General features: G+C 40.5%; 4 protein-coding genes across 10 annotated transcripts in view; 2 read left to right on the top strand and 2 right to left on the bottom strand.

Annotated features, from left to right (window-relative positions):
• Positions 1-3,433: 3,433 nt before the first annotated feature.
• bahd1 (bromo adjacent homology domain containing 1) lies at positions 3,434-45,790 on the top strand. Of its 3 annotated transcripts, none has more exons than XM_037746484.1 (7): positions 3,434-3,826; positions 29,205-30,924; positions 35,486-35,895; positions 36,177-36,336; positions 36,455-36,534; positions 40,088-40,179; positions 40,424-45,790. In XM_037746484.1, exons 2-7 carry the CDS (start codon positions 29,328-29,330, stop codon positions 40,614-40,616), a joined length of 2,532 nt encoding a protein of 843 aa, XP_037602412.1. In that variant the 5' UTR covers positions 3,434-3,826; positions 29,205-29,327; the 3' UTR covers positions 40,617-45,790. The 3 variants fall into 3 exon arrangements, with proteins under 3 accessions (XP_037602412.1, XP_037602413.1, XP_037602414.1); XM_037746485.1 differs by lacking the exon at positions 3,434-3,826 and adding an exon at positions 17,982-18,189; XM_037746486.1 differs by lacking the exon at positions 3,434-3,826 and adding an exon at positions 22,061-22,284.
• A 6,089-nt stretch (positions 45,791-51,879) lies between these two features.
• prlh2r (prolactin releasing hormone 2 receptor) lies at positions 51,880-57,131 on the bottom strand. The gene is made up of 2 exons (XM_037746750.1): positions 55,271-57,131; positions 51,880-53,444 (listed from the first exon to the last, which is right to left on the bottom strand). The coding sequence occupies exons 1-2, from the start codon at positions 56,198-56,200 to the stop codon at positions 53,118-53,120; spliced, it is 1,257 nt and encodes a 418-aa protein (XP_037602678.1). The 5' UTR covers positions 56,201-57,131; the 3' UTR covers positions 51,880-53,117.
• Positions 57,132-59,908: 2,777 nt separating this feature from the next.
• The window catches only part of pcmtl (l-isoaspartyl protein carboxyl methyltransferase, like), an 11,025-nt gene continuing 7,840 nt past the window's right edge, over positions 59,909-63,093 (top strand). For 3 of the 4 annotated variants that reach the window (XM_037746798.1, XM_037746796.1, XM_037746797.1), the window contains exon 1: positions 59,931-59,957. In XM_037746798.1, the coding sequence (XP_037602726.1) occupies positions 59,946-59,957 (12 nt within the window). In that variant the 5' untranslated portion in view covers positions 59,931-59,945. Of the gene's footprint in view, positions 59,958-63,093 lie in introns of all 4 variants that reach the window. The other variant, XM_037746801.1, reaches the window with a different exon arrangement.
• The window catches only part of ccdc32 (coiled-coil domain containing 32), a 3,514-nt gene continuing 2,877 nt past the window's right edge, over positions 62,457-63,093 (bottom strand). The window contains exon 3 of one of the 2 annotated variants that reach the window (XM_037746805.1): positions 62,457-63,093. This exon is cut by the window's right edge and continues 105 nt beyond it. In XM_037746805.1, coding sequence (XP_037602733.1) covers positions 63,009-63,093 — 85 coding nt within the window. In that variant the 3' untranslated portion in view covers positions 62,457-63,008. The other variant, XM_037746804.1, reaches the window with a different exon arrangement.

The following is a 63,093-nucleotide window of genomic DNA, read 5'->3' as shown; positions in this document are numbered from 1 at the left end:
AAAACGGAAGAAATTGTATTTGGTTCACCATCTGATTCTCATAGAGTTCCTATTGTTATTCATAACGAAAAAATCCTGCAGGTATTTTCATATAAATATTTGGGAGTAATGATTGATCATATGTTATCTTGGAAAGACCACATTGAATTTGTCTGTAAAAAGACAAAACAAAGAATTTACTTTCTCCGCCGCCTCAGGTCTTTTGGGGCGAGTAAACAAATTCTTCTATTGTTTTTTACTTCTGTGATTATGAGTGTCCTGCAGTATTGTTATACTACATGGTACAAGAATTTGTCAACTACTTTAAAGTCAAAACTGCTCCAACAAATGAAAATCTGCTCAAAGATTGTTGGTCAACCCCTTGAGAAACTCTATGAATCAGCCTATCATAATAACATCTTAAGGCTGGCTAACACCATCGTCTCTAACCCCAATCATGTTTTGAACAGTGAATATCAACTGTTACCATCGAATCGGAGATACAGGGTTCCACGATTTAATAAGGTTAGACTGAAGCACTCTTTTTTGCATCAGTCAATCCTTAAACTAAATATGGAGCCTAATCCCAGATCAAATGTGCGTTAAAGGGCCCTGAATATTGTCTTCTGTGATTGTAATGTTTAAATGTTTGTATCCTTGTTTATTGTCTTTGTCCTTTCTGTGATTGCAAACGGAGCTGCTGTTATGCAAAACAAATTTCAGACCTGTCTGACAATAAAGTATAAAGTATAAAGTAAAGTAAGTAAAAGTATAAACCCCTTCGTGTCGGGGTTTATTTCACAACAATGACTGGCTCGCTGTACTTTGTCCCTTACATAGGGAGCGGGTCCTCTTCATGCAGCTGGCCGTCATGTTTCAGTATCCCAGAACGGACAAACCAAACACTGGCTCTAGATAGGGCCATTCCCGTTTTAACATTTAACATTTAACAGCCACCGTAGTTCTCTCAATACACACTTGGCACATGAGAGAAGTTTCAGTTGGTTGCAATCTGCAACCTCAACACTAGATGCCGCCAAATCCTACACACTACACCGTTAAATGATTTATTAACATTAATAAAACAATTAGTTTAGACTTTTTAAAATGTAAATTTTAAGAAAGTGGCACTGGGATAATTAACATCTGTTTAAAGTATGCATTGTATAAGTAGCCAGGCGAAAGGTGCTTAGAACTTTCAGTAGTTTGCAGACTAAATGTTAATGTATACAAATGTGTTATATCAGCATGTGAGAGCAGTGTGGGTTTCAATCATGTCATGTGTCAGTGATATTATTGGTGTTGCTGTGGTCTCCAGTATGAAATGCATATTTGCTATTTTTATTTATTTTATTTTAGTTTGAATAGGTGAACTAAACTGGAGGGAAATGAAATCAGGACAAGAAAGTTAAAGCAGCAGTGGGTAGAATTGGAGCAAATATGATTTTAAAAAGTTATTTTTATAAAACGGTCACTGTATCCTAACTGCAGTGCATGAGACCGGTCATCTGAAAAAAAAAATGTGTCTCTGTGTCCTCCGGTGTCCTCCAGTGGAAAACAACCAATCAGAGCCGAGCTGGAGTCTTGCCGTCTTTGAGCAGCTGTCAATCACTCGCGAACTCCGATCAAACGGTCAAACTAGGCAGCGCTGATCAAATATGAATCAATATTCTGTTACTGTAATGCCTATTTCTCACGTCAAATGTTTTCAGAAATATCTTGTAGTGTACTGTTTAGCTGTAAAATGAGAAAGTTTATGACCCGGCATCCATGTTGAGATCAGTTGAAGAAATACAAAGCACCGCCCACCAGCCGTAGCACAGCCAATAGGAACGCTCTCTCTCTCTCTGAAATGACCTGTGACTGGTCAAAGTCTCCCATCACGGGTTAGATTTTTTAAAGCCTGAAAACAGAGCCATGATGAGGTGTAGAAGTCTAGTTTTCTCTCAGAACACTTGAATTACAATATGCTGAAAGGTTATTATGGAGATTTTGCCCAATGGTGCCAAAAACATTCTGCCTACTGCAGCTTTAAAGTTAAAAACAACATAAAAATGTCACATAAAAGCGACAAGTAACAAACTTAAAAGAAAAAAAGGAAATTGCATCATGATAATTATCTGTAGGTTCAACGCTCGGAGCGACTCCTTTCATATGTCACACATTCAGTCATTTGATCTATAAATACTATAGAAACATTGTTTATAGCTGATTTAAAGACTTGTTTAAAGGCACATTCCCGTTGGTGTAACATTTATGGATGTTAGGGCTGTCCTTGACCAAAGAAAGTCGACTAACACACACGATTTTGTCGACTAATCGATAAATTGATTTAATCTAGGGCTGCAACTAACGACTATTTTCATTGTCGATTAATATGTTGATTATTTTCTTGATTAATCGTTTAATTGTTTGGTCTATAAAATGTCAGGAAATGGTGAGATTTGGGTTAGAAAACAGAGCCATGAAGAGGTACAGAAGTCTAGTTTTCTTTCTGAACACTTGAATTACAATATGCTGAAAGGTTATTACGGATTTTTTTGCCTAATGATGCCAAAAAAATTCTGCCTACTGCAGCTTTAAACCGTGACAACCAAAAGTTGAGGACCAATTTCTGCACATACAGTATACTGTATTCACTACTGTAAGCCCATAAAGTCTAAATCCTGTGTTATGACATAAAATGATATTAAAACAGAAAGTCACACATAAGAACCACATCAGTAGCTCCAGGAGGCTCCATGCAGTCACATGTCAGAGCAGGTTTTGGTTCATGAGCCACAGATCTGTTCATTGAGAGCTGCCAGGGTTAACACAAGTGTCAAAAGAAACAGGGCTTAAAGACATGGCTTAAAGCCATGTTGAGATCAGTTGAGGAAATACCAAGCACCGCCCACCAACCGTAGCACAGCCAATAGGAACGCTCTCTCTCTGAAATGACCTGTGATTGGTCAAAGTCTCCCATCACGGGTTAGATTTTTTAAAGCCTGAAAACAGAGCCATGAGGAGGTGCAGAAGTCTAGTTTTCTTTCTGAACACTTGAATTACAATATGCTGAAAGGTTATTATGGATTTTTTGCCTAATGATGCCAAAAAAATTCCGCCTACTGCAGCTTTAAACCGTGACAACCAAAAGTTGAGGACCAATTTCTGCACATACAGTATACTGTATTCACTACTGTAAGCCCATAAAGTCTAAATCCTGTGTTATGACATAAAATGACACTGTATTAAAACAGAAAGTCACACATAAGAACCACATCAGTAGCTCCAGGAGGCTCCATGCAGTCACATGTCAGAGCAGGTTTTGGTTCATGAGCCACAGATCTGTTCATTGAGAGCTGCCAGGGTTAACACAAGTGTCAAAAGAAACAGGGCTTAAAGACATTAACTAGGTGAAAGCCATCTGTCCCTCTCAGTGGGTGGTGGACGGTGCTGACATGTGGACGCCGTGGCCCTTTAAGAAACTCCATGTTTTCGCTACATGATGCGTCAACATAAAAAAGCGGATGATGCTGTTATGTAAAAACACGCTGAAGTGAGTTTTGCAGGGAGCTTTTTGCTGAACTGAACTGAACTGTACGCTTTGCAACAGCAGCACGCCTTCGCTTCTTCCTCGTCTCTTACACTGGGATTGTGGTTTTTAAAGTGAAGCCACTGGGAGGAGGGTTGGGGCGCAGTTTGGAGAGAAGAAGCAGAAGAAGAAGAAGAGAAAAGGATTCAACATGAGTCTCTGTTTTCCTCCTTCACATGCGGGCAGCGTACACCTGACGCATCGCTCTCTCGTCCTGAGGAACTGATCCTCCTTTCGTCTAATAATCAGGATATATTACAGCCTGCAGAGCTGGTAAGATATAAAACACACACACAAACACACAAACACACCGTGATCGCTTCTCTCCGGCTAAAACTGAAAGTATGAGGCAGGACGGCCGGGTGTATCAGCTAGAAAACAGATCCTTTCCTTTATCTGTAAACACATGAGAGGAAACTTTTGTTACTTATTGCTTCCTCTGAGTCCGTAAAGAGACTCCTCCACACAGCTCGGGATCGCTACAAAATGTCACTCGCTTCTGCAGCTTCTGTCGGAGTTACACGGAGTTTAGTGTCGGGTTTACTGTCACATTTAAGGTTGTTAGTTGGAGATGCAAAGATGTTTAGAGGCATTAAAAAGGTCCCTGTTGTTGTTTCTTTATAGGATCTATAGAGCTGAATGTATAGATGATTAATTAATCAATTAGTTCACTGAGTCGTCCAGCTTCTCAAATGTGGATATTTGCTGCTTTTCTGTCATAATAAACTGAATATTTTTGTTTTTTTGGGGCCTAACTAGGCTACATTTACTCAAATACTTCACTTAAAGCTGCAGTAGGAAGAATATTTTTGTCTTCATTTGGCAAAAAACTCCATAATAACCTATCAGCATGTTGTAATTCAAGTGTTCAGAGAGAAAACTAGACTTCTGTACCTCCTCATGGCTCTGTTTTCAGGCTTTAAAAAAATCTAACCCGTGACAGGAGACTTTGACCAATCACAGGTCATTTCAGAGAGAGAGTGTTCTTATTGGCTGTGCTCCAGCTGGTGGGCGGTGCTTGGTATTTCCTCAACAGATCTCAACATGGCTGTCACATCACAAACTTTCTCATTTTACAGCTAAACAGTACACTACAAGATGTTTCTGCAAACATTTGAGTCCAGAAATAGGCATAACAGTAACAGAATATTTATTAATATTTGATCAGCGTTGCCTAGTTTGACCATTTGATCGGAGTTTGCGAGTGATTGACAGCTGCTCAGCGACGGCAAGACTCCAGCTCGGCTCTGATTGGTTGTTTTCCTCCGGTCTGTGTCAGCATGTTGTAATTCAAGTGTTCTGAGAGAAAACTAGACTTCTGCACCTCCTCATGGCTCTGTTTTCAGGCTTTAATAAATCTAGCCCGTGATGGGAGACTTTGGCCAATCACAGGTCATTTCAGAGAGAGCGTTCCTATTGAGCGCTCTTATTGGCTGTGCTCCGGCTGGTGGGCGGTGCTTGGTATTTCCTCAACTGATCTCAACATGGCTGCCCTTCTCGGGCTAAAACTGAAAGTGTGAGGCAGGACGGGCATCGAGCTCCTCTGACCAGGTGTCAGCTATAAAACAGATCCTTTACTTTATCTGTAAACTTTGTTACTTATTGCTTCATCTGTGTCCGTAAAGAGACTCCTCCACACAGCTCGTGATCGCTACAAAATGTCACTCGCTTCTGCAGCTTCTGTCGGAGTTACACGGAGTTTAGTCTCGGGTTTACTGTCACGTTTAAGGTTGTTAGTTGGAGATGCAAAGATGTTTAGAGGCATTAAAAAAGTCCCTGTTGGTATTTTACTGGTTGTTTCTTTATAGGATCTATAGAGCTGAATGTATAGATGATTAATTAATCAATTAGTTCACTGAGTCGTCCAGCTTCTCAAATGTGGATATTTGCTGCTTTTCTGTCATAATAAACTGAATATTTTTGTTTTTTTGGGGCCTAACTAGGCTACATTTACTCCAATACTTCACTTAAAGCTGCAGTAGGAAGAATATTTTTGACATCGTTTGGCAAAAAACTCCATAATAACATATCAGCATGTTGTAATTCAAGTGTTCAGAGAGAAAACTAGACTTCTGCTCCTCCTCATGGCTCTGTTTTCAGGCTTTAATAAATCTAGCCCGTGATGGGAGACTTTGGCCAATCACAGGTCATTTCAGAGAGAGCGTTCCTATTGAGCGCTCTTATTGGCTGTGCTCCGGCTGGTGGGCGGTGCTTGGTATTTCCTCAACTGATCTCAACATGGCTGCCCTTCTCGGGCTAAAACTGAAAGTTTGAGGCAGGACGGGCATCGAGCTCCTCTGACCGGGTGTCAGCTATAAAACAGATCCTTTCCTTTATCTGTAAAAACATGAGAGGAAACTTTTGTTACTTATTGCTTCATTTGAGTCGTCGTAAAGAGACTCCTCCACACAGCTCGTGATCGCTTACTGGTTGTTTCTTTATAGGATCTATAGAGCTGAATGTTGAGCCGATTAATCAATTAGTTAAGTGAATCGTTCCATAATTCTAAAATCTAACCCGTGACGTGAGACTTTGACCAATCACAGGTCGTTTCAGAGAGAGAGAGCGTTCCTATTGGCTGTGCTCCGGCTGGTAAGCGGTGCTTGGTGTTTCCTCAACTGATCTCAACTTGGCTGCCTTGTCACAAACTTTCTCATTTTGCAGCTAAACAGTACACTACAAGATGTTTCTGAAAACATTTGAGGAGAGAAATAGGCATTATAGTAACAGAATATTGATTCATATTTGATCAGCGCCGCCTAGTATGATCGTTTGATCGGAGTTTGCGAGTGATTGACAGCTGCTCAGAGACGGCAAGGCTCCAGCTCGGCTCTGATTGGTTGTTTTCTCTGGTCTGTGAAATCTTGCAGATGCCGTTAGGAGCACCGGAGGACACAGAAGCAGATGATTTTTTTCAGATTACCTGTCTCATGCACTACTGTCAGGATACAGTGACTGTTTTATAAATCTCCTTATATGTTAATGCTTCAGTAATAATAATCCAATAACAGAATGTATGATGATAGAAAACTGTCATGGGCCATTCATAATGACTACTTTTAATACTTTAATTTGCAGATAATATTTGTGTGATTCCCAAGTGGGGAAAAGGGACTGATTGATTTACAGCCTTTAATAGTGCGTAAGGAAAACACATAGTTGACCTAGAGCAGTTGTACAAATTATGAGTTGGATAATTGGTTGGATAATGGATCCAAGTGCCACACCCCGTATGAGCACATCAGGAACAAGACAACACAGATATATCTGAAAGGTACAAAAAGTACAAGTACTGAATCGATCAAGTGTAATGAATGTTTGAAAGTCATCTCAGCATGTAGACAACATGTGTGCTGCTGCAGTTTATGAAGGATTTTATGGTGTATTTATTACCAGTATGTGGATTAGTGGTGCAACGGTTCAACAGGCCCACGGTTTGGTTTGTATGCGGGTTTTTGGGTCACTGTTTCGGTTTGTTTTGCACATTAGGGAGAAGAAAAACAATCAATGTGTTTCAACTCCGAAATATATACATAGATTGATTGATAGTAATGAATAATATTTCTGTATTATATGAAGCCATAACACGGGTTTTATACATGAAATAAGGCAGACTACTTAATGGTCAAGTAGGCCTATGCTCAGATAGTTGCCTCTTCTACGTCTCTGACACCTCGTCAAATAATTCAAAGGCATATATTTAATCTTTGCGCGACGGGTCAACAAGCCCACGGTCATGAACGGTTTGTTTTTTTACGTGGATGTGGATGTGGATGTGGATGTGTGTATGTATTGTTATTGCTGCACAACAGTTTCCCTTCGGGATAAATAAAGTTTTATCTAATCTTATCTAAAGTATTTGGCGTCTACCACAGCAGAAAAACAGCCTAGACAACCAGGAGACAGTGTTGGGTGGTTTTATAGTGTCATGATGAACCAGTCTGTCTCTCAGATTGAGATAATGTGATCGAGGGAGCTGATATTATTTAGAGATGGATCACTTTTGAGGACATTTCCGTGTTTAAGGATAATGTTTTTGACCTTGCCTGCCAGAGGAGAATATCCAGTAGGTCTGTACTGGTAGCTCTTGATTTCTTAACAGAGATTCCCTATCTGTATGTACAGGGCCGTCTGATGGGGCCGAGGAGATAGATGCTGGAAACGCTCTTTCATTTCAACGGCTTTAAACCTTTCAAGAAGTGGCCAACTGGAATATTATAGATGAGCTGTTATTACTCTCAGCTTTTAAAAGTGTGTTTGTTGTAGATTATAGTCTGTTAAACTTGCAGTAGCAAAATATTTTTGGCATTATTGGGCAAAAATTTCATAATAACCTTTCAGCATATTGTAATTCAAGTGTTCTGAGAGAAAACTAGACTTCTGCACCTCCTCATGGCTCTGTTTTCAGGCTTTGAAAAATCTAGCCTGTGACTGGAGACTTTGGCCAATCACAGGTCATTTCAGAGAGAGAGAGCGTTCCTATTGGCTGTGCTCCAGCTGCATGGCGGTGCTTGGTATTTCCTCAACTGATCTCAACATGTCTGCCGGGTCACAAACTTTCTCATTTTACAGCTAAACAGTTCACTACAAGATGTTTCTGAAAACATTTTAGGCGAGAAATAGGCGTTACAGTCACAGCATATTGATTCATATTTGATCAATGCTGCCTAGTTTGACCGTTTGATCCGAGTGATGACAGCTGCTCAGAGACGGCAAGGCTCCAGCTCGACTCTGTCTGGTTGTTTTCCTCCGGTCTGTGAAATCTTGCAGATGCCATTAGGAGCACCGGAGGACACAGAAGCTCATGATTTTTTTCAGATTACCTGTCTCAGGCACTACTGTCAGGATATAGTGACCGTTTTATAAAAATACATTTTTTAAAATCATATTTACTCTATTTCTACCCACTGCAGCTTTAAGTCTAGAAAGTGCATAAAGGTGTCATGATGTTCCGTAGTAAAATACAGATTTATGTATTTCAGAAAAACAATCAGCTCTGCTCTACTACACCTCTATCCAATGATAATTGTACACCTGCTCTAGGTTGCCTGTATATAGATATATATCCATTTCGACTCTGATGAAGACAAAGAACTGACGAAATGTAAGTCTGTAAATCAATCAGTTCGCTGCTCCAGTTCCTTTTTTCCCTTTCCCTGGAACCGAGAAGCCCATGATTCAGCGGCATACCGCTGATGATGCACAGAGAACCATGTTTCAACAATACTTCTATACTTTTACTTGCAGTGGAGTATTTTCACACTGGGGTAGTTGTACCTCTACTACAGTAAAGGATCTGAATACTTCTTCCTCCACTGTTGGATGGACAAAACAAGCAATTTGAAGATTTCAGCTTTGGGCTCGGGGACGTTTTTATGAAAATTTTTCTTCTTCCACTGGCGTTTCCTAGATTATAGATTAAGTGTTTAATCAAGGAAATAATATGAGATTAATTACTAATGAAGAGTTGTGTGAGTTGCAGTCCAGCTTGGATTAAGCCGACTCCCCCCCACCTCCTGCTGTAAAAGGCCGTTGAAAAGCAGCATGCTCTGACATGACATCAGGGTTATAATGCGTGACGTACAAGTTGCCTAGTGAGTTCCTCGGTATAATGGTGTTTGTAAAGCCTCTTGTGGACAGAAACGCCTGACAATAGAGCTTCAGTTCTGGAGGTCGTGCTAGATTTGTGTCTAGTCAGTTCTCCGCAGCCTACTTTGACAGGCCCTGTCATAGCAGCATGTTGAATAGAGGTGCAGCGCCCACACGTGAGCCATAAAGCTGGATATCAATCCTGGACATAATCCCATTATTTCTGAAGAAGTGTCCTGTTGTGGCCACAGAGAGGAAGAGGAGGAGGAGGAGGGGAACATGCCTCCTGTCACCCAAACACACTGACCTCCCTGCTGTCCCAAAGGAGACAAATACTTCCTGCTCAGATACAGGCCACATGTGGTCAGAAGAAAACAACAGCAGAATTTAATAGAATAGATGTTTGCATATATGTATATTGTAAACATATTTTTCATATAATTGTCTGGTTCATCTTGCAAATGCATACAAATCTATTTCAGGAAGTGAAAACAACATCCCAGCCCAGTATGAATGCCTTTATTGTTGTAGCTGCATTGGAAAAGTACACGGACACATCCCTTTTTTCCAAAACACTTGTCACAGTCACACTGCTGTGCCCCACAGAAGCATGTTAAATATTATCTAACAGGAACTCACTGGGCCTGATTTCTTTTTGGATGCCATTCAGCACAAGCTACTAAGGGTGTTTTTTTGTAAACAAAATAACTTTTGAACTCAGTTGCTGATACGCAACTTCCTCCATTTTTCAGCAGCCTCAGCTGCAAGTCACTCATAGTGTATTACTTCATTTGGGCAATATTTGCATGGCCATGTGGCTGCTGGGCTTTGGGACACCGGCTTTATTACAACTTGGGTCTTACTTTTCTAGTTATGGCCATCATTCCTGTTGGTTATAATACCATTTCACTCACCAAGCTATTTGCTGAGATCATAGCCGGATTAACCTGCTGGGGGCCCAGAGGCAAAAATGAACTTCTGGACCCCACATTCATTTAGGAATTTGCAACATACAAGCACATACGGGGGGGTTTTAAACAGCCTACAAAAGAAACCAAAATCCTCAGTAAACATTGTAAACATGAGTTTATGATCTCAATCGCTAGTTTCAAGTCTTCTTCAATACAGCATGATGTTCATTTAGTAAATTATGGTCCCATTTAGAGTCAAATAGACCATAAAGCAGGGCATGCTTTAGGGCTTGGCTACCTTGTGATTGACAGCTCGCTCCCATGGCGTTGTCCTGTCTGGGAGTTGTCCGTGTTTTCGTCTTACAACTTTAACCCTTTCACAGTGTGTTTTCAGTTCATGATCGCTCCACCCTCTCACGTCACTTCTGGTTCCAAAAAAACATAAGATGGCGACGGCCAAAATACCAAACTCAACGCTTCAAAACATCAGTCCACAAACCAATGGGTGACGATACTGTGACTACATCCACTTCTTATATACAGTCTATGGACCAAAGCTATGGAGGACCACAAGAGTCACGTAAATAGTAATTGAGCATTTAATTGGCGTTAATAAATGTCATTAAAGGCAGGGTTGACGATGTTATCCAGTATACACTATTTGTTATATTGGTTGAAATGGTTGTTACACCCCGGCAGCGATCCATTACTTATGAGCTCTGAAAAAGGACCGGAGAAGAGCCGTCATCTGTAGCTGCTGTAATCCTGTAAAAACGTCAACCCATCACTGCCTCGCGGACCGCTTAGAAAGAACCAATCAGATGCCTCCCTACTCGTTCTCTACTCTTGGCGTGCACCAGCCTGAACTCAAAGCGCGTCGCCGAGTTTACTGAAGAATGGAAGAGAAAATGTTTTGCTGGGAGGCTACATAAAAGAAGGAAAATAAATAGTAAGATATAAATAACCTAAAAACAAAGCCCAATAAATAGCCTAAAACCTAAAATATATAACCTTAAACTTAACACTAGTGCGGAGCTCCCAACAAGTTGCCCTCCTCCTACGGCGCCATTTGACATTAGTGAGGACCTTTCATGATCAGGTAATGAAACAGGACTCACCTCAAGGCCCTTATCGTGTTATTTATTGTGTTATAATAATAATAATAATAATGAATTTTTTCTTTACAAATGTTCTTTAAAATCAGCCCAAACCAGTTGAACCCTGCCGCTTTAACCCTAAAGAGTTCTGTAACTGACTTCCAGGTTGTGCGTGCAAAAAGATTTCCTGCAATTTGGGATTATTACTGTAATTTCGGGGTGCACTCGCTTTTGGTTTCACCTCCAAATAACACGGTTTAGATAATTTAACTCAGCTGTTGACCTCATTTCCACCTGTCTGATTGTCTGACTTTGTTGTAGCGAAGTGTTCCCAGATTTCAGCAGTTACTTTGCAATAGTACAATGTTATCCTTAAAAATAGATATGATGGGGAAAACCTGAATGCTTCGTGGCTACCGTATCATTTACAGAACTTTGTACTCGTATGTCTTATAATGTGTTTCACAGTTGGATGTTAATCTGGTTTAGTTGTTTGAATATTTGAATCTTGGGTGTCTCTAGGATTAGCTGAACGCTGTAGCCTGTACTCCTCTAAAAGCCATTAGCCGGCCCCTCTCTCTCTCTCTCTCTCTCCCGGTCTCTCCTTCCCTGACTCACCCTGGCACAATGCCCGAGACACAGCTGTGAAAATTACAGGTCTGTTTCATGGAAACACAGAAGAAGAGGAGGCAGGGTTGGTGGGGAGGGGAGCAGAGACCCACAGCCCCGGCGTCAGCTGTTGGCCGGCCCACAGCTGCAGTGGATGTGGAGCTTTCAGAGCCGGGGTCTCGCTCACTCCTCACACACACTGGGATTGTTTACATGGGGTGGGAGTGTGTGTGTGTGTGGAGGGGGGGATATTAAACCCTGTTTGGCTGAGGCCGAACTGAACAGAAGCCCTCACTGTGACTGACAAACGTCAGGCTCCTTCAGTGAAAAGCACATGGCACCAAGCGTCCTTCAGTTTGGCAGATGCTAAAAGCATGACTGAGGCCCTGGCAGGTGGGCAGGCAGGCGGGCGGCCGCCCCCACCCCCCCCCCTCCTCCTCGCTCCTTCCTCCGCTGGGTTGAAAATCCAGTGACAGGCCTCCTCTATCAGAGAGTCATTGTTCATGATGATGATGACAATCTCTCTCTGTCTCCATTCTCTGTGCTATCTCAATCCATCACTCTCTTGTCTCTTGCCTCCCTCCCCCCCGGTCGCTCACACATTCTCTTAATTTTTTTCTGCTCCCTTGTTCTCGCCCCGCTCTCTCAGAAAGTCTGTGTCAAACTATGTATCTCTGAGGAGCTGTCAGGCAAAGAAAAGCTGGGTGAATGTGAAAAATTGCCCCTCTGATTTCTACTAAGTTTGACTTTTCTCCCGCTCGATGAGATGAGAGGTGTGAGATTCCCTCCCTCCGCTCCTCTCTGGTGCTTTGCTTCCATCTTTTTGAATTCAGTCTTCATCTCTCTCTCTCTCTCTCTCTCTCTCTCTCTCTCTCTCTGGCTCTTTTTTCTTTCCTCCTCTTCTCCCTCTTTGCCAGTCAGGCTGTCTGGCATCTTGCCCCGTCTCTTTGAAGAGGAACAGTAGAAGCAGATAATTACACTTCCTGTCCTGTATCTGCTCTGTAGTGCTGAACTGTCATCTCTACATCTGTAGGCCTAAACGCTGAAGCGGAGAAATAACAGCTTACTACCTGTTCTGTTGTGTAGCAAACGCAGTTACATATACAGTAGTCGTATGCTAAGTCTACAAAATCCAGCGATCATCTTCAGAATACAGACTCTCACCTACTTTTGCACCGTCAATGTCTCAGCTGTTTATTAAGTATAATCGGTGCCTCCTCATTATGTCCTATCACTTTAACCAGGCTGTTCTCATACACCGTTCAGAGCTATACCTACAGAAACTAATGCACTGTAATTTGTATATATCCCATCAATTCACAACACAAAACAATGACAAATATTGTCCAGAAAACCCTCACAGGTACTACATTTAGCATAAAACAATATGCTCAAATCATAACAAGGCAAACTAAAACTTAATTCACATATCTTGAGGTCAGAGGTCAAAGGACCCCCTTTGAAAATGGCCATGCCAGTTTTTCCTCGACAGAATTTAGTGCATGTTTGGAGCGTTATTTAGCCTCCTTTCAATAGTTTCATATGATGCCAGTATCTTCATTCTGGCTTTAAAACTGAGTCCGCTACAACCTCCGAAAGATCGATTGTATTAATATGATAAAGAAATTAGCGACGTTAAAATGAATTTGCGTTAACGTGTTATTATCATGTTATTTTTGACAGTCCTAATTTATATCTATTTGTTTTTGTGCTTAATTCCCCAAAAATTCGATTTTCCTGTATTGTCTTATTTCTAACAGAAATTATTAGTTTTATTTTTCTAAACTCTCCCTTAAAAAAACTGTTTAAACTTACACAAACAATATCTTGTATGAAGTTATCACGCAAACTGACCGTCGTTTACCACATTGTTGCCACCAGCCACGCATGACACAAATACCTCTCGTTCACACACACATTCTTTTAGAAAGCATTGGTCAACATACACACTAGTCAGCCTTGTGTGACAATGACAGGTCGCTGCAGCGGTTAGCCTGCTGAATGACTTCACTAGATTACGTGTGACTCATCGCATTGAAAACATGTTTTCTCTTCAATGTCACACTGCTGTAACCTTCCCATCACCTCCTCGCCTGCTGTATTGTGAAACTGACAGTAAACATTTTGCCTCACATTCATGAACACTGCCAGGACATTTTCAACAGGTGTGATGCTGCAGCTTCTTATGACTAAATACACCACATTCGCAGGCGCTTTAGGGATTTGGATGTTGATTACATCTTCGGTGCATTATCAAATTGACCAACCACTATTTGCTACCTTGATAGCGCCTACACCTTGGCTGGCTGTTCTCTTACACTGTCCGTAGCTATATCTACGGAAAATAATGCACTGTAATTCGTATATATATACCACACAAAATCACTTTGTACATAATCTACATAAACATGAACCAGGAAGTATAAAGAGTGGCAAACAATGTGTAGGGAGGAGGTCAGGGTGGATGGGTGGGTAAAAAAAACAGACTTTCCCCCAGGAGATCGGTGTTCATATCCAGCGTGAAACCAGAAGTCAACGTTGATTTATTTGTCACGTAACTTCCGTACTTAAGTTACGCCACTTCCTGAGTTATTTTAACCCAAACCACGATCTGTTCCTAAACCTAACTAAGCAGTTTTGTTGCCTAAACATAACCAAGTTGATATTTTTTCTAAACCTATGAAGGTTTTTACTAAAAATGATTAACTTCTTATCCATATATTTACCATAGCGTGATATTTACGGAAGAAAGAAAAGATGTCTGCCGGCTGTGATTGGTTGTTCCTTGTCACATGACATGCGGTGCACGCTATTAACTATTTATGCCTTGGGGTGCAGCGTGTCGCTTGCGCCGACGTTTGAGCGCCCCTGCTGTACATCTACATTGACAGCAATGGTTTTGAGCGTGCAAAGGACGTGGCATGTGAACGGGCCCTTTCCCTGATATTCTTACCCTAACCCTAACCAATCTCACTCCTAATGCCTAAACCTAACCAACCCAACCAACGAAGGCAACGAGCAGAGTGGGGCGGCTCTTGCTTTTCACCATAGCAGGATTTGTAATTTAGTGTACGGCTGTAGAGCAGCAAATCTTTATTTTTCATGGATTCAACTTTTCAATGCAAATCCAAACAGTGCACCAACTGTGCGTTGTTTAAAATCACAGAGAAGACTTCACATTGTTGATATTCTTTCTCCATGTGAAAAGAAGAGTTTGCAGACTTGTTTCTTTTATATAAAGAATCTTTCAGTCCAAGAACACGCCGTATATATTTTTGTAACCTTTTACAGTGTACTCTGTAACGTGTACTGACGCTGTGGCAGCTGGAGGGCGGCTGGTCCGCAGCAGAATCTGAGCTCTGACTTTTCAGGCAGGGGCAAGCAGAGAAAGAGATCAATATAGTATTACGGTGTTATTTCACTCTTCCCCCGATGCTATCTCTCCACCTTCAGAATGAAAAATTCATCATCTTCAGTAAATATCTCCTGAGATGAGGAGTTTCTGGGGCGAAAGATTTTGTTGAATGGAGGTACACAAGGCCAAATGTAGATCAGTTTGGAGATATCTGAGGTGAAAATGGTCTGGGACAAACACCAAGAAAAAACAAAGGACTAAGAGGGCAGCTCTTAAGAAATACTGTGGAGTTTAAAATCATATTACAGGTCTTGCTCAAGGACGGCAAGGTGTATGCCTTCCTGACACTTTTCATTAGTCCCTGTCAAGGAACCAGTGACCTTATTTTAAGAGCCCCTCTTTGCTTTTTATTCAAATATTTACCTGCGGTCTGTCTATGAGAGTTGCTATGAGAGTTGCAGTATCTGCTCTGACAATATGTTTTTATTTTATTGATTACTTCCCACACATTTTGCCTCCCACAATGTGGATTTTCTCTGGTTATTGATCATTTTTAAACCATGTCTTTTTTTAGTAATTGCTAGATTGAAATCCTTTTTTGAAAAAAAGCCCTGAACACAGAAGAATACACAGTTTGACACTTCATTTTAGTTGGTATATTGAAATTGTGATTATCAGGGATACACTCACTCTCAGTAGGGCTGGGCTATATGGAGAAAATCAAATATCACAATATTTTTAACCAGATACCTCAATATCGATATTAAGACGATGTTGTAGGATTGACTATTAGTGCTTTTACACATTTATTTATCCAATGAGATTTTTGATAAATAACAAGATAATAGAACAGCTAGAACTGTCTGGTAAGTTCAGAAAATTACATCACTTTACTGTAATGCAGCCTTTAAAACCAGGAAAAGACAACACTTCTGCCATATTATGATATCCAAAATCTAAGACAATATCTAGTCGACTAGTCATTTTGGTCTTTCTTTAGGTGATTAATCATTTTTCATGCTTTTTTCATGCTGAATTACTTATTTCCAAGAAACTTCAGAGCACATCTCTGGTAAACACAAGATCTAAAGTGGTGCTTTTGTGTAATTCTTTGTGGAAAAACTCAGTTTCACAGATCAATCGATTAAATTAGAGCTGCAACGATTAATCGATTAGTTGTCAACTATTAAATTAATCGCCAACTAGTTTGATAATCGATTAATCAGTTTGAGTAATTTTTGAAGAAAAGAAAGTGGGTCAAATTGAGTCAAAATTCTCTGATTCCAGCTTCTTAAATGTGAATATTTTCTGGTTTCTTTACTCCTATATGACAGTAAACTGAATATTTTTGAGTTGTGGACAAAACAAGACATTTGAAGGCGTCAACCTGGGCTTTGGGAAACACTGATCAACATTTTTCACCATTTCCTGACATTTAATAGACCAAACAACTAATCAATTAATCAAGAAAATAATCAACATATTAATCGACAGTGAAAATAATGGTTAGTTGTAGCCCTAGATTAAATCAATTTATCGATTAGTCGGCAAAATCGTGTGTGTTAGTCGACTAAGAATTTCTTTGGTCGAGGACAAGCCCTAACAACCATAAATATTACACCAAAGGGAATGTGCCTTTAAACAAGTCTTTAAATCAGCTATAAACAATGTTTCTATAGTATTTATAGATCAAATGACTGAATGTGTTTCATGTGAAAAGAGTTGCTTCAAGCGATTAACCTACAGATAATTATCATTATGCAATTTGCTGTTTTTTTTAAAGTTTTGTTAAAGCCCATCTCTTTTATGTAACATTTTTATGTTTTTTTTTTAACTTTAAAGCTGCAGTAGGCAGAACGTTTTTGGCATCATTGGGTAAAAACTCTATAATAACCTTTCAGCATATTGTAATTCAAGTGTTCTGAGAGAACACTTGACTTCTGCACCTCATCATGGCTCTGTTTTCAGGCTTTAAAAAGTCTAGCCCATGACGGGAGGCTCTGGCCAATCACAGGTCATTTCAGAGAGAGAGCGCTCCTATTGGCTGTGCCCCGGCTGGTGGGCGGTGCTTGGTATTTCCTCAGCTGATCTCAACATGGCTGCCTTGTTACAAACTTTCTCATTTTACAGTTAAACAGTACACCACAAGATGTTTCTGAAAACATTTGAGGAGAGAAATAGGCATTACAGTAACAGAACATTGATTCATATTTGATCAGCGCTGCCTAGTTTGACCATTTGATCAGAGTTTGCGAGTGATTGACAGCTGCTCAGAGACGGCAAGACTCCAGCTCGGCTCTGATTTGTTGTTTTCCTCTGGTATGTGAAATCTTGCAGATGCCATTAGGAGCACCGGAGGACACAGAGGCACATGATTGTCTTTCAGATTACCTGTCTCATGCACTACTGTAAGGATATAGTGACCGTTTTATAAAAATAACTTTTTTTAATCATATTTGCTCCATTTCTACCCACTGCTGCTTTAAGTCTATTATTTCTGCTTTTTATGTGTGAACTTGTACGCTGCTGTTAGGGTCAGGACTCCCTCGGAAAAGAGATTTTAAATCTCAATGGGACTATCGTAAAGGTTAAATAAAAATAATGAAATAAATGTGCTTTTAAGCGATAATTTAGATGTCCCCTTTATGTCTGTCTCATCACCAGTAGTGAGAGAGTGTGTGAGTGCTTCCTGCATGTAGGAAGCGTTTAATGGTCGCGGTCGGTGTCGTGCATCTCTCTGCAGAGTGTTGCAGTTTATTGCAGTACAGGTCAGCTCTCAGCAGTCTTTACTCCCTCAGCTTCCCCCGGTGCTCACGCCTCATTAACTCAACACACTCAGCTTGTTTACAGCTGTTAATTATACACTGCAAAGCTGATATTGATGAGGACAATCAGCATTTATCCCAATTAAGCTCCGTTCTGACTACAGCACATGCTAACTTGATAACAGAGTGGCTTTCCAATCAGTTGGTTGTTAAGAGATTGAAGCTGCTGTTTTGGTGCAGGTATTGAAGTTTTCCTGTAATTGAACATCCACTGAGTGAGTGCAGCAGCAGACTGATCATCATGGACAGCGTGAGTGTTGTGTGTGTGTCGCACTGTAACAGGCCGATGTTATGTGTGTGTTTTCTCAAGAAGAAGTAGGGTAATAAACGATGAGCAGCGACTCATCATTATTAGATTCCACGTATCATTAAGAGCAGAGGATACAGTAAATGAGACTAATTAAGAGGGATACATGCTTCTATTTTTTTGCTGTCATTAATCCGACAGGAATAAAAATCACTGGAATACTCCTTCAGGGATTTATGTTATGGATGTAATACTCATTAGAGAGTTGATCTTAATGAGGTTTATGTTGATGTATAGGGACTTAATGTGCTATATAAGTTTCTTATATTATGATCATAGTTTATAGTGTTTATTATAAGGCTCCAACTAAGGATTATTTTCATTATTGATTGATGTATTATTATTAAAATAGTCCATAAAATGTCAGCAAATAGTAACAAAGGCCCATCACAGCTTCTCAGAGCCCAATAAGACTTCAAATGTCTTATATCGTCAGACTAACAGACCAAAACACGACAATATTCAGTTTAATATGATAGAAGACAAGAAACTATTACAGTTGGTTCCGGTTTGAAAGCTGGGAGCGGCAGCTCACGAGGGACAGCGTTCATCCAATCAGGCGCCTTGTGTCTAGTAACAGCCCATCAAGCGTCCAATGCTGGGAAGCGAGGCGATCCCTCGCGATAAAAAACGCCACTGTGGACATTTACCATTATAGTCAGTTATCTATTAGTATACATTAGTATTATAGTTCAGTAATTTCCCTTAATTTAGGTCTATTATATTATTATTATGTTAATTACAAAATTAGTTATATTAAATGAATAATATTAGATTAATTTATTATTATTATTTTTTTCCTTATCAAGAGAAGACGATACAGTAAATGAGCCTAATGAAGAAAAACAGTCACTTACTGTATATTATGGATGTAGTGCTCATTAGTGAGTGATCTTAATGGTGTTTATGTTGCTGGTAGGCCTATAGTGACTTAACATGAGTTTATAGTAATAATTTTCATATACTGTATAATCATAATTCACAGTCTATACTTCTACTTCTATACTTTATTAGTATTTATTGACTTTTTAAACATTTAGTGGTGAGTTAACAGTCATGTTTAGCCCTATATAACAGTCCTATAGGACCTATTTTTCTTACTGTTTGTAGTCCGCTGTCTGTGTATTATTATTATTATTATTATTATTATTATTACTTATTTTTTTCTCAATACATTCGTATTATAGTTTAATGATTATTTTCCTTAATTTAGGTCTATTCTTATTTTCCTAATTAAGAGAACATGATACAGTAAATGAGCCTAATTTAGAAAACCAATCACTGAAATACTCCTTTAGGGATTTACTGTATATTATGGATGTAGTGCTCATTAGTGAGTGATCTTAATGGTGTTTTTAGAGAGAGTTTATATTAATAGTTTGTTGTTTTGTATATAGGCTATTTTGTATATTGGCACTAACAGCCCTATAAGGACATATTTTTCTTATAATTAGTCAGCTGTCTGTATTATTAGCCTACTATTACTTATTTTTTTCTCAATTTATTTTCTTGAAGCTCATTTTAGTGTCAAACTTCTCTATTTCTGAGATGATCGCTCCTTTGCTGACCTTTATATTTTTAAGAAGTGGTGGAAGTTTGGTAATTTCCAGTGGGATGTTTTTGCGCTGGACATGTTTGGCACTAACAGCCCTATAGGACCTATTTTTCTTATAGTTAGTCAGCTGTCTGTGTATTATTAGCCTACTATTACTTTTTTTTTCTCAATTTATTTTCATGATGTATGAAGCTCATTTTAGTGGCAAACTTCTCTATTTCTGAGATGATTGCTTCCTTGCTGACCTTTATATTTTTAAGATTTTTTTGTTGTTCCCAAAGTACAGACTGAATTGGGAAAGAAAGCTTTTAGGTTTTCGGCACCTACTGCTTGGAATAATGTACAATCTGATCTTCAAAACTTAGTTACCTTGAATGAGTTTAAGGTCTCTGGTGAAATCGCTGCAGTCCAGGTTGTCTGTGTGCAAGTGTTTTGTATGAACAAGTTTTATAATGTTGTCTTGTTACTTTCACTATAACTGTCTTGCTGCTATCTTGGCCAGGTCTCCCTTGTAAAAGAGATCTTTGATCTCAGTGGGACTAACCTGGTTAAAGAAAGGACAATAAATAAATAATATTTTTAAGAAGTGGTGGAAGTTTGGTAATTTCCAGTGGGATGTTTTTGCGCTGGACATGTTTGGCACTAACAGCCCTATAGGACCTATTTTTCTTATAGTTAGTCAGCTGTTTGTGTATTATAAGCCTACGATTACTTTTTTTTTTTCTCAATTTATTTTCCTGATGTTTGAAGCTCATTTTTGTGGCAAAACTTCTCTATTTCTGAGATGACCACTCCTTATTGCTGACCTTTATATTTTTAAAAAGTGGTGGAAGTTTGGTAATTTCCAGTGGGACGTTTTTGCAGGACCTATTTTTCTTATAGTTAGTCAGCTGTCTGTGTATTATTAGCCTACTATTACTTTTTTTTTTTGTTTCAATTTATTTTCTTGATGTTTGAAGCTCATTTTAATGGCAAACTTCTCTATTTCTGAGATGATCCTTATATTTTTAAGAAGTGGTGGAAGTTTTGGTAATTTTCCAGTGGGATGTTTTTGCTATAGAGCTATAAAATGATGATGGTATAAAAAAATAAATAATACATATTTCTTTTATGGATGTAAAAAAAAAACTCCCCAGTGGTGATTGCGGACCCAGTTAAGTCCCTGCATGCATATTATGGATGTAGTGCTCATTAGTGAGTGATATTAATGGTGTTTTATTGCTGATATAGGAATATAGAGTTTAGTGGTGAGTTGACAGTCATGTTTGGCACTAACAGCCCTATTGGACCTATTTTTCTTATAGTTAGTCAGCTGCCTGTATTATTAGCCTACTATTACTTTTTTTTTTTTTTTGTTAATTTACTTTCTTGATGTTTGAAGCTCATTTTAGTGGCAAACTTTTGCAAAAATTTCTGAGATGACCTTTATATTTTTAAGAAGTGGTGGAAGTTTGGGTAATTTTCCAGTGGGATGTTTTTGCTATAGAGCTATAAAATGATGATGGTATAAAAAAATAAATAATACATATTTCTTTTATGGATGTAAAAAAAAAACTCCCCAGTGGTGATTGCGGACCCAGTTAAGTCCCTGCATGCATATTATGGATGTAGTGGTGTTTTATTGCTGATATAGGAATATAGAGTTTAGTGGTGAGTTGACAGTCATGTTTGGCACTAACAGCCCTATTGGACCTATTTTTCTTATAGTTAGTCAGCTGTCTGTGTATTAGTAGCCTATTATTACTTTTTTTTTTTTTTTTAATTTACTTTCTTGATGTTTGGAGCTCATTTTAGTGGCAAACTTTTGCAAGAATTTCTGAGATGACCTTTATATTTTTAAGAAGTGGTGGAAGTTTGGTAATTTCCAGTGGGACGTTTTTGCAGGACCTATTTTTCTTATAGTTAGTCAGCTGTCTGTGTATTATTAGCCTACTATTACTTTTTTTTTTTTTTTTTAATTTACTTTCTTGATGTTTGAAGCTCATTTTAGTGGCAAACTTTTGCAAAAATTTCTGAGATGACCTTTATATTTTTAAGAAGTGGTGGAAGTTTGGGTAATTTTCCAGTGGGATGTTTTTGCTATAGAGCTATAAAATGATGATGGTATAAAAAAAAAAAAATAAAAATACATATTTCTTTTAGGGATGTAAAAAAAACAAACTCCCCAGTGGTGATTTTGGACTCAGTTTCGTCCTGATTGCATGCATCATATTATGGAGGGATGTCCCGGTGCAGCGGCTGAATGTGAATGTGAATGCAGGCAGCGCATGAATATTATCTCCAGCATGCCACTTCGGAAGTAGGTCACCGCTCACCGATCTGTTCACCATGTCTCCAGCTACTGAGGGCTGCTGGGTCCGCGGATCTCTCTCCAGGTCGACTACACACCGAAACTGACCAGCACGAACAAGGACGGAGGAGAACTGGATCTTTATTGTTGCTTTTCATGTGTGTGTGGTTGATTTCCCGACGGGACGCGCAAGGTAATGATGAATCCTGGCTGTTAATTCCCGTCACACAGTGTGAGATGTTCCGGTATATAGCCTGCTTCTTCTAAACACGAGCTCCTGATCACATTGATGTGAACTAGCAGCAGAGCCTCGCAGTTGATCATCGAGGCTTGTTTTTAGACTCGTTCTCCTGCTGAGGAGCTTTTTTCACTTCTCATATCACAGCCTGCACTCCTGCTACTGCATGCTGTCAGATTAACACCAATCCACCACCACTACCAGCTCCAGTAGGCGTAGCTTTCCTCCTATAATCCGAGCAATAATGCTGCCTTTTAATTGCATCTTTCTTGCCTATAATATAAGCCAGATGAATGAGTGCATGTGGGTGTGTTTGTGTGCAACCTGCATGGAGGAGGAGGTGTTGGTCACTGAAATACTCCTTTAGGGATTTACTGTATATTATGGATGTAGTGCTCATTAGTGAGTGATCTTAATGGTGTTTATTGCTGATATAGGAATTTAGAGTTTATATTAATAGTTTGTAGTTTTGTATATAGACTATAATCATAATTTACAGTCTAAGTCTTAGTATGTATTGACTTTTTAAACATTTAGTGGTGAGTTGACAGTCATGTTTGGCACTATATAAAAGCCCTATAGGACCTTACTGTTTGTAGTCTGCTGTCTGTGTATTATTATTATTATTATTATTACTTATTTTTTTCTCAATTGGTATCTGTGTGTTATTAGTATTATAGTTTAATGATTATTTTCCCTAATTTAGGCCTATTCTTATTTTCCTTATTAAGAGAAGATGATACAGTAAATGAGCCTAATTTAGAAAAACAATCACTGAAATACTCCTTTATTATTAATTATTTTTTTCACTTCTCATATCACAGCCTGCCCTCACTGTTACGGCATGCTGTCAGATTAACACCGTCCACCACCACCACCACCACCACCACTACGAGCTCCAGTAGGCGTAGCTTTCCTCCTATAATCCGAGCAATAATGCTGCCTTTAATTTCATTTTTTCGTGCCTATAATATAAGCCAGATGAATGAGTGCATGTGGGTGTGTTTGTGTGCAACCTGCATGGAGGTGGAGGTCACTGAAATACTCCTTTAGGGATTTACTGTATATTATGGATAGTTTAGTATATATATATATATATATATATATATATATATATATATATAATCACAATTTACAGTCTAAGTCTTAGTATCTATTGACTTTTTAAACATTTAGTGGTGGGTTGACAGTCATGTTTGGCACTAACAGCCCTATAGGACCTATTTTTCTTATAGTTAGTCAGCTGTCTGTGTATTATAAACCTACTATTACTAATTTTTTTCTCAATTTATTTTCTTGAAGCTCATTTTAGTGGCAAACTTCTCTATTTCTGAGATGATCGCTCCTTTTGCTGACCTTTTTATATTTTTAAGAAGTGGTGGAAGTTTTGGTAATTTTCCAGTGGGATGTTTCTTTGCGCTGGACACTAAAATAGAGCTGTAATATGGTGATGGCATAAAAAATATATATATATTCTTTTTAAAAATCCCCCGGTGGTGATTGCGGACTCAGTTTAGTCCATGCATGTATATTAAGGATGTAGTGCTCATTAGTGAGTGATCGTTATGGTGTTTATGTTGCTGGTAGGCCTATAGTGACTTAACATGAGCTTATAGTAATATTTTTTATATACTGTATAATCATAATTCACAGTCTATACTTCTACCTCTATACTTTATTAGTATTTATTGACTTTTTAAACATTTAGTGGTGAGTTGACAGTCATGTTCGGCCCTATAGAACCTATTTTTCTTACTGTTGCATGCTGTCCGATTAACACCAATCCACCACCACCACTACGAGCTCCAGTAGGCGTAGCGTTCCTCCTATCATCCGAGCAATAATGCTGCCTTTAATTGCATTTTTCTTGCCTATAATATAAGCCAGATGAATGAGTGCATGTGGGTGTGTTTCTGTGCAACCTGCATGGAGGAGGAGGTGTTGGTCACTGAAATACTCCTTTAGGGATTTACTGTATATTATGGATGTAGTGCTCATTAGTGAGTGATCTTAATGGTGTTTATGTTGCTGGTAGGCCTATAGTGTCTTAACATGAGTTTATAGTAATAGTTTTTATATACTGTATAATCATAATTCACAGTCTATACTTCTACTTCTATACTTTATTAGTATTTAATGACTTTTTAAACATTGAGTGGTGAGTTGACAGTCATGTTTGGCCCCACAGCCTGCACTCCTGCTACGGCATGCTGTCAGATTAACTCCAATCCACCACCACCACTACGAGCTCCAGTAGGCGTAGCTTTCCTCCTATAATCCGAGCAATAATGCTGCCTTTAATTGCATTTTTTCTTGCCTAATATAAACCAGATGAATGAGTGCATGTAGGTGTGTTTGTGTGAAACCTGCATGGAGGTGGTGGTGGCGTTGGTGGTGGAGGATGGTTCGTGTTGGTGGAGGATTGTTGAACTGCTGATTTAGCTCCAGGAAAGTGGACTCGTGGTGATATGCACTATCTGAACACACACACACACACAAACACACACAGAGAGAGACAGAGAGAGAGCTCAGATTCCTGAGAGCTCCTGCAGCCTCGGGGCTTTCTCTCTCATGATGACAGCTCTACACCATGTCCGTCCTCTGAATGAGTCTGTGTGGCAGCTCAGACACATCCTCCTCCTCATCAAACTATACAGCCAGTTAAACATGCAGGAGGACACACACTAGTACTATTATTAAGTGGCTTTTTATGTGTCAATTACGCTCCATTTTACTTTAAATTGCATTAATGTGTAAAGAAGGGTTCTTTTAATATCTATAAGTTTCCATTTGATCTTCTAAATCAGACCCAATCTGGGGGTCCCAGGATAGGAGATGAAGGGTCACAAGATAATTCAAAGCGATAAGAAGGGAAAATTAAAGTGATAGTTCAGGTGTTTTGAAGTGGGACACCTAAAGCTCCGGTGGGTGTAGGTCTTCCTCAATAAAACTATTGATATTTAATGTCTTTCTAATATGCGCAAGTGCTTCAAAACTATTATAGTCTTAATTCATTATTATTATACCCCCGGGACAACGTAGTCGGGGGTATATAGCACTCCGCGTGTCCGTCCTTCTGTCCGTCTGTGCGTCACACTTTTGTTTCTGGAGCAGAACTCGGAAACTGTTTGACTTAGGGACTTCAAATTTGGTATGGAGGTTGACAGTGTGGTTTAGTTTTGTGGTTTAGTTGTGCCGTTTGGGGGTTAGAAGTCCAGGTTGCCCAACATTTTTTACAATTTTGGCCAAAAACTGTGATTTTTTTCGACTTCAGTTTCGTTTCCGGAGCAGAACTTGTTCCATTACTTCCAAAAAGGCAAAACCTTTGGCCCTACTTTAGTAGGGGTCAAGCAGTGAGCGTGGGTATGTGAGTCATGCACACTTTTGCCTTGTTTATTTATTATTATTTATAGTCTTGTATGTTTGATGTTCAATTCTCCATGTAGCATCCACACATACGCCTAGGTTTTGTAACAGCACTAACATTGTTTTACAGTGTAAAATTACTGACAACAAAATGTCCTGAAATAAATGTTGAGTTTTAAAGAACCTGTGCGTGTGTGTGTGTGTGTGTGTGTGTGTTTGTGTGTTTGTTTGTGTGTGTGCAGCTATCAGTTGTTGGTTTTCTTACCAGCGTTGAAAAGCAAGTAAATATCAGCCCACGGTATTAATTTGAAGCTGTTGTTTTATTAGTTGTGGTCAGTGTGGTGAAGGTCTAGCCAGGAATAATAATAATAATACTAACAATAATGCTCTTCAATGAACTCCTGTCCTTCCATTGTGCATGCTTTTCTTATTCAAATGAAGCAACTTGATTTGATATCCGCAGACAGAAACTCGATGCGAGGCTCCTTCTGTCCTCTTGTTATCTGGAAATTAAATTTCTCTCTCATGGATTGCATTTCACGGTTCACCGAGTCATTCGGCAATAAGGGCAGACAGAGCTATGAGATGGTTTTGAAAATGTCCAACCAGAGAGTTGTGTGTCCTCTCCGAAGACAAAGCGGGTTTTTGCATTTGTGGCATGACAGTTATGTTCTCAATAGTTTTTAAGATGACGTAAAAATGATGCAACAGATCACAGTTTACAACAAGTTTGTTCAGGTTTCAGTGTTGAGAAACAGAATAAAGCTCCTCATGTTGTCTGCTCCTTGTAATGAAAGCATGTCAACCCTCCATTAGGTGTTATATGATAGCAAGTTGTAAAAGAAAAGCAGATTTGTTGTGACGACATGAAGTCTAGTTAAATACTCGAGTGCACAAATAAGCTGCTGGTGAAATTAATCTGTTGTCATTATGCAGTGCAGAAACTAAAATTTGCATGCATGTTTGAGTCACTGCCATCATCGTTCTCATTTTTACGCATGCTACTTGCTTGCAAAATGGTTGAAGACTAAATTTTTAATGACCGTTACCAATATCATACTGTAGGGATGGAACAGGAAATGGCATATTGGCAAACGGGCATGTGGGAAAAGCAACAGCAGCAGAAATCAGCTGTGTTGTGTGTAATCTATGCAAATACAACTTGTGACATGAGAGAAGATTTAAGGCACACACACAAACAAAAACACACACACACACAAACACACGCACACACTCCTCTTGACTGCCCCTCCAGAGTCAATTAAAGTCAACTATAAGTGGTTCACTTTAAAAACGGGGCACAAAAATGACATTTAAACATGATGTAATGCACTTTGATTCATAGGAAGAAAACATCAGCAAGGGCATAAACATCATTTACAAATGGGCATATAAGAGCGTCTCGCATTGCAACCGGCTCCTGTCAGTAATTGTCAATACTAGAGATGTAGCAGGAAGTCATTTGTGTCCTGATGTGGGATTTTTTTGGAAAACGGTCCTGAGTATGATTGCAGATAAAGCCTGTTTTTACATAAAGGATGGGATTTTATTTGTTAGGCGATGCATTGTCATTCAAAATAAAATAAAGGCCGCTTGTTGATGAGGTCTCCATGCTGTCCTCCAATAAATGTTGCATCTGTATACTGTATATTGACAATTTCACAGTTGGAAAGGTAAACTTTCCAAATGTGTCCCAGTTTATGCCCTGTTGCAGTGACATAAGCTGACAGGAAGTAAACATGGACCCAAGCTGTTGCCTAGCGATGCAATTCCGTTGAAACGGTCTATAATTCATGTGGTGCTGAAACAGTTAGTAGATTATTAAATTAGATGGTCAACAGAAAATGAATCAGCAAGATTTAAAATTGATTTCTTAAACAAAACATCTCCAGTTCCAGCTTCTCCAGTGTGAGTATTTGCAGCTTTTCTCTGTTTGATAGCACTTTAAACTGAATATCTTTGGGGACCATTAGTTGGACAAAACAATACTTCTGAATATGACAACTTGAAAGAAAGAATCACACAAAAGCTCCTCTTTAAATCTTGTGTTTACCAGAGATGTGCTCAGTTTCTTAGAAATTCAGCATGAAAAAAAGCATAAAAAATGTCTAATCAACTAAAGAAATCTTAGTCATCTAAGACCAAAACAACCGACTAGTCAACTAAGAGGAGGCAGCCCTAGTATAAAGACTTGACGAAAGTATGACACATGAGCTTGACAGCCGATCACATGCCAGACGACACATGAAAAATGTGCAATCATAAGTAGCAGCTTGTTGAACAACCTAACTGATGGTATTTGTGTCGGGTATTAATGGAAGCTGGGATTCAGACAGTGTGTGATTGTGAAAGCTCAATGGTCGTCTGGCTGAAGAGTCACTTAATATAAAAAAAAAGAGCCCATGCTGACTTAGTTCTTGGAGGTCAAGTGGCGTAATTGTGTTTCAGGGCTGAAGGATGATCCATCTCTTCATGCTGCACGCAGCAGTGTCATTGCATAAAGGTCACTGGCAGTTGAATCATCAGGAGCTTTAAAGGTTTTCTCCTAAGTGAGGTGTTTTTGTGTGTTGAGCGAGAGAGAGCAAAGAGACTAAGCGTGAATTGCAGAGGATCGTAAAGCATATGCGTCTTCTACTATAAAGTTGCTGGAGTTGCTTTGATGTACTCTGTACCAGCCTGTTGACATGGAAACTGAAGAGGCTATTGTTCGACGAGTGTTTCCGCCGCCAGTGTTGGCGAAATAAGGATCAATTCATGAGTCATTTGATCACACTGTTTGTTTTTTGTGTCTCCAAATGTTGGAGAGCGACTCCTTCATTTCAGACCTCACAGTGATTTTAAAAGAGTTCGCCGCCCCTTTATACCTTGTAGGAAATGAAGTAGAAAACTCCCCTCGGTGTGAGACAGTCTTTTCATGTTTAATCTAATTATCGACTCTTTGGTGAGCCATAGTGCCACTCACAGAGATCTGCTACAGGCTGTGGCTAAAATTGAATCGGTGCGGCATTGTGAATTACGGATCCAGATTGCTCCTAAAAGCCTCTATCATATCAAACATTAAATGCATCACCTAAACTGTTTCTGTGCTCCTGTGTGTGAGTGGGTTGTAATATTGAGCTCCTGGTGGATTGTGTGAGTCATTAATGTGCTTCAACATGGATTCAAGGAGCTGAAAATGATCTTTATTGATACAAAGACGAAAAGGCAATATTTTTGTTTTCTTAAGACGGAGCAGACAAATTTGGAGTACGCATTGCCTCGGGCGTAACGTAACATTATGTGCTCTTTATCTCGGTTCATCTTCCGTCTTGTGTGTGCACAGTGAGTTTGCATGTCAAGGAGGAAGGTTGTCTAAGTGGTCATATTCTCCGGGGATCTGGACAGCAAACTAAGTAAAACCAGCTGTTGAATAATGCATCAAAAGATCCTGTCTGCTACATTAAGTCACTCTCAGATATCTCTGTCCATGTGTGGCTTTACAGTTAAATGTCCCATCTGTGTCTCCCCAGAGAGTGTATGGACCCAGGTGATGATCCATGATGATGCAGCTCGCTGAAGGCTCTCTCTGAGCTGAAACCCACCATCGTAGGACCCCCGTGGATGAAGACGAAGTGCCCCCGGACGCCGAGACCATGGTGAAAGCTCAGCCCGCGAAATGCGGGAGGCCCCGGAAGGAGAAGGGAAACAAGGAGAAAGGAGGTGGCGTTAAAAAAGGGAAAGAGAGGAAGAACGAGTTGAGAGGAAGGAAAAAGAAGGATAAGAAAGAGCCACATAGAAAGAAGACACTGGCGGTGGGTGATGGAGATGCGCTGGACTGTTGCGTCCTGCTCACCCGTCTGGAGGAGAAAGGAGTTGTGGGTAAAGAAAAGGACGCGCCAAAAGCCGGGAAACAAAAGAGGGGTAAAGTGAAGAAGAAGCTGCTCTCCAGCTCCAGTCAAAGAAGGACCAAATCTGGATTTAGGAAAACTTCCACAGCCAATCAGCAAACACTGGAACCAAAAATCAACCAAGCTGACGCCTTACTCATGTTTCCTGTCTTTGAGCCGCGCAGGCGGAGAATGGCCTCTCTCAATGCCGAGGCGGTCAACAGCTTGCTGCTCTACAGAAACCAATCTCTCGCGTCAAATCTCGCAAAGAAACGGCAGCCTTCTATTGAAGATAGCGTCACTAAAACTGAACATAGAGGTCGTAAAACCAAAAAGGTTCCTCCGGGAGGGAAAGCAGACCCAAAAGAAAGACCTAAAAAACAGAGGCGGTCAGCAGCGGAGGCTCAGAACATCGACTGGTTGGCTTTGTTTGCGCCAACGCCGCCGCGTCAGGCGGGCCTCACTGCTGCAACGCTGCTCAAACTCACCAGTTCCCAGTATGGAAACAAACGGCAAAAGAAGACGGAGCCCAAGCCGGGGAGTGAAGCAGCAGCAGCTACGACTCAGGATGAGATTAAGCCAGTAGGTGGAGGAACAACGCTGACCAAAAGAACAACACATCCCAAACACGAGGACCAAGTAAAGCACATAAAACAGGGTACAGAGGATCCTGTTCGTTCCCAGCTGGAATCTCCCATCCAGGGTTGCTGCAGTTTGTGTAAAAGCGAGGCTCTGGATCCGGAGTGGAAGGGCACCACAGGAGGACAGGAGTGTCTCAAACACGAGCTCCACCGCGGCCCTTCGCTGGGATTCTCCTTGAAAACAATCAAAGAGGAGCACGTGGAGGCCGAGGTGTCTTCCTGCTACTGCTGCTCCCAGGAGAGGTGCGTCGAATACTGTCACAGACTGGCTCTCTTCCTGGAGGACAAGACCTTCAAGGAACCAGAGGACGGCTCGCTGTTCCACCACCACCATCACCACCATCATCATCATCACCACCATCTGCAGTCCCCGCACTCTGTAACCCACCCAGCAGCCATAACCATCAGCCCGCACACGTACACCTGTTTCCCCGGCTACTACGTCCACTTCAGCCACCCGGACACGTCGCCCTCTCCCATATCACCCCTCGCTTCGTGCCCAAAGAGCGGCAAGAGACCCAAGCTGCTCCCCAGCACCGGTCCACAGCCCTCAGGGATTACCCATCCAGTGTACTGCTGCACCTCGGTGGAGGCGTGCTACGGAGAGCCCTGCAGGATCAACGGCTACTCCTCCTACACCAGTGTGATTCCAGCCATCGCCAGAGGAGGGTGCTCCTTCAGCCCCCCAGACTGCACCAACTGTAACCACGGCATCAAAAGAGGTGAGCAGACCGGAGATTGACATTACTGGGTTTACTTTTTGTCAACCTCCAGCAGTGTGTGTCAGAATTGTTTTTGAACAATTCAACAAGATGAGTTAATGCACTGGTATCTGTGTTGATGGCACTTATGTAACAACTTCCTCAAGTGCCTCAGATGTGAGGCAGAAGGACAGCAGAGTGTCCATCATCTCTTTCTCTTTAGAGTCCTTATAGGATGTGTATTTTTATTGCTGCTGCAGAGTTAAGTGTGGCAGTGATGTAGTGAAGATAAGCTTATCTTCATTTTTGGGGGGGTAATTTTTAATTACAATAGATTAACAACATAATGCAACACAAAAGAACATTTTACAGTAAATGAAGAACGAATAAAGAACAAGTGACAAAGCAAAACAAATCTGGGCACATATAATAGTTAACCGAAGTAGAATAAGCCATACCAATAAAATAAGGGAAAAGGGGCACACACAGTATACATAAAATACCACATTAATACAACATAAAACTTGCATTAAATCTTGAGCTTGAAGGTTAATTTTTGATCTTGGAAATAACAGTTTTACAAAAAATATCATACCACAAGGTCCACTTTCAGTCGCTGTATGAACAGTTGTGTCAGATGGTGAAGACCACAGATCATGGAGGGCTGATTGAAACTCCCACAAAGTCGGGACGCTTGTCCCACAAAGTCGGGAGGCTTGCAAAAGACAGATTAAAAAAAGAAAGGTCAAAAGAAGCAGCATTGGCAGCGATATTCTGATTTATTTTTTTTATTCCCTGTTCCCAAAACACAGGATCCTACATTTCCCATAATGCAACTCCATAGCATCTTTTGTTAGACTGCCTGATAAATGTCCACATCTTATAAATTATTGTCCCTCAGTTTGTAATAGTCTTTTTAACAGCAGCCATGTTGACATGTTATTGCATTGTGAACACTGGTGTAATTAATAACATGAATTATGGCCCTGATCCATTGAGGTGGGTCAGGGCTCTGGTGTTGTGCAGGCTGGCTACTAAATTATGAATCCTGCTATGGCGAAGGCATGACCTGCCCTACTCTGCCTCTGATTGGCCAGTACCAACCCAACCCTTCATTGGTAGTATTGCATGCTGGCTCACTGGCTGTGACACACAAAGGCCCAATTCCAGTCCGGCTCCTACACCCTCTCCCGACCCACTTCCACTCCGTTTGTGCCTTCGCGTGGAGGGTCCGCCTTATTTAGTGCCATCTCAAACCAATTAGCGAGGAGTGGAAGTGGGTTATAAAACCTTCCAACAGCGAGTCTACATTGATGCTCACTGACCACGTGCAACGCGGTTTTGTGTTGGAAGACACTCCGTACTTCATTGAGCTGTGAGTTCGGTGCCTTCAAATGAAACTCGTGAGCTCGTGTTTACAACATGGGAAGTCGTGTACACGATATGCTTGGCGTTCATGTGGTTAAGTTGTGAGAACACCGCTGCTAAGCAACGTCAATATTAACGTTATTGTCGGCGTCTAGAAGCCACAGAGGCTGAGGATTTAGCAAGCTGGCAAGCGGGTAACTTAATGCAGGAAATGCAAAGGCATAATGACAGAGGAGAAAGGATGTAGCTGTTGGGAATATCAACATTTTCCTCAGACACATAAAATTACAAATAAAAACAATATACGACAAAAATTACAATATATGAACTTATTATGAGCCGAAAACTTCCATGGCCTCCGCCATTTCTGACAACGTTAACAAACACGTCACAACTCTGAGCTTTCAGAACCTTTCCACTTACGAAGTCGTGAATACCACAAGAGGAGGGCGTTCATCTGGACTCTTCTCGTGAACACGACTACATTTGAAGGCTCCAATAGAACGGGACCATAATTAATTTAATCAGTTACACCGGTGTTTAGCCTGCATGGCTGCTGTGAAAAGAAGCTATTGAGGCTTTCTGTTATAAATGTGGAGATTGTAGTATTTTCTCAACTTCCTGCTGAGCCACAAGCAGGCTGAGCTCCTCTTGACAAGGAAACTAAACTTTTTGTAAAATCACTGACCCCTTTAAGTAAGACAGTAGGATTTCCTAATAAGTTTAAGTATTAAACGTTCATGAGCTCACACTAGTTATTAGGGTATTTTGTACGCAGTGTCTCCCTCCCTAATCCGGCTGCCACAGCAGTACAATGTGCTGAGAATAGCTATTATGTCGGGGCATTTTTAATCTCCCATTTTGGAATGTCACTTGAGTGGGAGGTAACAAAAAAAATATCAGATAAAGGGCAAGACCTCTTTTGTCTCCGTTTTGAATACAAGCAGCCGGACAGTGAATACAAGGCTTGTGCAGCTGAAACCTAATGAGCCGATTGTACAAGCTCCAGTGTCGGCAGTTAGCTGCTGAGTTCGAGTCAGAGATGTGAACTAGAACAGGAAAAACTCAGTGTGATGTCTGCGGTGTAACACGCAAGCATGGTATCTGCCTGAATGTGTGGGTGTATGGTTAAAAAGCACCTGAACGTGACCTCAAAACAACACTAATTACACGTGAACACACACTAGTGCACTGCTGCACCTCACTCTCTCTTTCTGTGGTCTCCAGCAGTGAAAAAGCAGGTCAGGCTGAGAGGGTCGAGACTCTCGTCGACAACAGCACCGACATCTTTAGGTTTTTACAAATAGATTTCATACGGGACATTTTGACATGTCACAGTAGGATAATACAGGTGTAAATAATAGGATTAATGATGGCTGAGTTCCATTTAGCTGCCTATCCTGGTATTGTGCATGCTGACTCATAATCACACTGTCATGGCTTACTGGCACGATTGAATTCCACAGAGCCATCGTTAATATTATTAGTAACACCTGTTGTTTTCCTGTCATGACAAGTCAACATGTCTGCGGTGAGAAGGCCGTGAGACGGTCCACCCACACAGGTGTTGCCACTTCTCTGCCTGATAGACCTCCCCTGTGTGCTGAATGTGAGTGTTACTGTATAGATCACGTTTGATTGACATCTCCCTCGTTCTCCTGTTCATTTTGTTTGCACCTGTCGGGGTGAAACAACTTACACCTTATTGGTCAGTGTGGTCTCCTAAAAGATTACAAACCTGAATTGTCACTTACGTTTTCAAAGGAAACTTATTTTCTTCCGGATTGTTTTTGGCGTATCACAAAATACGTTTCTAATCATAGTTCGTGGAAGTCTTCGTAGGGGAGGAGGAGGGATGGGGAGGATGGTGTCAAACAAACACAGCGCTTTCACCCAGGAGACAGCTGTTGGTGTCCCGTGTGAAAACCAGAAGTCAACGTTGACCTATTTTAATTTACATCCTTCACTTAAATGGGGATATCCCATTGTTCTGATTAGGGCTGTCAAAGTTAATGTAATAATAACGCGTTAACACAGATTTGTTTTAAGACCACTAATTTCTTTAACGCATTTACGCAACTTGCGATTTTTAGGTTGTACCAGAGTAAAGATACTGGCATCATATGAAACTAGAAAACTTAAGGAATCCATTGGTACCAACAATGTCATACTAGCTTGTCACGAAGGAGGCTGACTAACGCTCCAAACTTACACAACATTTTGACGAGGAAAGACTGGCATGGCCATTTTCAAAGGGGTCCCTTGACCTCTGACCTCAAGATATGTGAATAAAAATGGGTTCTCTGGGTACCCACGAGTCTCCCCTTTACAGACATGCCCACTTTATGATAATCACATGCAGTTTTGGGTCAAGTCATAGTCAAGTCAGCACACTGACAGCTGTTGTTGCCTGTTGGGCTTCAGTTTACCATGTTATGATTTGAGCATATTTCTTATGCTAAATGCAGTACCTGTGAGGGTTTCTGGACAATATCTGTCATTGTTTTGTGTTGTTAATTGATTTCCAATAATAACTATATACATACATTTGCATAAAGCAAGCATATTTGCACACTCCCATGTTGATAAGAGTATTAAATACCCTTTAAGGTACATTTTGAACGGATAAAAAATGGGCAATTAAATTGCAATTAATGGTGATTAACTATGGACAATCATGCGAATAATTGCGATTAAATATTTTAATCAATTGACAGCCCATACTAATAATATATAACCTATGTTGGCTGATGGTTCAGTAGGCCAACAGTGAAGCCAGTATCTTAATGCCTAACCTTAATGTATTCCCTCCGTGGAGGAAATGAAGGCTGCTGATGAAGTTTGGATCCAGTGAGCTGAGAGATCACGTTGGAATAAATTGACCATTAATTCACCTTAATGTCATCACCACAACTGTATCATGGGAGTGTGCACGACCTGTTCTTGTTGTTTCACACAGTTAGCGTTGGTGGTTTTCACTGTCAGCTTTATGGGGATGTCTAGTGTGTGTGTGTGTGTGTGTTAAAGGCTATAATTGACCTTAATTGAGGCTCTGTTTGTTATTTCTGCTGCTTCAGCGGAACTAATAACAACTGAGTGTCGCTCCGGTCTCTATTATGTAACCTTGTTAAAGGTTGTTGATCACTGTAGCTGCTCCTTAAACGACTGCCTGTCACTCTACTTCATTATGTTGCCTTTTCTGTTCCTTCCTCAGACAACTACCCATCGACCCTCAACGACCATCACAGTCCCTCCTCCGTCCCCGTCTGTCCCAGCCCCAGAACCCTCACTGGTTGCCCCTTTCCCACTGTGCCTCCTGCCGGCCAATCAGTGCCCCACGTTCAGACTCCGCTGTCCGACCCCAGCCAACCGCAGCCTCCGCCGCAGGTGGCGAGGGAGTGTCCGCAGAGTGCCAAGTCGCCCAGCGGGTCGAGGTCTGGCGCGCGCGGCACCGGCAGCATCAGCTCGGCTGTCTGCCCTCTCAACAGGGACAAGAAGCAGAAGCTCGGCTCTGCCAGCGTCGGAGGGCGAACGGTTGCCAAGCAGCCGAAGAACGGCCGCCAAAAATCCACCAACGGCTGGCAGCCAGTCGGCCTGCCCTTTCAGAAGGAGGTTTTCTCCGTGGTACGTAGAGAAAGTCATGCTGGTGCTTACATGACGGTGCCGCTTGTAATTAAATGTTGCGTCCTTTAATGTGCCTGTCTTAAGAGAGTACGGGATGATTTATCACACCGGCATCATGGTCACATTAGAGCTCATTCACTGTTTTTTGAGTTCCGTCCAACTTCCGACCGTCCACGTTTCTGTTGAGACACAAAAGTCATTCAATACAAATCACATCCTGGAGCTTTTTACTCCACAGCCTCTCAGAGCTTATCAGTGTTTCCTGCTGCCTGTGTTCCCAGGGAGAGGAGGCTCTGGTGCTGAGGAAGTGTTTCGAGGGAGTCCAGAGGGACGGGGAGTTGATTCGGGTCAGAGACACTGTTCTGCTGAAATCTGGACCTAGAAAGAAGTCTCTGCCTTACGTGGCCAAGATCTCAGCTCTGTGGGAAGAGCCGGAGTCAGGTAGGACACATACTGTATACCGTGTTTACCTCCAACACAAGAGAAGCTGAAGTAATGCAGTAATGACAGGCTCGAGCACCGAAGTGAACTGTGTGTGTTGTGTTTGTTTTTTCTTCAGGAGAGCTGATGATGAGTTTGTTTTGGTACTACCGCCCAGAACACACACAGGGGGGACGCAACCCCAGTATTCATTGTGAGGTGAGAAGCAAATCCGTTTATACCTTTTTAAAATACTGGTTCCTGAGTGGTCAGCATGTAAAATCACATACCAGGACACTCCAGACAGACTCCAGTTAACCGTTCATATTTATGCTTCATGCCATGTTAGCTTTTAAGGCCCAAATCCAGTTTTTGGCGTATCCAGATTGCGTCCAGATTGATTTTAGAAAGTCTGATCAGCAAAAAATTGGATCCAAACCACATTTGGAGGTGGTTTTAAATGCAATTCCAATCAGATTTCTACAGATCCGGACGCCGTGGCCGCTCAAATCGGATTTCAAAGTGTCTTTTGCATCAATCGCAACGCAACATACACACACAGTAACATCGCAGACCATCCCAATGTATTCCAGTCTCCTCTGTCGTTGAGTTTGTCTGGTGTGACGCTACTTGACAAGCGCGTCTGTCTGTCATTACTGACGCCTTGCCGTTACCACAGCAACCCATGTAGATAGGTTGGTGATGTCTGGAGACACAAATCCGATCCGATCACTTGCAGACAGTCTGTCTTAAAGATCTGATTTGAGAAAACAAATCGGATTTGCCTGCAGTCTCTCAAGTGGAAATAACATAACCATCAGCTAAACTGACTTTTACAACTTAAATTTAATTTAAATGATGAGGCTAAAAATATTTTATATTCCTGTTTTTGTCAGCAAATCACACAAAAAGACCAAAACCAACAATGAATTGATCCCTCTCACCAGTTTTTTTGCCTTTGTGTCAGTAACCATTGTTGTAGAAAAAACTATTAAAAACACAACAATGAGCCACACATCCGTTCTTTACTTACTTTATCATAAACCAGTTATTCCCAAAGACGGGGTCGGGACCCACAGGTGGGTTGCATTCAATGCTTGAAGTCGAAAAAAATAAGTGCCGGTGCTCTACTTATTCACATGTTGGCGTGTGTGTCAGCTGGTATCAGCAATTTCTTGCTTTGAAGGTTTTTGACTTAAAACTATGCAATTTGACATCATTTTGGACCATTAACCTACTAATTAAATTATTTTTATTTGATTCTATAAATCAAAAGAGCAGATTCAGAAAACTTTTAAATAATGTTTCATTAATTAAAATGTTGTGCCGTGCGTCGACTCATCCAGATGTTCCCCACATAGTTTTTATGTCCATATGGCTTATGAGGTGCGGTGCAAAAACTCTGGCGCCGTGCCATTATGAATCTCCCAAATAACCTGATATGGAGAACGCAGAGAAGAGTATCGGCAGCTTGTGAGAAGTTCCGGTACGCATGGAAAAAGTCACGGTACGCCAAGGAGTAAATGTAGAAGTGCCGGTTCTGCGTACTGGTGAGTACCGGCCCACTTGGAGGTCTGGTGTCTAGGAGATTTTATTAGGGTCGCCAAAAACAATTTGCTGAATTTCTTCCATAGATTTTTATTTAAGATTTATATCTGCAGTACACCTTTGAGCCACATGAGGGAGCCTGAATGTTCATATTGTTCTGATCATTGTTATAACTTTGAATCTAATGTGAGAGGCTGTTGACTTCAGTGCATCAAATGCATTTATTTGGTCTCACTTCTAAAGTATTTAACATGTGCATTTGTTTTCAATAAGACAGTCATTAAAACAAAGTTGTTATCGAACATATATCTCTGGTGTACCTATTCAAGATAATATAAGGCAATGCAAAAATGGTGTGTCGCTCTTCTCAAGATAGATTTATAAATATGGCCTATTGTGAATTGGGTCGTGATGGTTTGTCATCTTTAAAAAGTGGGTCCCCAGGAAGTCATTGTCATAAACATTGCCCCTGTTGTTTATTTTGAGTCATCCCACACACACACACACATACACACACACACACACACACACACACACACACACCGTCCTCCTGTGGTAAGTACTCTCTACTATACGTATTAATCCACTGCAGAAAATAGTCCCCAACAAGTCCTCTATTTATTTCATTAAAAACTAAAGTTCACAGCTTCTTAAATTATCTCTTTTTCAAAATGAAACTATATATTTGTGATCCGTTAGGAACAAATGGGTTCTGGGTCACAGACAGAGGAGGGAAGTAGATAGGTACTGAGAAACCGTTTAAGGCGTTGTTAGTTTTGGACTTATCATGAGATATGTGACAACAAGAAAATTATACAATGACACCAACATTATCTTGTAAACACTGTGTCCCTTTTTTTGTTGGATAAGTGTCCAGGGTATGTTTGCTTGCTTAATTCCTCGTCTAATTAAATACTTTTCCTGAGGATATATGAGGATTAGTTTGCAACACGACACACTAATGTTTCTAGCAATTACTCTGGAGCCTCTTCTCGTTCATTTCTTCCTATTTGTACTAGGGCTATCAAAGTTAACGTGATAACTCGTTGACGCCACTACTTTCTTTCATGCATAACGCAACTTGCGATTTTTAGGTTGTAGCGGGCTCAGTTTTAAAGCGAAAGTGAAGATACCGGCATCATATGAAACTAGAAAATCCTAATGAATCCATTTGGTATCAACCATGTTATACTAGCTTGTCGTGAAGGAGACTAAATAACACTCCAAAGTTACACAAAATTTTGCCGAGGAGAAGCTCGCATTGCCATTTTCAAAGGGGTCCCTTGACCTCTGACCTTCAGATATGTGAATGTAAATGGGTTCTATGGGTACCCACGAGTCTCCCCTTTACAGACATGCCTACTTTATGATAATCACATACAGTTTGGGGCAAGTCCTAGTCAAATCAGCACACTGACACACTGACAGCTGTTGTCTGTTGGGCTGCAGTTTGCCATGTTATGATTTGAGCGTATCTTTTTATGCTTAATGCAGTACCTGTGAGGGTTTCTGGACAATATTTGTCATTGTTTTGTGTTGTTAATTGATTTCCAATAATAAATATATACATACATTTGTATAAAGCAAGTATATTTGCCCACTCCCATGTTGATAAGAGTATTAAATACTTACATACATTTTGAACAGATAAAAAATGTGTGATTCATTTGAGATTAATCATGATTAACTACGGACAATGCTGTGATTGACTGGATTACATTTTTTAAACGATTGACAGCCCTAATCAAAATAAAAACATCACAATTCAAGAGAAGACTCCTGAGATTTTGGTTTAACTCAGTAACTGAAAATGTGTTTGAAAGAGATGAACAAACACACATACGCTGGCAGACACACATGTTGAAGAGCGGCTTCTGTAGACCTTGCGTCGTGTTGTCGGTAATCTCCCAGAGGAACAAGTTGCACTTTATTAAATCTCTAGAAACAATAAACCACATGAAGTCTTATCATTTCTCTGCTGCACTAACAAACAACAAACACATCAGAGCAGCGGTGTGAGAACAGAAGCAGGGCTTTGGCTCAGAGGAAGAAAACATCTTTCTTTGTCTTTACGTCTGGAAGTGAAGGTGAAGCAGAAGTGATCGTGCACAATGACGCAGACAGAAGTTGTCCTTTAATATCTCTGTGTACATGTGCAGACTGTGAAGGCTTAAAAGAGTCTTTTCTTTGGATCTAACACATGACTGAAACTTTCTTTCTCCAGAATGAGATCTTTGCGTCTCGTCACCAGGATGTGAACAGTGTGGCCTGTATTGAAGACAAATGCTATGTCCTAACACTGGCACAGTATTGTCGGTAAGAAAGAACACTTTTTGGTGGCTTTAGCACATTTCTTTGAAGTATATTTCTTGCTTTTGAAAGATTACATGGTCCTGCTGAGAAAATCCCACAGTGCTGGTTTTTGAAGCCCAAAACAATTCACACCGTTTAACATAAAAAGCAGGCATGTTTTCCCCGAATCTCAGACAGTTTGAATTGTTTTTCTAAATGCTTTTTGAAGACATTTGAGTCTGATGTCCTGTATTTGTGCTTCGAACAGATTTTGTGCCTTGGTAAAACGCCATAGGGAGGGCGTGCGCGACTGTGCTGCCTCCCTCGTGGTGCCACCCGTTGTCGGCAACGCCATGCCCACCCACCACTGTGTGCCCGATGACGTCGACCCAGAGCTGGTGTATTTCTGTCGACACGTCTATGACTTCCGCTACGGCCGCCTCCTCAAGAACCTGCAGTAGCATCTAACCGGGAGCGTGACACACAATGCTATGGGACGTGAGATAATGTTCTACATCCTCCACAACTTTAACTAGCTACATACCTACCTGCTGCCTGCTGTGACAGGAACTGGAAGTTTAGGATGAAGGATTGAGAGATGAGCTTCTTTTTGTTTTGAAATCTCGTACTCATACTTACATGCCACACATTTATTTAGTGAGAGCGATGGCTTGACATATTGTAATATGAGTTAATATGGCGCCGTAATGGTCTTTATCATACATGGCTCCGTGGTGTCGTAGCAGCTGTGTGAAGAACCTGGAACGTACTCTGCTGTAGAAAAATGCTACTGTAGCTCTTAGAAATGTGACATTTGATAGATATGAAGAGAGGTGGGTGTTACATGTGAATTATGTTACTGTCTGCCTGACAGATATCAGACACAAAATGTGTCTCAATGATACGCCATAACTAAAGCAAATTTGGGGCATATCGTGCCACATCGGTCCTTGAGAAGAGATTTCTCAAGTGGCTGAAGATTCACATTTGAATCACATTTGAACATTAGATATCTCTGTAAGTCAGATGTTTTTACAGATGTTTTACAGAAAAGCTCCAGAGTGAACATTTGTCTTCTTAATTAAGGAATAGTGTTTAGGAAATGTGCTATTTCCCCTTTCTTTACGAAAGCTAGATGAGATGATTGATGTCTGTATGGTGAATATGAACCTACTGTGAGCAATGCACTGCACCAGTTAGCTTAGCATAAAGACTGGAAATGGGGGAAACAGCTAGCCAGGCTCTGTCTAAAGCTAGGCTAGCTGTTTCCCTAGGCTAACGTTAGCTGTTTTCTCTGTCTTTGGACAGAGCCTGTCTAGCTGTTTCCCTAGGCTAACGTTAGCTGTTTTCTCTGTCTTTGGACAGAGTCTGGCTAGCTGTTTCTCCAGGTTATCGTTAGCTGTTTTTCCTACTGTATTTCCTGTCTTTTGACAGAGTCTGGCTAGCTGTTTCCCTAGGCCAACGTTAGCAGTTTTCCCTGTCTTTGGACAGAGTCTGGCTAGCTGTTTTCTCTGTCTCTGGACAGAGTCTGTCTAGCTGTTTCCCTAGGCTAACGTTAGCTGTTTTCTCTGTCTTTGGACAGAGTCTGGCTAGCTGTTTTCCCTAGGCTAACGTTAGCTGTTTTCTCTGTCTTTGGACAGAGCCTGGCTAGATGTTTCCCTTGGCTAACGTTAGCTGTATTCCCTGTCTTTGGACAGTCTGGCTGGCTGTTAGCTGTTTTTTTTCTGTCTTTTGACAGAGCCTGGCTAGCTGTTTCCCTAGGATATCGTTCTCTGTTTTTCCTGCTGTATTTCCTGTTTTTAGACAGAGTCTGGCTAACTGTTTCCCTAGGCTAACGTTAGCTGTTTTCTCTGTCTTTGGACAGAGCCTGGCTAGCTGTTTTCTCTGTCTTTGGACAGAGTCTGGCTAACTGTTTCCCTAGGCTAACTTTAGCTGTTTTCCCTGTCTTTGGACAGAGTCTGGTTAACTGTTTCCCTAGGCTAACTTTAGCTGTTTTCTCTGTCTTTGGACAGAGCCTGGCTAACTGTTTCCCTAGGCTAACGTTAGCTGTTTTCTCTGTCTTTGGACAGAGTCTGTCTAGCTGTTTCCCTAGGCTAACGTTAGCTGTTTTCTCTGTCTTTGGACAGAGTCTGTCTAGCTGTTTCCCTAGGCTAACGTTAGCTGTTTTCTCTGTCTTTGGACAGAGTCTGTCTAGCTGTTTCCCTAGGCTAACGTTAGCTGTTTTCTCTGTCTTTGGACAGAGTCTGTCTAGCTGTTTCCCTAGGCTAACGTTAGCTGTTTTCTCTGTCTTTGGACAGAGCCCGGCTAGCTGTTTTCCCTTGTTTCCAGTCTTTGTGCTAAACTAATCTAAGCTGAGGTAACCGGCTGCTGGCTCCAGACACATTCAGTATTTACCAGACAAACATGAGCTGTAGTATCAATATTCTCATTTAACTCTTGGCAAGAAAACAAATTAGCTTTTCCCGGCTCTATGATTTAACATTTCCATTTTCATGTAATTGTGATTGACCTGTAGGTCTATGTAGTAAACTACGACCACAGCTGTGAGGAAAGTTCTTGATCAGAAGGTTTGATCAAATGAATTTCAACCTTATTACCACTGATTAAGTTCATGCACAGCAAACAATTAAACCATTTCTTGGCTGCACCTCTCGCTGATTTTCTGAGAGATTTATAGGTTTTTATGTAACTCTTCAATTCACCTGAGTTGGTGATTCTCACAATAGACCTGCACTCTACGAAGAAAGCACACTCCAGTTTGTTTGATTTCGCAGTGTGAAGACGTCTAATGAGCCGAGCACTGAGCATTTGTTATGCCAATGCTGAGGAATATTTGACTTTCTCAAAGCTGGTTGCCAGAGGTGTGATATGACTCCGGTGTCAGCTAACTGTATATTTGCATTTATATATCTGGATGAGTGTCTGTTCGTGGCAGATGGCATCAGTTAGTCACCTATATTCTTGTTTCTTCACCGATGAGATGGTGAGTAATGTATTCAGTGTAGCATTTAGATCTGTGATGATGATCCATTCCTATGTTTGAGAGAAGATATGTATTTATTTCTGTACTGAGAAAATATAATTTATTTTCAAAAGATAATTTTAAAGAATAGAGTTTTAGATGAGTGGCTTTCATTCCTGATTATAAAGGAGCTCTCTCCTTCTTAGCTGCACTGTCTAAGATGAAAAAGTGTGTGAGTCATTTGCAATAGTATTTCTGTGACTGATGAGCTTGCTCGCCCAGTACAAGCCTATTAAATGTTGTGTAGAGATGTTGAAGTCCTCCGGGCAGATTCGAGGACACATTTAGAAGTATCTCAGATACAGTTTGAAGGACACCTGCTAACATGTGACCAGAGATGCTTAACCTGCAGGACCAAAACGTACCTTGGCCTCTCCCAGCTTCCTGTCATTCTCCTGTCACTTCTCCTCAGATGATAAAAAAAGCTTTGCCTCTTTCACCTTTAAATGCCGAATGCTACGACGATTTAAAACCTACCTTGCCATTAGCCTGTGCCCTTGATCTTGCTGCCTTATAGAACATTCCCAGCCTTTCATTTAGAAATGTGTACCGATATCAGCCTGGAGTAATGAAGCTTCTTAGTGTGCTGATCTTGATTCCTACAGTACATGCTTGAGACGTATCTCAGGTCCATTGCATTCATGTGATCTTGTGTGATCTGAAAGATAAAAAAACTGATCCTTGATCAACGCTTTTTTTTTTGGCAAAAGTCTGCCCAAGTAATCTGTTATAGAAACGTGGCTGTTAAAGGAACAGTGTGTAAAATTTAGGAGGATCTATTGGCAGAAATGGAATATAATATTAAGTATGTTTTCAATTCTCTGAAAATAAGAATAATTTTTGTTACCTTAGAATGAGCCGTTTATATCTACATACGGAGTGGGTCCTCTTTACGGAGCCAACCCGCCACGTTTCTACAGCAGCCCAGAACGGACAAACGAAACACTTGCTCTAGATAGGGCCATTTGTGTTTTCAGGTTTTCGCATTGACCACTGAAATTCTCCCACACGCTTGGTCACACGGGAGAAATTTCAGTTGGTTGCAATCTGTAACCTCACCACTAGATGCCGCCGAATCTTACACACTGCACCTTTAAATGATTAGCTCAACATTTGGGGAAATGCTCTTTACGTTCTTGTTGAGAGAAGATTGATACCAATCTCATACCTGTACGCTAAATATGAAACTATACAGCCAGCACCCGATTGGTGTACCTCTAAAGCTCACTAACTAACATGCCTCTTTATGCTAAGCTAAGCTGAGTTAACTGTCTGTTGGCTGTAGCTTCATATTTAGCGTACAGACATGAGTGTGGTATTGATTTTCTAATCTGACTCTCGACAAGAATATCCCAAAATTTTGAGTTTGTACTTTTGTGCTTCTCGCAGAACAGCGGCTGTAGTCAGCTTGAATTCACATCGTTTGCGATGAATTTCAGTCGCAAAAGGTATCAAAATGTCCACAGAAACTCCTCTAATCCACTTCTTCATCATAATCCACCTCTCAGCTGTCCATCTGTACGCTCATTATGTTCCAAACAAAAGACACAACTTCCTGGCAGAGCGTGAAGCAGCGGGGAAATGGATTATGCTGCAGGAGTGTTTGATTATAAGTCTTTTACTCTGTTTTGAAACTAGTCACCACTTGAATCTTTTGTATCTGACATGCTTTAAGGTGACCACAAGCGCTGTTGAACATGAACTGCAAGCTATTTACAGCCACCTTCAAAGCACCGGGGGGGTATTTGATTGTGAAAAGATAGAGTTTGGGTGGAGCATCACTTGAAAATGCCCACATCCTGCCTACTTCTGCTTTACACGCTGTACAAAAGATTGAGTAGATTACTTGTGTGTGTTAATTTTGCAATTACATAGAATCCCCTATGATTAATATTTGACTTTCAAATAAGCCTCTAGTTCATATTGGTTAATTCAATTCATTAGGTGGAAATTGAAAGAATGGACCGTGCCATTTCAATCAAACCAAAGGTCATATATCAAAACTACACCACACTTTCTCCACTGACTGAAACATGTTATTGAATACTGATGGATGGTGGATGTACAGTAAATCCCACCCAGCACAATCCAACAAAGCAGAATTGGGTATACTACATTTGGTTTTGCAATTTAAAATCCCCCCGGGTGTTCTGGATCACACATATTATGGCCTTAGGAATCACTCAGCAAACTAATTATGTTTAATCAAGATGTGTGATACTTATGTCTTAATTGGTCCTCTGTGCCTGTTCCCATTAACCCGTATAACGTTTTCCACGAAGACAAGGATGAGCTGTTGTTTCTACCCACCTTCCAAATGCCTTTCATTTTAACCAGACGGCGCTGGTTTGATCTTGAATCACCACAAAGAAATGTTTGCACCAAAAAGAGAGCGAGCGAGAGAGAGAGGGGGAAGGTATCGAAATTTAATTTCATTCCCAGGTGTACAAAAAAAAAAAAACTTTGGTTCTTCTGATGTGAATTTATGTTCATATTCTTTGCATGGCGTTTTTGGAAATATTAATCACAGCACAGATTATTTGTATGGTTTCAAATGGACCTCTGTAATATAAGAAAAATATTTAATTGTAATAAATAATATATGAGTTTGAACATGTGTTTGGGAGTTTTTTTTTCATGGCTTAGTTTAATTAGCAATAAATCCTCTAGCCAGGGAGAGAGCTGTAGTAATAGATGTTGCCCACATGGGGGCTCACTCAGCCAATATTTTTTATATCTGATTGGTTTTATCTTCACAGTGATCAGAGCACTGAGATTTTAAAGGGTTTCAAAGAATAATATTAATATTTATCTGTCAAATATTGTATGAAACACAATAATGCTCTACTGAAAAGGACTAGAAAGATATATCGAGGTTGAAAGCTGTTTCCACATTACACACATCACACATTACATAATAAGGTTTGTCAAGGTCCTGACAGTGTTATCATGATTGAATTAATTCCCTCACAACATCTAGCTCTCAATTCTCCGTCAGTCAGACATCTGTTTGTTGTCTGTTTGTTTCTTTATGGATACTTTAATTAGAAATGTATCTGACCATGACACTTTTGTTCACTCTATTTTAGAAAGTTTAACAATTTCAGCAATGAAAGGAGACTCAAACTTACCATTATGCTGCATGAAAACAATGTTGTTTATCTTTATTTGCATTTAAAAGTAAATAAAAAATCATATTTTTTTAATATAAAATCAAAATCACTTTTCCTTTCATTGCCTCAAGCCTTTCTCCATTGTTTCTACCTTTGTAATTCATTCATCTCCTTCCACCTGAAATTATTACGATCCCATTTATCTGTTACTCTGCGCAGATCATGACAGGAAAAACAAAGAGTGTGAGCATCTTGAAAGCAGACACGAGGAGACGTAAATCCTCCAACTTCAATAATCAGGCCTCTGGTGAATATGCATGAGGCCTCTAGCACTACTCAATCAGGTTATGAGGTTTTAAATGGCACGAGATAAATCATTTGCATTGGTGACAGCAAGCATATGTGGTGGAGGAAAGAGTCCGAAAGAAGAGCCAGCTGCTTCAATTCACCTATTCTTTAGCAGTAGTGTTGTTTGTTTGTGTGCATGCTCAATGAATTGTGCAGTAAAATGTGTGTTTATGACTTACTGCTACAGTATCTCCTCTGGTTGTCTTGTTTTCTGCAGTGAGTGCAGGATCTACATTTCATTTTAATCAATTATTCCCATCCAGAGGTACTTGCATCCCAAGGGGCTTCTTCTGCAGTTGCCAGTGGGGAGATGGAAATGATTGTGGAGAAAAAAACAACATTATTTTTTTATAGATGCATATCCACTTATGGAAACTAAACAACCACCTAAGATTACAAATGTGTGCGATGCTGATTGCAAGTAGGCTACATGTTTTGTCTCAGTGGGCTAATCTTTGAGGTAGACTACAATAAGCTGATGACTGGACAAAACTCACTGACAGTGAATGACCTGAGTCAGTTGTTGCATTAAACCTTGTTAGCAAGTGAACAGAGAAGATGAAATAGCCCAAAATAATGGATAAATAGTTGAAATACTTAACGTTAGCTAAAAGTAATTTATAAACAGTTGAAATCGTTAGCAAAAGTACTGGATAAATTGAAAGTATTTTTAAAAAACAGCTAATGTTAGTTAGCTAAAATTAGCCTAATTCACTATCGGCTAACTTTTTCAATCTCTAAAAGTAGTTTAATTTGCTAATAAATTGGATAAACAGTTGAAGTAGCCTGGCTAAACTTAGTTAGTAAAAAGGAATGCCCTTTCAGGTAACCTTTTCAACCACTAAAGGTAGGCTGATTAGAAGTTTTACTTGCTAAAAGTAATGGATAAACAGATGAAATAGCTAAAAATATGTTAATGGATAAAGGTTGAGATAGCTAAAACTAATGATTAGGCCTAAATTGTTGAAATGTCCAGCTTATAGTAGTACACATGCAAACTAAACTGACCTAATCTATTGTATGCAAACAAATATAAATGGAAATGAACATGAGCGGTGCTGAGGGGTACTTGGGCTCATCTGATAGAGCTGTGGATGTACCTCATACAAAAAAAGGTTAACTACTGCTTTTAATAACATTTTCATTGATACCAGGCAGTTAAAAACTGTGAAATAAATCAACAGCCAAGCACCGTTATTTAAACATACAATTTATTTTGAAGGGGAAAAAAAGCCTTTTCCCCAAAGCCTCTCCAGCAAAAGCCTTTCCCACGTGTCAGAACTGTGTGAAGAGGTGAAGAAATGGCTTCAAAATTGGGTTTTCTTATGTCCCTCATCTACATGAGTTGTGCTGAGAGTTGTGCTGTGTGCCAGTAGAGGTCCTGAGGCGTTTAAATTAAATTACACACCTGCGAGGCTTTCCAGGGACTGATTCATTCCAATTTTGCACCACTCCTACATTTTGAACCTTTCCTATCCTCTGTGCGGCTGCACTAGCAGTGTACTAAATCATCTGCACAGTGGCTTTACCTTCTGGAAAGTTTCAGATTATTCTGGCAAATCAGTGCTGTTGTTTCTGCAATATTAATAAGAAAATCAGATATGCTGCAACACGCTCTGCTCGTTATGTTGTTGGAAACGTTATATGACTGCTTTCTGATTTTATTCAGAGCACAGAGATTTGGTTTCCCTGCTGCTTTTTTGGTCTGTTCAAAATCCTCTCCACATGGAGGCAGAAGAAATAATTAAGCTGTTACTTATTTGACATTCAGGATTTTCATGCTCCGTCAAAACTCCCACTAATTATTCTGTGTTTTTTATTTTTTATGAACTTCTGCCTACCGTGCACACTCCAGGTACAGCTGTGACTCCACGGGAGGTGTTTATCTGTCTAAGAGCCTTGTGAGTCTAGAAAGAAACAAAACACTTTATACGGCAGCAAGTGAAAGCCTGTAGATTGTTTTTTCTTCAGCTCAAAATAACCTGTAAGGTTAGTTGTCGCATTTGTTGCTTGCTACTGTATGTTACATCACAACAACCCCATTGTCTTTTACAAATTGGTTTTCGTATATTGTTTTTCTGCTCATGTTCATTCATGATAACATATGAGTTCAGGGCAACAATCCACATAGAGTACCATCATCTCTCCTGAATTTACACTCACAGCACGCAGCTACTTAACTATAACAATATCAATGACATTTGCATAAGAAGACTTTGTTAAGCCTGTTCCTATTTGCATTTTCATAAAGGATGTTCACACTACAATCAGACATGAGGATAGCAGGATGCATGAGTAGACCTGTTGCACGTGGACCATGCTAAATTTGTTTGCATTATTTTTTTTCTCTCATCAATCTGCCCATATAACAGGGCCGGCTCTAGCGCTTTTGGTGCCCAAGGTGAAATGTAGCCCCGTAAACCACAACACAAATCAGACATCACAATGTTTTAAGTTTTAAGACAAAATTAATATTTTATTTTCATAAATAACTGTTTTTATTATAATATAAAAAAACAATTGGTCCCTGATATTGTTGGCTTAAAAGTGTTTAGTCAGTTTCACTACAATTTACACTTTTATTAACAAATAAGTGCGGCCGGGCAGATGAAAAAGTGTGAGAAAGACAGTTACAGGGGTGAAATGTGTATTTCTTTCTTTCTTTATATATTTGTTCATTTGTTACCTCAATGCAGAAAATGAGGAAGGGTGCCAACTGGCTTTTTATTTATTTATTTATTTATTTAGAGGGCGACCAGCACCCCCAGAAGATGGTGCCCTAGGCGACCATCTATATGGCCTATGCCTTAAAGCTGAAGTAGGTGAGATTGGAGCAAATATGATTAAAAGAAGTTATTTTTATGAAACGATCGCTATATCATGACAGTAGTACATGAAACAGGTAACCTGACAAAAATCATGTGCCTCTGTGTTCTCCGGTGCTCCTAACGGCATCTGCAAGATTTCACAGATTGGAGGAAAACGAGCAGTAAGAGCTGATCTGAGGTCCGCTGTCCATCTGCTGTCTATGAGAGCCGGCTGTCAATCACTCGCTTACTCCGACCAATCGGTCAAACTAACTTAATGCCTGTTTCTCTCCTCAAATGTTTTCAAAAACATCTTGTAGTGCACGGTTAGCTGTAAAATGAGAAAGTTTGTGACGCCGCCACCATTGTGAAATCTGGTGGAAGAACGCCAAGTTCCGGTCACATGACCAGAGGACAGCCAATAATAACGCTCTCTCTCTGAAATGACCTGTGATTGGTCAGAGTCTCCCGTCACGGGCTAGATTTTCTAAAGCCTGAAAACAGAGCCATGAGGAGGAGCATAAGTCTAGTTTTCTCTCAGAACACTTGAATTACAATATGCTGAAAGGTTATTATGGAATTTTTGCCCAATGATGCTGAAAATATATACTGCCTACTGCCACTTTAAGCCGACCCTGGCCCATGATTACAAAGCAAAAACAGGATTTTAGATTTTTTTTGTTGTTGTTGCAAATTTGTTACTGAAATATCTCATTGACAGTGAACATTCAGACCCTTTGCTATGACACCTGAAATTTAGCACAGGTGCCTCACATTTCTCTTGATCATCTTTGAGATGTTTCTACACCTGTGAAACATTCAATTGATTGAACATGACCCAGAAAAACATACACCTGTCTTAACAAGGTCATTTGTGGGACTTCATGAAATTTCTATGGCTGTTTGATATGCATTTGATTTAAATGTAGGGTTTAAAGGGACTGTATGTAGCTTTTTACACATATAAATAGTTTTTTATTGCAAATGAGGGAACAGGTTGTAACCTCCCTGAAAAATGAGACCTTCCGTGACTTTCTGTGTTTCCTCTATCAGCCTGTAGACTGCTCTTTATGTGAAGGACTCGGGTTGGTGTCCCAGCGGAGCAGAAGAGAGTTAGTTTAGCTCTGAGAATATCAAGTGAATGTTACAGTTTGTGCAGAAAGAAATGCTGCAGCTCCTCAAGACCAACAGAGGTTTCCCGTGTTTTGTTTCCCTGCTGCTGTGTGTTGTGACGGAAGGCTCCGGAGCGAGTAACGTTATTGACTTTGACGAAAACTACGGTGTCTCCCCTGTGCCTTCTGACCTCGGTCCGAAGGCTGAAGCAGGAAAAGTTGACACTAGGATCAACATCGGCCTGGCCTTCGATTCATGGAGGGACCTTCGTTTGGTAAGCTAACGTTACTGCCAAGCATGTGAAATATATAGTGATATTGTGCTTTTAATGTTGCTAACGTTAATTAACATGATGCCTGTTAATCACATGCAGTCTAATGTGTGTCACCTCACTGTTTTGACCGATGCTTGTTCGTGCGTATGTAGCGCGACCAACAGGACGCTGACTGTCGTTGACTTAACGGCCACAGGTGTCACTGTTAACAAGCAATTTCTGATCCTTACATTGAGTCCCTTTTAAATATGACGTAATATCTACAGAATATAATCCATTTGGTGCTGCATTCGTGAAAGGGGAGCGTACAGATGAAAGCCATACTCACATTCAATTTGACAGCTCTCCAATGGTCGGGTCATGAAACTTCAGGACTTACAATGAGGTGACAGGTCAGAAAATGATGAGAAACTCTGGAACGGTGCATTTTACTCACCAGACTGCTCGCTTTCAGGTTAATATGACTCATCTTCCAGTAGAGCTGCTCTTGGCTGCTCAAAGCCTCAATCAGTAATACTAGTGATACAAGTAGTACAGTTTGGACAATATTTAAACCAGCATATTTTGTAAAAAGAAATGTTTTATTAGTGTGACAGATCCAAGTAAGAATGAAAGAAGACACTTATCTTGTAATGTATGTAAAACATTTGCATACAGCATAAGCTTGAAAAATGCACCTACAGTTAACGGTCATAATTTTGCATTTACTTGGGAGTCAGATCATGGCCTTGTTTTACATTCACTCTTTACCGTTTTACATATCCTGTGAACAACACAGATGATGTTTTTTCTCTCACCATCTAAAATTTGACATTTAAACACGCTGCAGATTTTGCACACTGCGTTGTGTTCGTCAAATGTCACCGCAGCAGCAGAAAGTGTGAAAAGCGTTCAGTGGCTCAAGGCCAAACTGAATTTCAGAAATACATGAATCATTTTTTTTTTGTCACAGAATCTCTTCATGTTCCTGTTTTATCTTTTAATGACCAGGTTAGGAATGTGAGGGCCAACTATTTCTGTTTTAATTCATATTAATAAGCGCAGCCCCAGAGCTCTTTTTAACACGGTGGACCGTCTTTTAAATCCTTTAATCAGTCATATAGTGAGGGATGTCTTCAATTTTAACCCTTTTTATGATAAAATCAGTGAGATACAATCAAATTGTGGCTCCCTCCTGATTCTTTTATTGAAGCCCGCAGCCCCAACTGTGCTGTTTTATCAAGTTTTATGCTCTTTAAATTGGCTCATGGTCACTGTGGTGAACCTCCGGTCATGTAGGTATAATGCCTCCTAAATGTCTCTATGAAGTAATGGATGTGACTGCCCCTTGGTTGCTCTCAGTAATTAACAGTTCTTTATCCTCTGGCTGTATCCCAGAATATTTGAAGACTGCCTGTGTGCGACCACTCATTAAAAGATCCGGCCTAGATCCATCCGAATGCAGCAATTACTGTACAGACCAATTTCAAAATTACCTTTTTTTTTTTATTGTAAAACTCCTCGAGAACACTCGAAACCGATATGAAAATATCTTCACATTTGTGCTTAGGCAAGCCCAGAGAACACTTCCACCAAAGGAAATTAAATATTCAAACATGAATGTGTATTTTATTGTTGTGTTTTATGCATTTGTTGTAAAGCACTTTGTAACACTGATTTGATAAGTGCTATACAAATAAACTTTATCATTATAAGGATTTAAATAAACCTGTTTATTGAATGAAATTAAACAAAATAGAATAGACGGCACACGTAATAGACATATACAATTATCCTAATACACAAGTGGACAGGAATGGCAAAGAAACATTCAGATAAGAACAGCATACATAGACAAATCATAAATTATTAGAAATTAGAAATGTATTTTTGCAAAGACAAGAGCAAAATCACGGTTTATAGTATATATGTTTAAGATCACAGTAGCATATTTGTCAGTGCTAAATATACTTTCAGTGCATAAACCTCTGTACATTTGATAAAAATATAAATTATTACACACATTTCCTTTGAATGAAAGCAGGCTAATGTTTTAAACCTGTAGTAATTCAGTCGAGCTGTTAAAATAGAGATCTAGAGACCGAGCTGTTGTGTATTTTTGTTTATGACTACGACCAGCTGTACACAATGTGGCTGTTTTATGAAACCCCACCGTGTGAGTTTTTGAAATTCAGTGTGCTTTAAATTCATTTTCTTTTCACTCAACTTGCCTGCCAGTATTAGTAGTCATTTCTTGAAAACACCAACAGATAAAATTCTTGTGCGTATTCAAGCGGAGCAACAATTCAAGCGTAGTTGTCTCGAGGAATAACGTTATTTACAACAGCACCTGCTAAATCTGCCGCCATCGTGGAGGTGTGAAGGCGCTGCACTCTGTGTGACATTGTCAGGATGCTTGACCCTTGACCCCTGTCCTTTCCTTTTCCTCTCCTCCGGGACAGGAAGTGGCGGCACAGGCAGGACAGGAACTTGTCGTGCAATGACGCGTAAATAAAAGGGTTGTAGCAGGCGGAGCTCATGGCGAGCAGGTGAGTGGACACCTGGATGATGTTCACGTAATTCTTCCCTAAGATGGAGAAGTCTGTGTCCAGGTCACGGATCAGATTCACCACCTGTGAAGTTAAACAGAGCTTAGCATTCAGCATTCATCCAAGGAAAAAGTTATTTGGTAATTAATTCAATAATTAATTTCTTTAGGAATTTAGTATGTTAAAGGGACTATTTGTAACTTTTTAAGCGTATAAATGTAGCGGGTTGCCACACGTGCGCGTTCGCATATGCGCGCTCGCGTGTGGCTGGAGCCTCGTCTTCGCTGCCTGCTCTCCTTCACTCAGAATGCGCGCGCGTCCTCGCTGTCTCGCTCCACCTCTAGACGTGAACGCGCGCTCACTACACACTGCAGAAGAGTTAGTTTAGCTCTGAGAATATCTAGTGAATGCACAGGAGACGTTTGTGCAGAAATAAATGCTGCAGCTCCTCCAGACCAACAGAGGTTTCCCGTGTCTTGTGAAGTGACGGAGCTCTTCAGAGAGTTACGTTACCCTCTCGTTACCGACCGGGTGCCGGTGTCTCCTCTGGTCTCTCCGGCTGCGGGCGGAGAGAGCAGGGAGACACGCTGCAGAGCCCCGCTGCCTCAGCCTGCACTTAGGCAGGAAAAGCCAACACTAGGATCAGATCTAAATCATGTTCATGGAGAGACCTTCGTCTGGTCAGCTAACATTACTGCCAAGCAGCTGAAATATAGAGTGATATTGTGCTTTTAACTGACGTGTGTTGCCTCACTGTTTTGAGCGATGCTCGTTCAGGTATATTGAGAGCGAGCAAGCGCGAGCCCGACGCTGACTTTCGTTGATTTCACGGCCACAGGTGTCGCTGTTAAGAAGCATTTCTGAAAGTTACAAATAGTCCCTTTAAGGGAATAGTTCAACATTTTGGGAAATACACTTTAAATAATGTATCACTTTGCTAATTTGAAATTTTTGGTGCAGTTCAAAGATTCCTAGTCATTGAATATTAAGTTTGCTGGCTTTTGGTAAGCTAAGAGATGGCATCATCAGTAAGTGAACATGTCACTGCACCGGAACCACCGCGTTGTTCAGCTCTGATTCTTCAGTAAGATGTTCTGTCTGTTGCTGGTTCCAGTGTCAATCTTCTCATCTAACTTGCAGCAAGAAAGCAATTATGAATATTTCTCAAAATGTCCAACTATTGTCCAACTAAGGACCTTTAGGGCGCCTTCACAAGCCAATATTTAATCCACTTTAATCGAATTCTAGTGCGGTTCGTTTGGGCGGTATGAACGCAGTAATCGTACTATGGTGCAGACCAAAACAACCGGTCCGAGATCCCTTGCAAGAGAACATCCAGAATATGATAAATAAAGTTCACAGAAACAGTGATATTTATAAAGTCATAAACTGGAGGAGAAGGGATTCATGCGCACAGTAGATCACTGCCGAGGCAAAGTCAAAACACTTCAACAGCAATATATCAAAGTCTGCGATTGATTTCCTGCATCAAAGTGGCAGCTCTCAAGATAAAAAAGATAAATTTGCTCCGTACACGCCCCTCAGAAACAAATTTTTTTTTATTTGGTCCGCTTTGATTTGTGCACCGTAAAACCGAACTAGGCTAAATAGCCAAAAGTATCAATTTAACTCTGATTCGGACTAGCCAAACGGACTGTGGCTTGTGAAAGCGTCCTTAAAGGGGACATAGCATGCTCATTTCCAGGTTCATACTTGTATTTTGGGTTTCTACTAGAAAACGTGCTTTAATGTTCAAAAAACACATTATTTTTCTCATACTGTAAGACCCCGTACCGAATAGCCAAGCTCTGAAAAAGTGAGTTTTTTATGATATATCCCCTTTAAGAATTCATTTATTCATGTTTTCATGTATCCATCAAATCATCAGTTACTTTCCTATTCATCCGTACCTGTAAGGGAAGCCACGAGAAGGCGAAACAGAGGACGGACACCAGCAGCAGGAAGAAGGTCTTCCTCCTCCGTCTGCTCCATGCAGCCCTTGCTGATCTCAACTCTTGACACGCCGTCAAACCTGACGTGGTCCTCTGCTTCAGCCGATATGATATAGCACAGTAGGAAATAGAGACAGCAGCCAGTGGGACAAAGTAGGAGAAGAAGAGAATGAAACAGGAGTAGATGAGGCGGCCTCGCTCCTGGCCATCCCAGAACTCCTCACACACGGCCATCTGCAGCCCCGCGGCCCGCAGGTCCAGGTGGACGGTGTGCAGTGCTGTAGGTGTGGACAAAGCCAGAGAGGACAGCCAGATCAGGACCACCAGCCCCCAGCAGAACTGGCACCCCGCTCTTTTGCGGATGGGATAAGCCACGACCACGTAACGATCCACTGCGATGGCCATGAGGGACAGGACTGCTGCGTAGACCGCCGCAGACTGCATGACAGTCACAAAGTGACACATGTGGGGACCAAACACCCATCCACGCTGGTCAAAAGCGTAGGACGCGGTCAAAGGGACGCAGAAGATGCACATGAGCAGGTCGACCAGCGCCAGGTTGCTGATGAGGAAGTTTGTGGTGTTGTGTCTTTTCTTGTTGTGCCAGATGAGAAATAGCAGGAGGAGGTTGCCGGAGCAGGCGACCAGCACCACGGCGGAGTAGAGAGGGATGAAGACGGGCTTCAGGTCGGACAGGAGGTCCAAGCCGGAAAAGGCAGGGGCCGAGAGCGGGGAGGTGTAGAACAGGGGTTGAGAGGAGTTGCAGCAGAAGGAGGATGAAGAGTCAGGCATGGATGGAGATGAAGAAGAGTCTGGAGCAGAAGAGTTCACCGTGGATCGGTTCTCCCAGTCCATAGCTGCAGGAGCCTGAATAAATAACAAAACCATTTATGACCTGCTGCATATTCTGCATATATGATACCTCATTTTACATCATAATTGACTACAAATATTTGCACAATTTATTAAACAGTATTTTGATTGAACCCAAAGTGATATTAACATTATAAAATATGGAGATTAAAGAGATTAGTGAAGAGAGAGAGACAAATTAGTGTCCATCTTCAAAATTCTCAATCAATCTCATTAAAAAGCTGCAGGGCTTGTAAGTCCCCCTCAACTATAATACTTCTGTTTACTTTCATCCGCCTCATCTTATCTCCACTCTGCTCTTCTCACATTTCTATCTCTCTCTGCCTCTCCAAATATTTTCCATCTCATACTTTGGAAAATACTTTCATAACCAATCATCCGTCAAACCCTGTGAACATCTTTTTGGCTCTTCTTTCCCTCTTAGCTCTGTCCAAATACCGCAGAAATACCATCTTCAGAGTCAAACTGGCTGTCAGAAATTGTCTTTTTGAACATCTGCTGAAACATCTGTACACGTAGTCTACACTGATATCAATCAGTTATTGCTGAGCAATAAGAGATACTCACCTGCCACTATACACTCAGATTTCATGCGTTAAACTTGACATGAATGCTGATTTATTCTACTTTTTGCACCGAGAAATCTGTTTTCGACAGCAATAAAGAGAATGAAAGCACTTGAATGGTTTTTTTATTCAAATTTGCAAGACAAGAAAACAACATCCGTCTTCAAAATGAATATGTTTTGGGCCGAATGGCAAATTTTTTTTTACATTTTTGGCATCATCGCCTCTAGAGCATCCTCATTTTGACAGTTTTATTCATAAAAAAGCAACAAATCACACTGTATCTGCACAAATAATCAGTATATACAAAACAAATCCTGTCAGATTAGCCAAATAAATAGTTCTAAAAGAAATACATGAAAAACCTTCCCTAGAATAAGTGCTTATTAATGACCTACTTAGGCTGAGACCTCCTGACCACACCACTTCATCATGATGTTAATGTATTTCTCTTATTAAATTAGCTACATTTTCCAAGAAAGATTGGTTTAATCATGTTTAAATACAGATGACACAGAAACGGGTCCTCAGCTCATTCCCTCATTGACCTGATTAGAGATACACTGATTTGCACATAATTTGCATACATGTTTTTTCTTTTAAATAAATCTTATGCATCCCTTGATACACCAAATACATCTCAATCTTATTACTAAACCATTTGATGCAATTTGTTATCAGAGTGCATGCATTTTTTTTTTTTAAAGTAGGAATTAAAAGAAACAAATACCTCTGAGATGTCAGTCAGACATCTTTTTAATGACTTGGACGGTCCAGAGTGTGTTTGAGTCCTCGGTCCGCAGGGAGTCCCACAGTTGTGCAGCTTCACCTCCTCACTGCAGCCGGCTCGCTTCAGAATAAACTCTCTCTCTCTCTCTCACAGCCACGTTCATGTGAGTGAGTCACCTCCAGTAAGATGGCTGTCTGTCATCAACCCCAGTGAACAATCATTATAATCTCCTTTGATTCTCCTCTTGGGATCTATAGTGCCACTCTGGTAATAAATTGTGAATTTATATTGACCTTGCCTTGTTTTATGGTATTTCCATGCTGTGGAATCGCTATCATTTTCTTATTGGGACTTGTAATGTGTCTTTGGTTTTATATATCAATTTATAGTGATCTTGACACATTTAATGATATTATTTCTCCTATATTGTCACTCATGTTATCCTAAATTTGCAGCTAGGTGGAAGAGCTGACTTTGACTACATTACTTTCACAGCTCTGAATCGTATTTGTGATGTTAAACTTCCAGTTGTGAGGTTTTTCACAGTGAGGCCACTCTCCAGGCAAACACACCCAGAAACCAACATTAGGGAGCAGAAAGGAAATTGAAAAATTAAGGGACAGACCACGATCTTACCCCAGCAGTACACATCTTCAATATTCATAAAAACTAAATTAAAAATTGTGAGTCTCGGTGTCAGAGCTGCCAAAAAAAAGGAATTGTGTGACTCATCAAGTATCTGCAAAGGCTAATCCAAGACTAAATTCATTGGCATAGGATACTTGAAGGGAACAGAGGGCTGATTGTGAAGATAATGAACATGTCCATGAATCGGAGGACGTGGGAAATATTAGTTTTATTATTATTTTTAGGCAAATTTGGAATCTCAAGAACAAATTCAAGTTTGTAACAAATAATGGTCATCGTCAATGCAACAAAGGGTAGCACTAATTATTATGCTAATACTAATTATGATGACCTTTTCCGCTCAAAAAGACTTAAAGGTGCAGTGATCATCTATGAGTTGGATGCTTCTTAAAGGCACAGTGTGTAGGATTTGGTGGCATCTAGTGGTGTGGTTGCAGGTTGCAACCAACTGAGTACCCCTCCGCTCACTCCTCCCTTTCAAAACTGAGGTAATGGGAGTGCAAAACCGTAGTAACGCCGTTCCCCTCGCTCAAAGGCCATCTTTTGAGCCATGTTTCCACCGGGATGTTCCTGGTAATTTGAGTCTCGGTGTTACAGCTAAATCTGTGACCACAGAGGAGCCAGCAACATGAGGACACCATTTCAGATTTTTTTTTGTGTATATATCTTTAAAGTAAAAATATTTAAATACATTTATGTTTTTTAACAATTTAGTTTTGTGAGTTTTCTGTCACATATGTGCCTCATTTATTATAGCCTACAGGTGCAGTGGGCTCACATTTTCTGACGACAGCCCTCAGAAATGGTGACCTCATGTGTTGCTGGCTCTCTGCGGTCACAGATTACGGTGGTCACAGATTTCGCTGTAACACTGGGACTACTTTTCAAGGAACTAATTTTCAGCCCATTGTTGACTGCGTTCCCATAGCAGTCTAAAGACCTGCAAAGTTAGTCCGCTGACGTGTGAAAAAGCAAGATGATATTGGACGAGGGATGCTGGTGGTTGAAGAAAATGTCCCCGGAACTTAATTTAGACCCTGCGGCTGTGGCTCAGAGGGTAGAGCAGGTTGTCCACCAATCGGAAGGTTTGAACCCTGGCTGCTCCGGGTCACATGTCGATGTGTTCTTGAGCAAGACACTTAAACCCAAATTGCTCCCGAAGGCATAGCCATCGGTGTGTGAATGAGTATTTAGATCCTGATCGACAAAGTTGGCACCTTAGTAGCTTCTGCCATCAGTGTGTGAATGGGTGAATACTGACATGTAGTGTAAAGCGCTCTGAGTGGTCGGAAGACTAGAAAAGTGCTATATAAATGCAAGTCCATTTACCATTTACCCTGCAGTCGAATTGAGTTCCTCAAAAGGTTCTTAGTTTCAGGGGAAAGTTCCTGCGGTGGAAACAGAGCTTAAGTTGGTTTTCCTTTCATGTACTGCCTGTATCTAGTCTGGGTGACAATGGGTCTTACAGCTATCTTTGATACTTGAGGAGGAGCCAAGATGGCCATGTTCCGGTGTACCTCGCTTTTTCTTTAATTTTTTGTGTCCTCATGTGAAGGTTGTCTGTCTCTCCAGTCACATTTCCACCTCCCCAGTCACCTGACTCTCACATCCAGCCACTCCCCGCCCTGCAGTAACCTCTTTCAGCCATCACCTGATATTCCCCGCACACCTGTTTCCACTTTCCCTCATCAGCCCTGCAGATATTGAACTAGCTCTTTTCCCCAGTCAGTTGCCAGATTATCAGTGTAGCTTTGTGTCATTGCTTTTATCCTATTACCAGAGCCAGAACTCCATCTGTACCTTCCTGATCTTTCCCATGCCAGTAAGGGTATGTATGTTCACCTTTGCAATAAACCCCTGAAAAGTTGCTGTCGGCCTGCATTCAGGTCCTTCCCTCGTTGGGGGTTGATGGTTGCTAGAGCTGCTGCTGTGTACAGACGGGGAGGAGGAAGCTGCTGCATAAATAAATGAAAGAAACATAAATTAACAATTTCATCTGTGCATCTCACACCGTTGATAATGGATAGCGGTTTTGCTGTCATTCAAAGATCCAACCTCTTTCCATTTAATTGCAAAATCTTTGAATATAAATTAATAGATATAGAGATAAAATGTGAATTATTGTGTTGATATATTATAATTATTTTTTCCAGGGATGACGTTTAGGGTTAAATTGTTTCTGAAGCTCTTTTTCTCCAGGGATACCCCAGGTGGCTTTCTTTATTAACACTTTCCACACATGGATATTACATTTTAATTTTAAAATTTTAATTTCCTGCCATTCGCTGCTTCACAATATCGTCTGTCATCCCGATCTAACCTATTACCACAAAGCACGGCTCTGTGAGATCTCGGGAGACGGCAAGTCAAGGATTTTACTCACTGAAATCGTAATAAGCATCCTCCAGAATAAGTGAAATAGAAGCCACTTTATTATGTCAAGATGAGTCGCTGAATTTATTCTGCACTTGAAAGAGAAATGAGAACAAACACACGTTTTACTTGCGTGCTTTCAGTCGGTTTCACACTCTCAGTCCTCTGGGTCCTGGAAGATAAAGAGCAGGATAATCAAGGGGTTCCCAAATGTTTTCATGTCAAGGACCTCAACTGAAATTGATTCACATTAGAGAATGACGCCATGGTTGCTGTTATTCAAATTAACTGTGTTTGATAAGATGTTCCCAGGCTGAATTGACTTTACTCAGAATAACACTCAAACACTCATAAATCTAGCTAACACTAGTCTATCAAAGCTGCAGTGGGTAGAAATGGAGCAAATATGATTAAAACAAGTTATTTTTATAAAATCACTAGTCACTATATCTGACAGTAGTGCATGAGACAGGTAAAACAACCAATCAGAGCTCACCTGGAGCCTGCTGTCTCTGAGCAGCTGTCAATAACTCGCTAACTCCGATCAAACAGTCATACTAGGCAGCGCTGATCAAATATGAATCAATATTCTGTTACTGTAATGCCTATTTCTCTCCTCAAATGTTTTCAGAAACATCTTGTAGTGTACTGTTTAGCTGTAAAATGAGAAAGTTTGTGACCAAAACCAAGCACCGCCTTCCAACCGGAGCAAACTTCTCTGTCTCATGCACTGTCAGGATATAGTGACAGTTTTATAAAAATAACTTTTTATCATATTTGCCCAAAGTTATTGGCTGCAGCTTTAATTGATTAGTTGTCAACTGTTAAATTAATCATCAACTATTTTGATAATCAATTAATCGGTTTGAGTATTTATTTTTAAGAAAATTCTGATTCCAGTTTCATAAATGTGGATATTTTCTGGTTTCTTTACTCCTCTATGACAGCAAACTGAATATCTTTGAGTTGTGGACAAAAGAAGACATTTGATGACGTCATCTTGGGCTTTGGGAAACACTGATCGACAATTTTCACCATTTTCTGACAGTTTTATAGACAAAACAAATAATTAATCGGGAAAATAATCAACAAAGAAGATCATCGTTAGTTGCAGCCTTAGTTTGTTTTTTGTTGAAACTTTCAGAGTGGCGTTAATTCAACTCTGCAGTCATTTAGGAGGATCTGTTTAGTTTTACAGTTGAACTATATTGTAAACTCAGGATCAAACTAGTTCTCGTATTACCAATTTTCAAACTTGGGTGAGTTCAGTTAATATTAAATTGAACTTTTCCTCATTTATTGCAGACTGCCTTAAGTGTCCCTCTCGGCCACTCAGTTTGGAAACAACTGGACAGACTGATTGATTTAAACCTATAGGGAGACAGATTTTGAGACTTGATGCAGCTGACACTGCCTTTCATGGGCCAGGTTTAGAAACTGTTGGATCCTATATTTTCCATAATGCAACTAGGTAGCGTCCGTACCTGGCAAAAGCAAACAGAATCTACTTCACTTTGTGGGTGCAAACGCCCTGAGCAGCAAGTCTACGTTTGGATTCCCGGCTGGCTGGACCGTTTTTTATTCCCCTACTCTCTTTCCCCACATGTAATGCCTCTCTCCACTATCACAAATAACAGCCCAAAAAATAATATATAAAAAAATGTGGTTCTTTGCTGCCATCTAAAGATACTGCAGTCAGAGAGGCAGACCACAGGAAAGAAACCTCCTACATTTTACACGGTCTACCGTCTCATTTGCTCTTACATCCACTGTACACACACGTTTGTACTTCTATACCTGTGAGGGCCCTAAGTCACATACTTCTAACCTTCAACCTAAAACAGTCCTCACTTTGCAAATAGAGTAAAATCCTCACTCCAATAGTCTAAATGTCAATCTATCTAAACACAACAGTGCCCTCGGCTTCAGCTTATGTGCAGACAAATGAACCGAATCAATTCTACTTGTTTTTATTGAAACATGGGTAAAACGTCATTTGTAAAATCATCATGGCAAAAAATAAAGATATTACACAATATGTTACAATATTTTCAGAATATATCACAGAGTATTCCTACTTGAATGTTTCAAAACAGAAAAATAATGTCTGCAAGATGTCATAAGAGTCTCATTTACAACATGGTACTGCATGTGGTCCTTCATTAACATTATGTAATCAAAGTAGAGAGATATTCTTAATAGGAGTCACTACACAAACTAGATACTAATCTTCTGCTACAGGACAAACAAATCTAATTTCAAGTTCTTTATTATCTGTTTTCATGGTGTGATGTGGTTGAAGGGATGAATAACAAGGACTGAAGAAGTACTTAACACTCAGTTGCCGGGGATACAGAGGATGATGACGGGCTGTAATTGGTTCTTTGACCGCTGTTTACTAAAAGCTTTGGCCAAAACACAGCTATGGCATAACGCAGCTCAAAATGAGCGCTGGGGGTAACAAGTAACCCTTACTGAATGCACGCCGAGTTAGTGTTTTTCTCTCTCATTTCTCCGGGCTGTGAGCATCATCTTCCTCAGGGTTGCGTCTCTCTCCCTCCACGTCCTCTTCGCTCTGCGTTTGGTCCGGT

The sequence above is a fragment of the Sebastes umbrosus genome, chromosome 16 (assembly GCF_015220745.1).
Source record: "Sebastes umbrosus isolate fSebUmb1 chromosome 16, fSebUmb1.pri, whole genome shotgun sequence".
NCBI lineage: Eukaryota > Metazoa > Chordata > Actinopteri > Perciformes > Sebastidae > Sebastes > Sebastes umbrosus.
This window is presented reverse-complemented; position numbering and strand designations above follow the sequence as displayed.

Coding starts and splice junctions, on each gene's coding strand:
- bahd1 (XM_037746484.1), top strand. CDS start 29,328: ATGGTGAAAGCTCAGCCCGCGAAATGCGGGAGGCCCCGGAAGGAGAAG. Junction 36,337..36,454: donor GTGGGAAGAGCCGGAGTCAG/GTAGGACACATA, acceptor TTTTTTCTTCAG/GAGAGCTGATGATGAGTTTG. Junction 36,535..40,087: donor ACCCCAGTATTCATTGTGAG/GTGAGAAGCAAA, acceptor TTCTTTCTCCAG/AATGAGATCTTTGCGTCTCG.
- prlh2r (XM_037746750.1), bottom strand. CDS start 56,200: ATGGTTTTGTTATTTATTCAGGCTCCTGCAGCTATGGACTGGGAGAAC. Junction 53,445..55,270: donor TCTCGTGGCTTCCCTTACAG/GTACGGATGAAT, acceptor TTAACTTCACAG/GTGGTGAATCTGATCCGTGA.